Raw genomic sequence first — 72,089 nt, 5'->3', positions numbered from 1 at the left:
GTTCTACTGTTCTCACAACTTTTACAACTGCTGCATCCTAAATTGAATATAGTGTGGTTGGTGTGAGAAGGGCAGATATAAACTAAGGTTATTTAAGTGTGCTTACTTGGTATGCATTTAGCACGAACCCTTTTTGTACACTTTGTTTGTACTATTTATTTAAGTGTTGTTCAGAATTATCCTATTCCCTCTATCTGTATAAACTTCCCTATTATCCTTTTCTCTGGTGACCTCTAATAGAAATATCCCTTCCCATTGGTCACTGACTTACATTAATCTAGTGGGAACTCATTGGGTTTTGTAAAATGATCAAAACAAAATACCTGATCTCATTACAAATGTGGATATGAGCTCATATACCCTCTTTTTGCCCTGCTTGTTGGTGTGTGTTTAGCTGAATAATTAGTGTTGTCAGTAATACATTATGAAGTCACTCTCGTCTTCCTTCACCTGATCCTGCTGCAGTATGTCTGAAAATGTATCTCCAAGTAGAATAATGGCAACACAGTAAATCTGCAAAGTCTCATGAATAGTAAGAATAAAGCTTTTGAAAGTTCCACCAAAGGCTCTTTGGAGATTGTAGAATGCCTAATTTTTTTCAGTTCACTCATAGACTTAGCTCCATCCTCACCACATCAAGTTTATCAACCACAGGATAAAGTTTCACCATGCCTTAGGCAAAATGTTTACCCAGAGTACCACACTGAAATTAAAATGGATCCAACCCTTTGGCACATCAAAGCTGGGCAAAACTTTATACTTAGATAACAGAATGCAATTTCTTTGTTGTTGGTAATATTTGGTGATTGAATGTTGTCTTTGCAAGAGCTGGCCTTGTGCGGGGTGGAAGATGGTAAATAGTGTGACTAGTGAGAGGAGGTTGAAGGCATGTTCAAGGCACTTGTGAATTTTAGGTGCTTTCGATTTCTGCTTCATGACATAGATATATAATCTGATTTTCCTTATTTTCATCATAAAGAAGTGGTTAATGGCATCAGGCATATATCCTTAGTAATGCCGCTAGGCTCTGCAGCAGCCTGGCAAGGGTCAAATTACTGTCAGATTCGTACACTGCTTTGTAGGATGAGTGTGCTTCTGGTAGGACATGGCAGGCATTGCATTGGACAAGATTTAAGAATTCTTTCAGTGGAAAATACACAAGAAGCTGCTGAGGTGATCTGGAATAACAGTGGGTTTGTATCTCTTGGCTATCAGTTGAGCTTTGTTGGTCAAATGCATAGCTGTCAGGGACTGATAGATATGTGTTGGCTAACACTTAAATGTTCTTTTGTGAGGCGTTACCTCATCTTATGCAGGCTTTCATGACCAGCAGCAATTTAAGGTTCCATGCTTAAAAAGCACTCATGGGAACTCTGTGTATCAGTATGTGAGTTCTGCCACATACTGAATAGGTAGATGAATTTTCCATGGCGCATTAGTAGTCATAATGCACTGTGGTGGGAGAATTAGCTAGGCAATGTACAATGTAGAAGGATCAACAACTATTGACACTGCATATGTGTTTAAACTATACCAGACGCATCTCACAGATTAAAGTAGACTACCCACACAGTGTCATGGCAAAAGCTAATGATTTTCCAGGGCACATTTATATTATCAAGGCTACATGCAGGAACTGGTGTTTGGCATACATAGTAATGAAAATATTGTAATACAAAAATATTGTGTCAAGAATATATGGATGTCTAAAAAATCGTCAACAGAAATATCAAAAGTAAGTATATTGTTTGAATGTTTTTTTTAAGATCATTATAAAAAATATTGATATAGAAAATATTGTTGTAAATACAATTGTTTTGAAGTGTTATTTTGGATGTATTTTGTTTCAGTGTACTTAATCTTTCTGTTGAATAAAATAATTCATTAATTATGCATTTTGGGATTTTTTTATTTTTTGTTGTGTTACTGTGTATAAATAATGTATTCATAATTTTTGTTAGTAGCAGGATGTTGGGTTTTTAAGGGATAAGGCTGGGAGAAATGTATAAATGCAAATATTTTTATAGGTTTTTATTTTAGGTTATACTGCCCTTCAAGTTTTATTATATTTTACAGATCAAAAATGATCTGTGAGTATGGAGTATTGTTAGTGTATATAACATTTTTATTGTCCCGCAACTTGCCTTAAATGCTATAGATTGTGGTGGAAATACTAAATGTCACCCCTTTAGTGTCCATCACTTCCCAAAATTGGTCTAGATTGGAGTGAGAATAGTAAATGTGTCCCTTTTGGTGCCCAACCCTATCTTTAAAATGGTTTACGCCGGAGTGCGAATATTTTATTTAACCGTTTTAGTGAGAAATACCTTTGCTAACTCTTATTTCTATGTAGTAAAACTAGTTTATGGTATTTAATTAGTATTGTTGGTGGTTAGAAAGATAATGTAAGACGTTTTTAGTTGAATATTTGTCATAAATATCCTTATTTGCATATTTCCATACAATAATGTCATGTAACACTTTTTTTTATTTATTTATTGTTTTGAAGTTCATTTAATTTGAATATTTTTACATTTTTAGACATATACATTTCCAGATACAAATATATATATTGATAAATAAAACAATTTGTTTAATACAAAGTTATTATTAAATAAACAATGTAAATCATATTCAAATAGTATTGAATTTTGTTCATTTCCAAGTTTTTTTCTAGTGTTTAACATTTATTTTAACATTTGCTAAATTGTTTCATACACATATTCTTAACACAATATCGGCATACGTTTTTTCAGTATATATTAAATATTTGTATATGTTTATTCTAATATTTAATGTATAGCTTAATTTTTTTTGTTTTACATTTGCTACATGATTTCCTTGTTTATCAATTTTTTTCCATTTTTTAATACATTTGAATACATTTCTTTAACATTTTCATTTTAATTGTCATTTAGCGGCCTTTTTTTTTACCACAGTATTCTTTTTTGTAGTTTAATAATCTAATATGTAGTCTATTTTCAGGGATCCGGGCTGTGGGAAGGTGCTGCTGTTCATCAGAATTAGTAAGTCTTTTTAAAGGTGTATTATAGGGCTTTGATGGTAGTGGGGATGTGGTTTTTTTACATTTTTTAGTTTAAAAAAAAGCATGTTTCCTGTTTGTAGTGAATTATACTTTTTGACTATGTGGATACAGAGGATGATCTGCCGCTACAGAACAGTAAGTCAAATGTAATTTATTTGCTGTATATGAGAAATCTTTTCTCTTTTATGTAATTCTTGTGTGATTGTTATTTGGAAATGTGTATTTTATGTGCTGTAATTATTGTATGTAATGGATTGAGTTTGTTCTTTGAGCTTTTGGGTGGATGAGGTTTACATTTCCAATATAAATAATGTATACATTATTTTAATATGTCAGTCTTATTTAAGATTTGAGTTGTATTTAATATTGTAACTTATGTGATAAAATATTATGTTTATTATTTATATAAAAAATGATTCACCATGTTTGTTAAGATAATTGTTTTCACTTAGATGTTTATTTTAATGTTTAATATGGTTTAATGTTTCGTAGTAAGTGCTACTCTGTCTATTTGGTAGTAGTGCAAATATAAAAGGGATATTTGTGTTTTGATATTCACCATATATGGTGTATATCTGAATGAATGTTTTGAGACACATTTTGAAGGTCCCATCCATCATCCAGGTTTGACAGTGGCTTGGTTTAAAAAAATTAACTGGATGTAGTACATATTAGTGTTCGTCTATCATTGTTTAGTTTGTCATATAACAGAATGGTTCCTCATTATGTGTCATTTTTAAGTGTTCAGGTATTGCTATATCTTTGTGTCTTCTAGGGGCAGGAGGAATATTACTGGTGGCTTATTTAGTTTAGGCAATTAAACATTTTAAAGTGGGTGTTTATGGTAGTTGGCATTTTGCTTGGGGACCCTAGGGAGCATATCATTTAGGATTTTCATTGGGAGCTCCTTTGAGCAAGTGTTTGCTACTCATATATCTTGCAATACCTCACTTGTGTTTCTGTCACACTTGGGGCGGTTGCATTCTCTTACATTAAATACAACATCATCTTTCGCGTGGCCCTTCCTTAGCATGCATACAAATAATATTTGGTACATTTCAAATTCACATTTTCCATCAATGTACTTTCTTTGTTGTAGTCCCATGTGATTCAGTAATTGCTTTCCTTTCTGGGATGTAATATATTTTGATATTTCTATCTTTATGTCTGAAAATAGTTTAATTGTAATTTATGCGTTTGCTACTTACGTATAAAATTATGCTAATAATAATCTATTAATTTATTCTTACCTGCATGATCCTCTAATTTGTTTCACACTTATTTGCATTTTTTTCTGTTGGGTGTGTTGTAATGTGGAGCAGATGAGTTATTTTCTCTTGGATGAAAAAATCATCAGTTTCACTTTAAATGTTTATTTATTGGTAGCTTGTAGAGGTTGAGGTCATTAGGTTTTGTTTTAATCAGTTTTGGGGTGAATTTCCCTTTGATAACAATTTACTTATACTTACTTTTTGATTATTTATTTCCGGTTTGTGATGTTGTTTTTTGGTAGGTTATAACTTTCTCAAAGTTGTAGTATTTTCTTTTAGTAAGTGCATGTAAAGACGTAGAATTTGGAGAGTGTTTTGGTAATATTAGTTTAAATAAAAGTTTTACTTACTTTGCAAAGTAGTTGTCGAGATGTATATTTTTATTTTCAGGGTCTGGCCAGAGAATCCAGCAGAGTTTCCTTGTCTTGCAGCTTTTGCCATTTTTGCAGTATTAAGTTGATTAGATTGCTGTGCCTTTAAATTGTTGATTGCATTTTGTGTGTTACTTTATTGGTTAAGTTTGTTTATAGTTTTATGTTATTGGTTAGTTTAGTTCTAGTTTGAATTTTGTATCAGCTTCTATGGTAAATGCTCATTAATGTTCAATTTCTAATGTTTAATATGTAATTCAATAGTATATATATATATATATATATATATATATATATATATATATATATATATATATATATATATATATATGTGTGTATATATATATATATATATATATATATATATATATATATATATATATATATATATATATGGAACAATCCCTGCTAACTCTCGCTCGGAGCCCAATCCTGGATAGCGCAGGAAGAAGAGAGGAGACCTCAAGTGCAGGTGAGCAGTGTATTTTATTTCGTCGGGGAGACGGCACACCTCAGCATGACGTTTCAGCCTTCACAGAGGCCTTGATCACATGACGCTTGCTTGGGAGGAGGCAATTTTTAAAGTGCTAGTGCTGGGTTAAGTGCAACATCATTGGTGGAACATGGTCAAATGTAAAATGATTAATATCATAGACATAGACAACATTTGTGTGCAAAGCTAGTCGCGGGATAATCCCTGAATTCAGCCTGTATCGCCAAGTACAAATAACAATACATAAAGTGCAAATGCTATATCGTCATTGTGGGCAATACAAAAAGAGTCCCTGGATAATCCAAGTTTTGTAATAGAATTAATTTGCAGTGCAAAATAGGCAAAAGTGCAACATATTTGTTAAAGTGCAAATAGTGTCATGTAAACAGTTTATCATCGCTATAAATAAACGCAATATACTTGATGTACAATATCATGTTTAAAATCAGGTGTAAAAAATTAGATCATGAGTTATAAATATATAAATATAAGTATAAAAACATGAATGTACAAGCACCTTGCCAATAAATATATATACACCGGACATACACTATTTACACAGGATGAGACATCAGGTGGACTATTAAAACATAACTGCATGAATGCATGTAAGGCCTTTCCCCCGAGATCGCAGCATCCTGTTTGTGTTATGCGCACTGATTTCTCATGTGTCCATGTGAGGCTGGAGGGTTGGGAGGAGAGGAGATGTTAACCCACCGCTAGGTTAGGAGAACATCGCAGCCTCTCCTCTTGTAACTCCCTGCTAAGACAAGTGACCATTAGTTGAACCACACATTACCAGTAATAAACCTAAGAGTGGATAGTGAAAAGGACGTAATCATGTGCATTTTTTTGTGAAAGTTTTTTATAGATTTTTTTATATATAACTGTGAATCCACTTGTTTTCTATTTGGTCATGGTATAACATGATCAATATTGTGTTACGCTCTTGATACATCCTCGTGTTAGCCTTCACTAACCTCGTGCTGGTTAGTGAAGAAATAATCATTACTCATTAACAGTCAGATAACTAAATAGAACACCTAGGAGGATGGTATCCTGTTGGATAGGGCAGGCCCTCAGGTTTACACTTATGTTAGCAATTCAGAGACAAGTGTAAAAATCTTCTGTGGAATTTAATCCCCCCGGGGCTCGACTATCCATTTCCAGTATGTACCTGGTCTCCAGTTTTCTAAGAGCTCCATCCCTATCTCCTCCTCTTTTGAGGGGGCCCACACAATCTACAGCATAGTATCATAAAAGGGAACTATCATTATTGTGGTGCTCTTTGAAGTGGCGGGCCACCGGATAAGCCGGGTCGTTCGTATTGATGGCCCTTATGTGCTGGAGTATCCTCTTGTGCACCTGCAGCTTGGTACTACCCACATACCGCAGGGCACACGGACACTCCAGCACATAAACCACATATACACTCTTGCAAGTCAGTTGTTTTTTGATCTTGCGCGCACTAGGGGTGAAAGGAACTACATATTCGGTTTTGTTTAGCCCGTGCTGGCATGCCTTACAGGGAGAACACTTCCTGAAGCCCTTACTCTTATCCAACCAATTCTTACGCGTGGAAACTACTGGGCTAGATTTAACTAAGGCATTTTGCATAGAATATGCTCTCCTATATGTGATAGAAGGAGTGGTTGGAATTTTGTCACCTATGACAGGATCACATTTAATCAAACCCCAGTGCTTAGAGATAATTTTACCAAGTGCCCCATGCTGTCTATTGTAGGCCCAGATCAATCTTACTTTTTGATCCTGGGAGGTGGTAGGGGCAGTTGTGACTTTGCGTTGCAAGGCTTCATTACGTGACAGGGCATTTGCTTTAGTTATGGCCCTATCCACTACTGCAGCCTTGTACCCCCTTGCCAAAAATCTAGACCTACTGGCTTGCTGAGCTAGATGGCATTGAGCTTCAGTACTGCTCAAACGTCTAATGCGCAGCATCTCGCCATACGGGATACTCCGTATAAGGTGAGCGGGGTGATGGCTGCTGGCGTGGAGTATTGTATTTCCAGCCGTTGCCTTGCGGTAAAACCTGGTTTCAAGTTTGTCTCCTCCTGGTGTGACTGTCATGTCTAGAAAATGCACCTGATCTCTGCTAATAGTCGAGGTAAACTTCAAGTTGAAATCATTACAGTTTAACATGTCAACAAATTGCTCAGCTTCTAGACGAGTACCCTTCCAAACCAGGAACACGTCGTCTATATAACGATACCATCTTGTTATAGACCGCCTGGCAATGTCGGAGTGTTCGCCAAAGAGGACCTGTCTCTCCCAGTAGCCCATATGGAGACAGGCATAACTGGGAGAGAAACAGGCCTCCATGGCTACACCCCTGACTTGCTGATAGTATCTGTTGTTAAACATAAAGAAATTATGGTGTAAACAGAATGAAATCATAGAGAGTAACATACGATTGTGGTCAGCCATGATGATTGGTCTCAAACCTAAGTGAAATTCAATGGCTCGCAGTCCGTCTTGATGGTTGATACTTGTATATAAAGACGTGACGTCTAATGTAATGAGCCATGAGTCCGAATCCCATTTAATGTCCTGAATTTTCCTCACAAAGTCATTGGAGTCTTGGACAAAGGATGGTAAACTCTGCACAAACTCCTGCAGGAATGAGTGCACTTAAACAGTTGTCTTTTCTAGCAGCCCCCCGCACGCTGCTATTATTGGTCTTCCAGGGGGTTTATGTGGGTTCTTGTGGATCTTGGGGATTAGGTATAGGACTGGCATGACCGGATTGTTGTTCTTGAGGTATTTGAGTTCATCCATACTCAGCAAACCAAAAGATCTCCACCCCATTAATAACGAGTAAAAATCTTCTTGGGCTTTTTTGATCAGTGAGATGTCGCTATGTCTGTAGCAGTCTGAATCATTCAACTGAGAGAGGGCCTCTTCTAGATATAGTTTCCGCGGCCATAAAACTATGTTCCCTCCCTTGTCAGACTGTCTGACAATAACATTCTCATTGGCCTGAATCTTATGGATGAGTCGCAAGTACTGGTCATTCTGTGTGTATTTCTTTCGTTTTGAATTGAGCACTTTTGAATGCAACAACTTGATGTCTTTTACTACAGCATCATGGAAGATGTCGAGGTTGTCGTAGAGCATTACAGGAGTATAGGTGGAGCGTGGTTTGAAAGAAGTTAATCCCCCCACCCTATTTGGCGCACATCCAAATACTTCTTGAGATGATGATTGCTCCATTCTTAGGGATTCTAAAGCCTCCAAACCTGGCACATCACGAGCTTGAAGCCCTTCATCCGCTGTTTCAATCCTCATCGGGGTACTTCGTGTTTTACCACCTGCAAAATGCTTCTGCAGCTTTATCTTGGGGACAAATTTGTATAGGTCAATTCTAGTGTCCGCATAGTTGAAGTCGCATGGAGGACAGAATGTAAGGCCTTTTGACAGAATGTGATGTTCAGCCTCTGACAAGACCATGTCAGTCAGATTAATAATGGAGGGGGCGATGTCTATTACTCCTGATTGTACGCTTACTTCCTGTTCCATCTCTTTGTGCTTTTTTTCTTCTTTTTCTGCGGATTTTTTTCTTCCTCTTGATTTGGCCTTACGGCGTTGGTAGCGCTTGGCATTGAGTTTTTTGTTCCTGAGTGCGACTGGGTTCTCGGACGTAGGGTCTCGCGCCAATCCTTCCTTATGCAGTTGAGTTCCTCTGCTGGCGTGAGTTTGGTAAACCCCAATTGCCCGCCTGAGTTTGTCAAGCTGGAGTCTGAGTCACTATTCACACTTGAGCTTAGGTTGGACTCTGAGGAGTCATCCTGCTGAGCTGCACCCGATCCATGTCCTTGGTTAGGGCGGTTTGCTGCTGCCCCAGCTTTAAGTCGTCTTGAGGCTTTGATGGCATCATATTTTTTTGCAAAAGTGAAAATGCGTCCCTCCGCATAATCCGCCTTATCACGTTGAAATTTCCAGGCTTTCCTTTTGCTAATTGCATCCTCTTCTTTTTGGATCCTTGCCATCATATCACTTCTGAGTTTGGTGCATTCACTCATGCAGTCCACACTAGCTGATTCAATGACCTGATTGAGCTCCTCAATTTTGGTCTGCGTCTTAAGACGGTCACTTTCCGCATAGCGCACTAGTATCTGGACTAGTTTGCGCGATGACTCCAGGTTGCAGTCTTCCCATTCTCTGAGCATTTCTGGGTCTGGGTCCTCATAGCTCGGAGCCAGCATAACCCGCAGACCAGGCCGTCTTAGGCGGAACCGCATCATGCCAGTCATGGTAGTTTGAAGGCAACCAAAAAAAAAAATACCAACTGCGCACTCAAATTGAGTTTGCATCCCTTCTTTTCGTGGAAGGGAAACACAAAGAAACATTTGTTTTGGAGATTATAATATATATATCTATATTCACTGAAAAAAACATAGGTTTTATAAGTTATAGTTAGGAATTAGCATTTAAAAAATCTTAGAAATTCACTGAAAAAACATAGGTTTCAGGGGTGTTATAGTTAGCTGGACATTTCACTCGTATAAAACCATTGAAATTTTCCCGTTATAGTTAGTTGTACTAACTATAACTCGCGCACCCGCAAATCCACTGCTGATGATGTCACATATTACATCATTCATGACATGGTCAATGACAACAGGGGAATTTCAAAGGTTTTATATGAGTGAAATGTTCAGCTAACTATAACACCCCTGAAACCATTGTTTTTTTCAGTGAATTTTTAAGGTTTTTTAATGCTAATTCCTAACTATAACTTATGTGAAACCTATGTTTTTTTCAGTGAATTTCAAAGGTTTTTTAAATCCTAATTCCTAACTGTAACATGTCTGGAACCCATGTTTTTTTAGTGCATTTCAAAGGTTTTTTAAATGCTAATTCCTAACTATAACATATCTGAAACCTATGGTTTTTCAGGGAATTTCAAAGATTTTTTAAATGATAATTTGTAATTTTTTTAGAATATATTTTCTAACTACATTTTTTAAATCTTTTTTTTAGATGTTATTTTTTAAATTACATTACACATTTTTTAATAATTTTTTTTACATAAAAATATATTTTTTTCATTATCATATATATTATTCATAATATACTTAAATTATTTGTATTTCTTTTTTTATGGAGTTGCGCACTGTTATCCTATGGGTAGAAATTCACTTAGCGGGTAAATAGTGTTATCGTTACCTTTTCTTACTCAGTGGTGGATCCTGGATACAGCACTGCTGCATCGCCTCAAACAGTTGACAAAATGCAAATGACCAAAGACGCGCGGAAGCCCACGTCTTTTTAAAAAAAAATATCGCTATTATGCCCGGATCTTACGTGCACCCCGCGATTTTTCCCAAAAAAGAAAAATAAATAGAGTCCCTGGGAGACCTTGTGGGACCCCCTGAGGAGACCTAGAGGATCAGGATGTGTCTACCCTCCCCTTTTTCGTGTTTTAAACACACATTTCACATGCTTCTTCAGCATCCCTTGTACCGAGACATAAAATGCCTTCCAACAGTTTCTAGTTTTGAATGTTGACAACCACTTAACAGCCAATTAGCCTTCAGCGCGTGATCGGAAGTTGCACTTATGGTACGATGACAATAAGCAGGGTATACATATTCAATTTTTTTATGGGAAGTGGATAACAAGGCCCCCCCATGCCCGATTCTTGGGCATGGGTAATTATATATTAATATTTTATGGAGTAGGGCAGCAAAGCCCCCCTCCTGAAGCCACTTCAAGACCACGGGGACATCTGAACTCCATCTATGTATGTACGTAGGAGTTGCCTTCACTTTGCGCATGCATGTTTGTGGTAGCGCATGCATGTTAATGTTATGCATGTGCACAATACGTCCCACCGTCTGGCTATGTACCCCTAACGTATTTAATTTTATTTGCACATGCTCAATTACAACATGCTCAATCACAGCTCTCACACCCAGTGACATCATGCTCAACCAATCATCCTTCTGCAAAGCATTTATAAGCTGCAAACCTTCTTGTACTTTTCCTATTCCGCAGTCACAGCCATTGAGAGTGTTCGTATCCACTTCTTCGTAGATGAGCACTTTTTTAAGAGTAATTAAATTAATTAATCTGAACAATCTTTAAATACCACGTAAATGCAAATGTATGTTCGATTTGTCAATGCTGTTTTAAGCACGCTTTCCTGCTTTTTTATATCGTTAAAGTTGACTTCGTAACTTTTGTTTCTGTGCAAATCACTTTATCCTGGTGTGTTTGTTTAATTTGCCAAGCCCCACGAGGCCGCTCCTACAGCAGTGTGCTACGTGCTGTTCAAGTGAATGCAATGTACTTTTTCTCGTGTAAGTTGTGGGTCACGTGCCCCATCCATTGCAAAAGTAATGTTTTCAGCAAAAATGTATTTTAGCACGGTTTCCAGCTCTTATAACTTAAATATTTTGCCTTGGTAGGCGATGTTTCTGGGCAAATCACTTAATCCGGGTTCATATCAATTTTTAAGTAGTGCGTCACATGCTCCTTCCTCCCCATGCAATGCATATGTAATTGATTGGTCAATGTTGTATTTTAGCACGCTCTCCGTGTTTTTGACTAACTTCATTTGCCCATTGTTCTATCTCATTATACAGATATCTCAACCATGAGACGTACTCGCCACAAGCTGTCCTGCCCATACACTATACCACGTGGTGGTGAACAACTTGACACACCAGATCCACTGACTGCTCTCCATATGTTATCAGCTGAAAATTGCAATGTAAATAAAGTGAGTGACCAATCTAGGCCTAACATTTGTATATTGCAATGCTATTTCCTATTTTGCTTGCCAAATATAACCTCTGATAATTGCTTTTCATCCCCAATCCTATTGAGAACAAATGTTTTGATGTACATTTAAATTAATATTGGACATATGTACAACATATACATTTTTAACTCTTTTTTCAGTTTGCAGAATGTTTGCTGCAGAAGTTGAAGAGAACTATATCCTCCTGTTCCAGCAGATTACACCGATGTCTCAAATATGGAATTTACTAGTTGTCCGAAGCCATGCACATTCACACATTTTTAACGGACAACATTAAGGTAAATACTCACAATACGACTACTCGCCGAAGTTAAAAAGTAACGGATATAAGTAATTGAGGGGTTTTCAGTGGCAGATAATCTCAATTGCACACTTCTACAAATGAGTCTGATACAGGGTGGATTGCTGTATAACTAATGGATGATTAGGTTTTAGGATGGCATACAGAGCACCCAACCTTCTTACTTTTTTTCTTAAAGGGTTCCAAATTGGGGACGAATATTAGGCTGTGCAGTAGAGGTTGACGGTGTTGCTCCACTGGTGCTTTGGCCTCCTCATGAAGCAGGAGGAGCCTCTCGCAATCTCCTTAACTCTTCCCTTGCAAAGTTGACCTGATTCTTAGTCTGCAAGTGCTTCCACATACTTGCAGTTCCACACCAGTCCTCTTTATTGGGGCCTCCTCTTGAAAGCAGTCTTGCACATGCGGCAAGTAACTTTTCTTGCATTCACCTTTTTTAAGACTTGTGAAAATGTATTTCAAAAGATTCAATAAATACGGTGTCAATATGCATTGTGTCAAATGCTTTATTAAAAATATGCAGAAAATGTTCCCTTTAATTGTTGTTAACGTCTTTACAAAAGAATTTGAAAGGAGAAAGTAGGAGATGAATAAAAGAGGTAAGACGTTATAACTCAAACTGCAAAAATTGATAAAAAGGGTGGACCAAAGTCTGCATATACAATGCCCGTGGAAGCGTTTCAGGCACACTGGAAACATTTAAAAATATATATATGTTGTCAAGTGTTACTTTGACTTGTTGTCACAGTTCATGCACCGGTAACGCTGGCCTCTTTGTACCGCTCTTCAGTTGAGTTCTAGGGTTTAGAACTACATTCCCCATCATGCCCGGGACGTAAGTGGCGTGATACGCATCCGTGTACAACCAGGAAATAAAGTGTAGCGAGTAGGAGCCGCCGCTGGTGAATATTCTTGCCTGTGGTCCATGGCAATCGGAGAGGCTTCAGAATCGGGGTAAGTGCTTAACAAGGCTTGCACTGACTCCTTCGTACTCCGTTTTGGATTGGGTACTGTGCTGTATGTTGATCTTGGCTCGACGGGAAGAAAACGTTTTGCGTGCGTTTTTTTCTTTGTATTGACTAATCCTGATTACCTGTATTAGTTTGTTGCTCCCGATTACAGGAGTGCCTCTGTTGTGTTAAACGAAACGGAACAGGGGTTCTACGAACTGGTCTCTGATCTATATCCCAGACACTTGACGTGAGGAGTCAAAACACAAAACTACGTGTATTGGGCGATTGTCACTAACAGGTTTGGGGATTCCAAAATAGGACTCGTCTTTAACACCGGATTCAGAAGAGTTTTGTACAGCCACATAAAGACTGATTGTGTTCATTGAGTGAAGAACTTTGCTGGGATGCAGATACGATAAGAAGTATTAACGACATCTGTTGTCCCTACCTGCTTTCTTTCTCCACAACCTTTTTATTTTGTCTCTGACACAGAAGAGAGAGTTACTGGGGATTCTCTTGGGATTTGCAGACCTAAGAATATTACACAAAGCGTGTTGGTATGTGATGAGATGTCTTATGTAATGGTATACTGCCACAAATTTCATGTTTCCAATATGTTCTTTGTTTCTTTCTAGTAGGTCTAAAACCCCTGGTATCTCCTTATCTCTTCTTACATTTAAGGCTCCCGTATTTTCCTTTACAGGTAGGAAAGTGTTCTTTCTGCTGCTAATTGGTAAAGGAAGGAAAGTCAGTTGAACTATATGCAGCCTCTTAGAGTGTATACTTAATACACTTATTATTGTTGCAGATCTCCCTCCCCGCTGTCCCTTCCTTTCCCTCTCTCGCTTGACTATCCTGGTGATCTGTATATTCAATCTCCAGACACCGGGGACGTCAGGAGGTGGAACCCTTTATCTTCAGCACAATCCTGAAGACATCGGAAGACTGAGCCTGACACTAATTTTCTTATTTGTTTATTTATTTGAATTTTATATATTTATTTATTTGAATTTTAAATAGCGCATAGCTACCCTCGGGCATCTCAGCGCTTGTCCAGAATGGAAGCAAATGGCAAACAGGCAGATACAGCAGCATCAGATAGGGAAGAAATGGGTTTTCAAAAGTTTACGAAACCTAACAATACATGGCTCTGAACGCAAATTCAGAGGAAGCGCATTCCAGAGAGTGGCAGTATTAACAGAGAACCTTCTCCCACTCCGACCCTTAATCTCCTCTTTAGGACTGGGGTGGTCGCCTAGACAACTGGGCCAAACAGTTGCGGGGAGTGAGGGTCCTTTATGCCCTAGCAGCATTATTTCGGTCTTTGACCCGTTCAGTTTTAGAGCTGATTCACACATCCAGGTGTAGACTTTGGACATGCAAGAATGCAGCGCATCTGGATTTTCCGTCAGCTGGGATAGAGCCACCACCAGCTTAGTATCGTCAGCATAGCTGATGATTTTAAAACCAAAAGGGGCCACCACATCCTCCAGGGGGGCCATATACACATTGAATAATGTGGGGCTTAGGGATGAGCCGTGTGGCACACCACACTGGAGGGGGATGGATGTCGACCGTTCACTGCCTTCCCAGACCTGGTACGACCGGTCGCTAAGAAATGACGTAAGCCATTTCAAAGCCGCACCTGTAACCCCCAACTCTGACAGCCGATGGATCAACACTTGATGGTTAACAGTGCCGAAAGCCGCACTGAGGTCCAGGAGGATTACTGCCACTGACCCTCCTAATCCAAAATGCTCCTAGCTTCTTCCACGACTGCCAGCAGGGCGGTGTCAGTGCCCTGACCTGGCCGAAATCCAGTTTGCGAATCACGCAACAGGCCATTGGACTCCAAAAAGTGGGAAAGATGACGATTAACCAACTTTTCAGCAATTTTACCGAGTCCCGGGAGCAGGGAGATGGGCCTGAAATTAGCCAAGTCGGAAGGATCCAGACTCGGCTTTTTCAGGAGGGCTTTCATAACTGCTCTCTTCCAGCTAGGTGGTACCAGGCCTTGGGCCAAGGAGGCATTAATAAGATCCATGATAGGGTCAACAATAATAGTTGACGCCTGTTTCAGGATCCTCATGGGAACCGGATCCCTAGGGGAACCGCTCTTCATGGAGCCCAGTACTTTACGGACCTCGTCTGCTGATACTTGGCCAAAAGCTTCCAGCTGAACTAGAGCGCCCCTAGGTTGGCTACCAGCGTCTGCTCTCTGGTCCGCCTGAGGCAGGGCACTAAGAATCTTATCTATTTTAGTATGAAAATAGTTCACCAGCTCCTCACATTTGTCTCCTGGGCTGTCGTGGGTTACTGGGGGCTAGGGAACTCTAAGGAGTTCCTTAACCACTCGGAACGTTTCTCTCGAGGAATTCGAGGAGGTATTGATCCTCTCCTCAAAGAATTGTGTCTTGGTGCGGCGAAGAGCAGCTTTATATGCTCTTATCGCCGCCCGATATTCCTCTCTATCAGCTTCCCCCCATTCCCTCCTCCAGGCCCGCTCCAGCTTCTTACAGCCCTTCCTCAATGTTCTTAGCTCGGGCGTGTACCAGGGGGCAGAGCCCATTCTCTTCTCTCTTTTCAACACTCTTCTTTTAGGAAGAATGACATCAAGGGAGCTAGTCAGCCACTGATTAACTACAATACTTCTTTTGGACTCCATAATATATGTTGTTTATTATATTGTTTTGTTAGTTATAGTTCTATTTATTTATTGTATTGTCATCTTTTAGTTATCGTTATCTTTTAGTTATAGTTCCAGTTCTTGTTTTAATAAAAGTTAATAAAAAAAGTAAATACGTCTGTTTTTTTAGTAGGGGTAGCAGTCATCAATAGAAATGATATTTATGATTTGTAGTATAATTCTGAGGCTAACTCATTAGCAACGTACGTTCAATCTCATGCAAAGTAGTACAATTTCCTTCAGTAATCTCAATATCCACTTGCAGCGTGCTGCCTGATTATTTATACATTCAACGACAGTCATATTGGCGGACCAAAACACAACAGATCGATCTCGGAACTCATCCGGCCATGCCTTCAGAGCCACAAAAATGGGGAACAACTCGAGAAACCCAATGTTACCTGTGAGACCGCTGGTGTGCCACCACGTCGGCCATGTTTGCGCCGACCATCGATTACAAAAGATGGCGCCAAATCCCACGCTCCCCGCCGAGTCGGTCCACAAACCCAGCTCGTCAGAGGACGCTGGTGGCTTGTTCCATACCACTCGACCGTTGAAATCCGCCAGAAATGCCAACCAAATGCGCATGTCCTGGCGTACTTCTGCAAACAGTCTCGGGCGGTGGTGTCCCTCCTTGAGACCAACCATGGCTTGAGCAATAGAGCGGGAAAAGGGGCGGGCTATTGGTATCACTCTTAGGGCAAAGTTAAGCTGGCCCACTGCTTGTTGTAACTGATGGAGGGTAACTTTCTCTTTGCTAATGCACAATTCCAGGGAAGCCCTGAACTTCGTTACTTTCTCCACCGGCAAACGGAAACATCCCTCCACAGAATCGAGCTCAATTTCCAGAAACTCGAGTGAAGTCGATGGTCCTACCGTCTTACCCGGTGCCAATGGCACCCCGAACCCCTTCATGAGGGTGCAAAATTCCTGTAACGCCTGCGCACATTTTGTGTCGCCGGCTGGCCCCAAAAACAAAAAATCATCTAGGTAATGCATAACCTGGGCATGGCCAGTGGCCTTGGTGAACGCCCATTCCAGAAAACAACTGAATTTCTCAAAATAAGCACAAGAGATGGAGCAACCCATTGGCATACATCTATCCATGTAGTATTGGCCCTGGAAAACAAAGCCTAACAGACGCTGATCCCGTGGGTGTACCGGGAGCAACCGGAACGCTGACTCAATATCTGACTTCGCCATCAGTGCTCCGGGCCCCAAGCGATTCAACATGGCGACTGCATCATCGAAGGATGCGTACCGCAACGAGCAAACCCCTGGGTCAATGGCATCGTTCACCGAAAGACCCCTTGGAGCTGACAGGTTATGGATCAGCCTAAATTCCCCCGGGTCCTTCTTGGGAACCACTCCCAACGGGGAACAGATGAAATTAGCTACTGGCGGGTGTCTAAATGGGCCACCTACCCGGCCAAGGGCAACCTCTTTTGCAATCTTTCTTTCAACCACCGCTGGATTATGCTGAACCGACAGTTGGTTTCTACAAAGTGATTCCCCTTGAAAATCCCCCGCCGGGATGTGGAAACCATTTACAAAGCCGTTCCTCAACACCCCAGCGGAGACATGATCAGGGTATTCGTTTAGCCAGGGGATCATTGCCATGATATCTACAGGGGTAGGTAGCGGTTCCCAATGGTCCCGCTCAGACCTGTTTAGCCCCTCCTCTACCCCCTGTATCACCATTCTTGGCTCGGCACGAGCTCTCGGGGTGTGAAGAGTTTCCGCAACTTGCACACACATGTCTGAACTTACAAGTCCCTTGTGGCCTAATGCAATTGCCTCTGTTAAAATTCCAACAGACCCCTTTCCTACCCCCATTCCCACCATTCCTTGGTTGGTGGTCACCCACGGGACCCGCTCGAAAGGGCGCCGTAGGCTGATGGCGGGAAGGCCCAGACCCATTCCCGCCAAGCGAGGACGACTTCGTCGCGCCCGGCAGGAGCTGCTTCTGCCAAGAGATTGAGTCGAGACAATCCCACGTCAGAGATGAATCGTACTCCTTGGCCTTACGAAACTTCATATCATACCCCATCCATTCGTCACCCTCATATGTATCGTAAAAATCCATTATTCGTGCCTGATAGCAGGACAATTCGGTCAAAACCTCGGGCTTACGTTCCCCAATAATTGCCGAGAACATTGCAAAGGCCCTGGCCCAATTCGAGATTATTTCATCCACCCTGAATCCCGCCATTTTGGCTCGCCATACACTCGGGTGCCACAACTCCTTCTGTGCCTTAACATACTCCATCTCGCGATGGTCAGTCAGCAGGGAAAACATGTTTACATACTTATCAGCCCATATCAATTCTTTCGTGGCCAACGGTATATGTTGGACCACCTTCTCGCGCCTTGAGGGCAAAGACCCCTCCCTTGCCAACGGCAACAATGCTTGCTTACCCGGCTCTGGTGCTGTTCCAGCTGTTGCTTTGACACCAGTTGCCGGTTCTTCCGTGATCACCTTTGCGGCCTCTCGCGACTGCCGCAACTGCTGCATTAATAACTTGGCCTCTTCGGCCGTGTCTGCCGGTGCCGTAGCACCCCCTGTCTTTCTACCAAGCCATGCGGCCAACTGGGCGGCTAATTCCGGGGGCATGTCCTCCTCGCTGGCGGGCGTCACAACAACCGGAATCGGCTGACCCGCGTCTGGGATCGGTACCGGGGCCTCGACTGGAATGACCGGGCTTGCCGGGGGTACCTCGGGAACCGGGACCTCACCCCCTGCCGCCCTATTCCTAACCCGCTTCCCCCTACCCTCGGGGACAACCTTCGGCAAAGCCGGGCCTATTACCTTCCTCGGTCTACCCGGATTGTTTATCGCAGCCATCTGCTTCTTCATGTTCGCCATATCCCTTACCAGCATGCGAAGCATTTGGTCGGTTCCAGACTTCTTTCCTGCCTTCTTGCCAGGCATTATTATCGAGTGTCTGATCTACGTTGATCAACGCGGTTCTGGACCCTGAGCCTCGAAGTCACTGAAAGAGAAACACAAGAATTACAAGTTCTCAAAATTGCTCCTTGTTCTGTCGAGGGCTCACGTGCAACGAGTGGGTGCAGCTTCCAAGCACAGGAACAAGAGGATGCTTCTTCGGATTCCCGCTCTCTTTATTCTTCTTAGGGAGGGCGTGTACCCTCATCCGGTACGCCTCCTGGGCGTGGCCGACGATGTAGGTGTCTAGGACAACCCCTCCTGGGCGGGAGAAGGCGCGCCCCGGCTACGCCACTGCGGGCATACCAGCCGTGACACGCCCCCCGCCCAAAATGGTTTCCCGGGGGGATCCGGGCCCCCTACCATACGTTCGGGGGGACCGAGTGGTCGCCCCTTTCCAGAGTTCTGAGCAGTGCTTGTAACACTGTCTGAAGCTTATTTGCACCTGCTGCAGCTTCACTATCGCCCTGGTGTGGCCAAAGATCGCCCATGACATAGGCGGCCGGCTCCCGGAGTCTGGCGGAACTTTTTTCCTTTTCCTTTCTGCATCTTGTCCCACAATCCGTTTGACCTGAAGACACGACCAGGTCCCTGAATGTGTGCAGGGGGACGCTATTGATTGAATCAAAATGGCGGCTTCACAAAAAGCTGACTCAAGCGTTGCTGCTGATGCTATACAGACAAAAATTGGTTTTCAGTTTGTACATTCTTCAGGATTTTTCCATCCAAGGCTGGTTGAGAGTTTGTAGAACAATGGCTTCAGATTTTCAACATACTACTCTTCAACATTCTTCCTAAATGTAACAATGTGAGACTCACTAGGAGAACGGCTGTTTATCTTTCCTTTCAAAATGCTGCCAACAATATTTTCTGAATGGAAGACACCATCTTGTAGCATAAAGGGCTGCGTCAAGGGTGATATTGCCCAAAATGGCGCCGGTATAAATGGGACTCGTAACTTCTTGTTGTGTACTGGTTGCAAAACCTTGATATCACGAGATACGTATGCAGTTTTGAAGCACATGGCGGGCGGGGACGAGAATTGATTGAATATTTCGACATCCCTATTGATATTAAGTTCTGATGTGTTATTGATTACTGTACTATTGAAAGTTCGAATTAACGTCAACCATGGTACTTGCCCGCAAATGTATATCTAGATAATTTTATTGAAAGTGGCCCTGTCGTATTTTAATTATAAAATGTACGTCCACCGATTACGCAACTGTTAGACACCTTAGTTCTTGCAACCTAATGGCCCGCTCGTTACGTTCCTCTACAATGTAAATGTCTCCTCATCATATACAATTCCAGTTTGCTCCGTGGCCGGCCCACGTGGTTATAGGCCCGTATTTGTATACTGACATTTTCACAATAAAGGTTTTTAAAACAAAACATGGTAGTAGTATTTACGAATGTCTGACAAAATATCGAAATCAAAAATATAGAAATACAAAAATATCGGAACAAAAATATCGAAGTCAAAAATATAGGAATCCTATCCCTAACAAGGTAAGTACAAAAATATCGAAAAATTAATATCGTAGTACAAAAATATCGAAATTAAAAATATCGTTTTTTTAAATGTATTAATAATAATGTAAAAATAATTATAAAATACATATAATGTTACAAATATTAAATAAAAATATTAAAACATAATTAAAAAATTAAAACTAATACATATACATTTAAAATAAATTAAAAACTTAATAATTTAATGTAATGTTATATTTTTTAATTTCATTTAATTGATTTAATTTAAATTTATTTTATGTTTACCCTGTACGACTGTACCCTAAAAACCCAAAACTGACCCTGAACCCTAAAAATACCCCTTTACCCAAAAACCCAAAACTGACCCTGAACCCTAAAAATATCCCTGTACCCCAAAAACCCAAAACTGACCCTAAACCCTAAAAATACACCTTTACCCAAAAACTGAAAACTGACCCTGAACCCTAAAAATACCCCTTTACCCAAAAACTGAAAACTGACCCTAAACCCTAAAAATACCCCTTTACCCAAAAACAGAAAACTGACCCTGAACCCTAAAAATACCCCTTCACCCAAAAACTGAAAACTGACCCTAAACCCTAAAATTACCCCTTTACCCAAAAACTGAAAACTGACCCTGAACCCTAAAAATACCCCTTTACCCATGAACTGAAAACTGACCCTGAACCCTAAAAATACCCCTTTACCCAAAAACTGAAAACTGACCCTGAACCCTAAAAATACCCCTTTACCCATGAACTGAAAACTGACCCTGAACCCTAAAAATACCCCTGTACCCATGAACTGAAAACTGACCCTGAACCCTAAAAATACCCCTGTACCCAAAATTAACTAATATTATTTAATTACCAACTAATTATTAATTAACAATAACAATAAAGTAAATATATTAGCACATTTGCTATAATTAATTTAATTTAATAATTAATTAATATTATTTTGCCCAATTAATTAATTAAGAATAACAATAAATTATATATAAAAAAATTACTATAATTAATGTAATAACATAATTATTAATAATTAATTACCAACTAATTAATAATTATAAATATGTAAAAGATTATAATAATTAATTAACTAATTAATAGAAATTAATTACCAATTAATTATTAATTAAAATATGTACAAACATATATCAATTAATTAATTATTATTAAATTACTTCCCACCCTATTCCCCTATAAACCCATAACCCGCTACAGAACATATTTATCAATTAATCAATTAATTAAAAATAATTAAAAATTAATTCTCAATTAATTAATTGATAATTCCTACTAATTAATAATTAATTTAACATAATTAAATTACTTCTCACCCTATTCCCCTATCAACCCACAACCCGCTACAGTAGTAAAAGACAATATTTAATTAAATTACATTAAAAATAAATAATAAAACATAATAAATACAATATAATATACACTAAATTTATGTAAAAATTGATATTAGTAACATCAAAGTTATTAATCTCGATATTGTTAACATCGATATTTACAACTTCGATATTACTGATATCATACCAATATCGATATTTAGACTGTCGATATTACTTACCTTCGATATTTTTGTATATCGATATTTAAACTTCGATATTTTGGTATATCGATATTTAAAACTCGATATTTTGTCTGTGTACCAGTATGAATGTCTGACAAAATATCGAATACACAAATATCGAGATACAAAAATATCGACAGCAAAAATATCGGAATCCTATCTTCATTAAGGTAAGTACAAAAATATCGAAAAAATAATATCGAAGTACAAAAATATCGGAATCAAAAATATCGTTTTTTTAAATGTATTAATAATAATGTAAAAATAATATTTAAATACATATAATTTTACAAGTATTAAATAAAAATATTAAAACAAAATTAAAACTAATACATATACATTTTGTTATTGTTATTGTTATTGTTATTAAACCGTTTTGTAGCGCGCTCTGTTACTTGTGAGTATCCTGGCGCGAGGGAGGGATCAAAGCGGCAGAAAACAAGACAGATGAGAATCCTCCTAACCTACACTCGTGAATAGGTGGGTTTTCAGATGTTTTTTAAAAGCAGTGACAGTCGGCATGGAGCGAAGATGGAAAGGGAGGGCATTCCAGGCCCGAGCCACCACCACCGACAGCGACATACCACCCAGTCTGGCGCGTTTGAAGCGGGGAAGAGACAGTTTGAACGACGAGGCAGATCTCAGGTTGCGTGCCGGGATGTACTTAGTAAATCTTCTCTTCAGATATGAGGGGCCTTGGTCATGAATTGCGCGAAACGCCAGCACCAAGGCTTTAAACCGAATGCGTTGTGCTACTGGAAGCCAGTGAAGCGAGCGCAGCTCCGTGCGAACGCTCTTCCACCTGGGGATGTTAAATAATAGGCGTACAACCGCATTCTGAACAATTTGGAGGCGATTGACCAGGTATGCCGGAATGCCACTAAACAGTGCATTCGCATAATCAAGGCGAGCCAGTATGAGTGCTCTGGCAACCGACTCTCTGGCCTCCCTGGGGAGCAGGGGGAAAAATTTGCGGAGCATTTTCAGAGTGGCAAAACAAGTGCCGGTGAGTTTTTTGATGTGATACTCAAATCTGAGATCCTCCGTAAACCAAATGCCCAGATTTTTTGCAGGTCTCCCCATCTCTGTTGGGCCAGGAATGTTTGGGGGCCAGAGTGCGCTCTTGAATGAGGGGGGAAAGGAGCCGTAAAAGAGCACCTCGGACTTGTCCTCATTGCACTTCAGCTGGGCCTGTGTTAACCAGCGAAATACTGAGGACAGACACAGATGAACTGTAGATGTGTCCAGGTTGTCATCTGGCCAAGTAAACAACAGCTGGGTGTCATCAGCATACCCTAGAATTTTAGCCCCGAACTGTTCAGCTAAGTATACCAAGGGTGTAATGTATACATTGAACAGAAGGGGGCTAAGTGTGGACCCCTGCGGGACCCCTGTAAGCAAAGGTCTTTGCTCCGAAGCATACGGAGGCATCCAAACCTGCTGGGTCCTATCTGATAGAAAAGAAGAAAGCCAATCAAGCACCACTCCCCCAATACCAATGTCCGACAGCCGGCCAAGAAGGAGATCATAGGGGACAGTATCGAAAGCGGCAGAGAGGTCCAATAAAATTAGGACCGCTCTGCCACCTCCATCAAGACACTCCCGGATGGCTTCAGACATCTCCACCAGGGCCGTCTCGGTGCTATAAGCAGCCCTGAAGCCCGATTGGGCCGGGTGGAGGGCATTAGATGTTTCAACAAAGCTCTCCACTTGTAGAAGAGCAGCCTTCTCACAGATTTTTGTGAGAGCAGGCAGGAGGGAGATGGGTCGATAGTTTCCCGGGACCGACACATCTAGTCCTGGTTTTTTCAGGAGTGGAAGGAGTTTAGCGTGTTTCCAAACCTGGGGAACCACGCCAGCGGCCAGGGAGAGATTCACCAATTGCGTAATCTCACTGCAAACAGTCTCTGCCACCTCCGAAAGCACTCGGGCAGGGCATGGGTCGACAGGGGAGCCCGATTTAAGGGACTGGAGAAGATGAAGAACATCATCTTCCATAACCTGTGCGAAGGTGGTAAGTTGGTGCCCAGGGAGTGCGGGAGAGGGTGAGCAGGGACCAGCCACAGAGCGATCAGCGGGAAGTGCCTCTAAAAGGCCTTGCTGGATCTTCGCTATTTTAGTTATAAAAAAAGTAGACAACTCCTCACACCATTGTGCAGAGGACGGGAGGGGCATGGCTTCCGCCACAGGGTACACAAAGCTTTTGACGATCGCAAAGATCTCTCTGCTGTTGTTATTGGCCTTGTTAATGCGCCCGGCATAATAGAGACCTTTTGCGTCCCTAATGGCTCCATAATAGTTTTTTTGAGCAAGTCGAAGGGCGGATTTAGCCTCGGGGCTATACTCTCTCCTCCATAAGCGTTCTAGTTTCTTACAGCCCTGCTTCAGCTCTCTTAATTCTGGGGAGAACCAGGGTTGGGAGGGCGCGCGTCTGGCTCTGGTCAGCACTGTTTGTTTAGTAGATGCAGTCGCCGCCTGCCCTATCCATTCATTGAACTCCCCCACTGCATCGTCCAAACATCCCTTGAGATGTGGGCGAGTGTTAGACAGGGCAAGTCTGAACGCAGGTAGATTAATTTTTTGACGATGACATGTGGGGGGCGGGGGGCTGGACTCTGCCAACTCCCAACTAAACCTGACCAGGTCATGATCAGACCAGGATGTTTTTTCCACCGACACTGGCTGGATGGGGAAGTTCGTACATACCAGGTCAAGTAAATGGCCACCCACATGCGTAGGCCCTGACACCCATTGTACTAGCTGGGCAAGCTCCAGAATTTCCCCGAGCCTACGAGCTTCGGAGGAATCAGGGGTATCCATGTGAACATTTAGGTCCCCGACCAAAAGAAACTTAGGAAAACCTAATGCCCGTGGAACTAAGTATTCTTCTAAAGAATTGAGGAATTGGGTGGCTGAGCCTGGGGGCCTGTAGATTTAAAATAAATAAAACACTTAAAAATGTAAAGTAATTTTAATTTTTTTCATCTAATTTATTTGATGTAATGTAATTTGTTTTGTTTTTACCCTGTACGCCTGTACCCCAAAAACCCAAAACTGACCCTGAACCCTAAAAATATCCCTGTACCCCAAAAACCCAAAACTGACCCTAAACCCTAAAAATACCCCTTTACCCAAAAACTGAAAACTGACCCTAAACCCTAAAAATACCCCTTTACCCAAAAACTGAAAACTGACCCTGAACCCTAAAAATACCCCTTTACCCAAAAACTGAAAACTGACCCTAAACCGCAAAAAATACCCCTTTACCCAAAAACTGAAAACTGACCCTGAACCCTAAAAATACCCCTTTACCCATGAACTGAAAACTGACCCAGAACCCTAAAAATACCCCTTTACCCAAAAACTGAAAACTGACCCTGAACCCTAAAAATACCCCTTTACCCAAAAACTGAAAACTGACCCTGAACCCTAAAAATACCCCTTTACCCATGAACTGAAAACTGACCCTGAACCCTAAAAATACCCCTGTACCCATGAACTGAAAACTGACCCTGAACCCTAAAAATACCCCTGTACCCAAAATTAATTAATATTATTTAATTACCAATTAATTATTAATTAACAATAACAATAAAGTAAATATATTAGCACATTTGCTGTAATTAATTTAACTTAATAATTAATATTATTTTGCCCAATTAATTAATTAAGAATAACAATAAATTATATATAAAAAAATTACTATAATTAATGTAATAACATAATTAATAATAATTAATTACCAACTAATTAATAATTAAAAATATGTAAAAAATTATAATAATTAATTAACTAATTAATAGAAATTAATTACCAATTAATTATTAATTAAAATATGTACAAACATATATCAATTAATTATTTATTATTAAATTACTTCCCACCCTATTCCCCTATAAACCCATAACCCACTACAGAACATATTTATCAATTAATCAATTAATTAAAAATAATAAAAAATTAATTCTCAATTAATTAATTAATAATTCCTACTAATTAATAATTAATTTAACATAATTAAATTACTTCCCACCCTATTCCCCTATAAACCCACAACCCGCTACAGTAGTAAAAGACAATATTTAATTAAATTACATTAAAAATAAATAATAAAACATAATAAATACAATATAATATACACTAAATTTATTTAAAAATTGATATTAGTAACATCAAAGTTATTAATTTCGATATTGTTAACATCGATATTTACAACTTCGATATTACTGATATCATACCAATATCGATATTTAGACTGTCGATATTACTTACCTTCGATATTTTTGTATATCGATATTTAAACTTCGATATTTGGGTATATCGATATTTAAAACTCGATATTTTGTCTGTGTACCAATTTATATATGTGAACTTTCACATGTACTGTGTTTTACATATGTACTTACTTTGACATGTAGCACTGAGATATCCATTCACTCACCAATACACTCGTACACAGTCAACCACCCATACAGCTGTTTCCACATGCAGTTTTGAACCCATAGATCTAGTGAATAAACTGTTCACACATGTATGCACAGAGTCACACACCTCCCTGCCACCCCCACACACGCACTCACTCTCCCATACAAATACTTGGGCAACCAATCAATAACCCATACAGTTACTCATATAGCTACTGATCAACACATGCAGCAGTTCATAGAACAACAGATATAATGATGCACAAATTAAGATAGTTTAGTCACTAACCCATGCACTCAGTGAGACACATTTAATCACTCTCTCATACAGTCAGTCATGCACCTACTAAATCCTTCATCCAGACACTTATACATCCTCTCATTCTTCAATATGTAAGACATATTTTAACTTTACGGAAACACACAGCCACTGGATGATGTCATCAGTGATGTCATCAGTGATGTCATCAGTGATGTCATTTGAGTTGTCATCAGTGATGTCATCAGTGATGCCACTGACCATGCCATGAATGATGTAATATGTGACATCATAAGCAGTGGATTGCGGGTGCGCGATATATAGTTAGCACATCTAACTATATATGCGAATTTCAATGGTTTTATGCGAGTAAAATAAGGTTTTGTAAATGCAAATCCCTAACTATATATGGCCTAAAACCTATGTTTTTTTCTGTGAATATATATATATATATATATATAAATATATATATGCAACACCTCGCAGAGAACACCGCTGCAGCGTGGAAATCACGAGCATGGACCAAGTAAGGTGACAGCATTATTTTAAGACGTGTTTCAGCCGTCCCAGCGGCCTTGATCACATGACCGTGCGTTCTGATGAGCCCATTTTTAAAGTGCAAATGGATCAGTATCACAATTGACATAGAAAAGATACTACCATGTTTAAATACATAGTTTAAATTGTTCTTCTACCATTTTTTTGCGAAAATATATTTTTCATATATAAAAGGCACACACATCTTATCTACTTAATACTGCAAAAATGACAAAAACTGCAAGACGAGGAAACTCTGCTGGATTTTCTGGCCTGACCCTGAAAATAAAAATATACATTTCGGCAACTACTTTGCAAAGTAAGTAAAACCTATATTTAAACTAATATTAACACGCACATACTATACCCTTTCAGGCTTAGAGTGCTGCATAGATTATGCAATAAAAATCAGAGCACTCTGTGTAGTTTCCAAGTTTGGATAGAGAGCAGCGGCTCTTGTTTAGGTCATCCTACAACACCAGGGACACTCTGAATTTGTTCACCTCAAATGTCTGTCCTGCAAAGTTTTAAATCATCAGATTAGCACAGTGCCATCCAGGCTGAGCTAGAAAGGGACACAGTATTTAGCCATTTCTACAGTTAACTCTTTAAGCATAGGAACAATACATTGTCATCCACACCGAACTGTAAAATGAAAAAGCCTTTTACCACTCCAGGCACAGCATTACAGCTTTGAGTTGGTAAAATACCATCCAATCCAACCTTGAATGATTAAAGGCAACCCGTGCACATGTTACACTATCATTATAGCTCTTCTGAGAGGTTTAGCTTTGTCCAGACACAAGGCAGCATCCAGTATAAGACAAAACAATAAACCTTCAGTATTAGAGTGCCACATAAATTATGCAAAAGCAAGCATAGCACTCTGAAAAGTTCCCAAGCATAGGTGGAAAGCAGCTCCTGTATTGAACACCCTCCAACACCAATAACACTATGAATTTGCTTGCCTCAAATGCCTGCATTTCTGGCAACATTTTTAATCCTAGGTTTAGCATAGTGCCATCCACAATGAGCTAGAACGGGACAAAGTATTTTGCCCTTTCTACAGCAAAGTCTTTGAGCATAGGATTAGCACAGTGCCATCAATGCTTAGCTGAAAAAATAAAAACGACTTTTACCTATCGAGGCACAGAATTACAACATGGGATTAGTAAAGTACCATACAAGCCAACCTGGAATGAATGCAAACAACCCCTGACTAGTTTTGCTATCATTATAGCTGTTCCGAGAGGTTTAGCTTTGTCCAGCCACAAGAAACCACCCACTAAAAGTCAAAACAATATTTTAATTTAGAGTGCCACAATAATTATGGAAAAAAGCAGATATCTCTGGGTATTTCCCAGGTTTATGAGGAGAGCAGCTCCTGTATAGAGCACCCTAAAATACAAGTGACACTCTAAGTGTTTTCACCTCAATTGTCTGTTTTTTAGCAAAGGTAGTATGCATAGGATTAGCACAGTGCCATTCATGCTGAGCTTTAAAATGACAAAAGCCTTTTACCAATCCATTTTTGTATATCTTTTTTTTTATTAAAATGCTTTATTGAGAAGATAAAACAAAGTAAAACATCATTACAAGGATAAGAAAGAAACAGGAAGCATAACAACATGGTAAATGTATATAAAACAAAATACATTAGCATCCTTTTAAATATAACTATACTAAATAAAATAGCATTTTAGAGAATTTTCGTAAAAGGAAAGAAGAAAAGAGAAAAGGAAAGAAAGAGAAAAGAAGAAAAGGAAGAAAGAGAAAGAGAAAGGAAGATGAGAAAGAGAAGAAAAAAGCCCTAAAAGAGAAAATGATAAAGAAATTAAGCGTGATGAAGAGCAAGTTGAAAATATAACAAATAACATTACAATAATTGCAACAATAAAAGTTAGATACATTTTCTAGACAAAACATTGGCTAAAGGCAACCAAAGTAAGTCTTATTTTATCATCAAAGAAGTGGAAGAGGCGTACGCTCTGTCCATTCTATGATGATGACATAGTAAGTTCCACCAGGCTTGAAAGGAAATTTTTGAAGTGTCCTTCCAATTAGAGGTAATAATCTGAAAAGTAATAGCTAAAAACAGATTGATGAATTTGCCAGCATCTTTATGAGCATCAAATACAGGGGGAAGATTTCCAAGAAAAACATGGTTAATATGAAAAGGAATGTCTAACAAAAGAATATCATTTATTTTGGACCATACATTGGACCATAGTGTATGTATATAGGACAATGGAAGAACATATGAAGGGTATCTGCCAAAGCATGAGAGCAGGACCAGCATTTAGTAGTATCGTGCAATTTAAATCTATAGGGGACGTTGGGAGTAAAGAATAATCTGTTATAAAAATAGTATAAAGTCTGTTTTGTGCTGGCTGAGCGGGAAGTTGTGTGAATCTTAGACCAGAGGAGATTCCAAGTATCTACAGGAAGATTGAGGTTTAAATCCTTTTCCCAAAAATGTTCCAACAAGGACTTGAGTCTGGTTGAAGGGAGATGGGATAATAGCTTATAAATGGAGGCTGCTTTAAATTGAGTGGAGAAGTCAACGGGGTAGGAGAAGGAGGAGAGTGCACGGGAGAAGGGGTAGAACAAGAGTTAGGAGTAGTAGAGTGGTAGTAACTGGTAAGAGCATCTTTGAGAATAGTATAGTGAGAAGAGTAGTATGAGGAAAAATTCATAAAGGGACTGAAGCTAAGAAAAGGATAAGAAAGTGTTGTCTTTCATCAGAAGTTGAGGTGTGAGGATACCTTTATCAATCCACTCCTTCCAAAATAAAGCACGATTGTTAATCTTAACATTTTTATTATACCAAAGAGGGCAGTTCAATGAGTTAATAGCGGAGGGAAAGTGCGCAGCAAGCGAGGAACGAACCAAAGCCTTAGAGTGAAGCAGAGTAGGAAAGACCATATGTTTCGGAGGTAAGTTATCCTGAATAGCTGAGAGAAGGGTAAAAGGAGAACATTGGGCTTGTTCCAAAGCACTCCATGCTGTGCATGGTAATGTGTCAGAATCAGACAGAAAAGTCCAGATTTGTTTCAGAGAGAAAACGGAATGATAGCGTCTGAGATTGGGAAAATTTACACCCCCCAAGTGTTTAGGAAGTTGGAGACGGGCCAGTGAGATCCTAGGTTTCCTAGGTTTACGATTATTCCAATGAACAAACTATTGATGGTACGAAAGAAGGTATTAGGGAGAGAAATGGAAAGCATGGAAAGATAAAAATTAACTATGGGGAGAAGCATCATTTTAATAGTGGCTAATCTGCCCCACCATGAAAGAAAAAGAGGAGACCAGCTATCAGTAAGGGCTGTAATTTATTTAAGAATTTCAGTGTGGTTGAGTTTAATAAGGCCTCTAAGATTGTTACAATATAGAATACCAAGACATTTAATATGAGAGGAAGACCATTCAAAGCCAGATGCAGTAAACATTGAGGGGAGGCAAAATGTATTTAGGAGAAGGATTTCTGATTTGTCGACATTCTATTTATAACCCGAAACACAGGAGTAAGTATGTTACAAAGAAAAAAAGGCAGGAAGGGAGACATTTTTGTTTGGAAATAAAGAGAAGGATATCGTCAGCATAAGCCGTGAATTTTATATCAACATTTTGAAAGAGAAACCCAGTATAAGCGTTGCAACGTCTAATAGTCTGTAAGAAGGGTTTGAGGGCTAGGATGAAAAGAAGGTGAGAGAGAGAACAGCCCTGTCTGGTACCTCTGAGAAGGGGAAAGTATCAAGATTGACAACCATTTTCCAAGACTGATGTAGTAGGCGCAGAATATAACATTTTAATAAAATTGAGGATAGTGGGGCTAAATCCATGCCATTTTAGAGAACCGAATATAAAATCCCAGCAAACCCTATCGAAAGCTTTCTCAGTGTCTAAAGTAATAGCTGCGATAGGGGAATCAGATTTCAAGGCTAAGTGTATGATATTGAGAAGGGTGCGTGATTTATCTGTAATTGAGCGTCCTTTCACAAAACCAGATTGATAAATATTAACTAAATTGGGAATAATCGTATTAATACGGAGGGCTAGAAGTTTAGCATAGATCTTGCAGTCAGTATTTATTAAAGAGATTGGGCGATAATTCTTGCATAAAGAGGGATCTTTATCTTTTTGGGGTATTAGGCACGGCATTGCTTGTGTAATGGATCCGCGAGCCTCCCCAGAGGCCACAAAGGAATTTATAAGTGAAAGGAGATGGGGAATCAAGAGTGCTTTGAAATGAAGAAAAAATCAAACCAAAAAACGGTCCGGTCCGGGAGTTTTACCTTTAGGTAGCAGGGCTGTAGCCTCCAAAAGTTCAGAAGCAGTGATAGGAGCGTCCAGGGAAGAGAGGTCAGGAACGTTCTCAGGGGATTTAGGAATGTTTTGGAAGAAGAAATCAATGAGATAAGAAGACGGGTTAATTTCAGGTGTATAGAAAGAAGAATAATAGTCGGAAAAGCAGTCAAGTGTGGCCGAGTCAGAAAAGTGTAGAGATTCTGAATCATCCTTAACGGCTGTGATTTTAGATTGTTGATTCTTCATTTTAAGATAATTTGCAAAAGATCTGACTGCCTTGTTGCGACCACCATACATTTTGGCATTACATTTGAGAAGAATGTTACTGGCAGAGTCCCAAGAGAGTTTGTTATATTGCAATTTGGCTTGGATAAGGAGAGGTAAGGTGTTGTGACCGTTAGAGGTGAAGTATTTATATTCTAGGATCTTGATTTGTTTAAGTAGCGATAACAAATGAAGAAAGAGCTTTCTTTTTCTTCCGGGACACAAAGTCGATGATGAAACCCCTTGCAGAAGCCTTAAAAGCATCCGAAATGACATGAAAATGAGAAACAGAGGAAAGGTTCTGTTGAAAAAATTCCAGGGCAAAAGAAAGAAATTGATCAGAGAATTGCGTATCCAGATGTAGAGAGTTGTTAAAGCGCCACCTTTTAAAGCAGAAGAAGGAAGGGATAGTCCATATCAAGAATGAAAGGAGCGTGATCTGATATCAAAATTGAACCAATCTCGACATTGAGCATACATTGGAAAACAGATTGTGTAAGAAAGATATAATCAATCCGTGAATGTGATTTGTGAACAGGGGAGAAGAAATAAAATTCTCGGGTATCAGGGTGTGAGGTGCGCCAGAAATCAATTAATCCCCTATTAGTAATGGTCTTGAGAAAGCCCTTCTGCATCCTATTCGGGACATATCTGGTCTGTGATTACTTATCAAGGAAAGGGTCCATGAGTTGGTTACAATCCCCACCCAAGATTAAGTGCTCAACTGCATGTTGGGAAAGAAAGGTGGAAAGGTCATTCCAAAAGGAAACATCAACGCCATTAGGGCCATATACATTGCAAAAAGATAACTGGTGATTATTAACCATAACATCTAAATATAACCATCTACCATCAGCATCAGAAAACTCGTTCTGCAATAAAACATTTAAAGATTTATGAAACAAAATGACCACACCATTCTTGTTATTAACAGCAGAAGAACAGAATACCTACCCAATATTTACGTAACATGAATAAATCAGCCGTCTTCAGCCAGGATACCTTGACTCCAGTGGTGTGGAGAGCATGGGACTCACGTCTGAGCATACCCATCCCACTCGGGGTGACAAATGCAAAAATAACAGTTGATGGACAGAATGCAGAACAATGTCATACATTCACCCCAGTACAGAGGTCTGGGCCTAAATCCATCATTTTTTTGCACTCCACACCACCCCAGTTCAGACATGGTCATATGCAAATCAGCCTTGACCCTGTGCCTCATGGGGTGCCTCATGGGAACAGTCCAGCCCTAACTGCCAAGCCATGTCTTTCCTGGACCGGAATCAAGCATCCTAGGACCGGTTTCTGGCTATCAGCCGTCTTCAGCCAGGCTCACTCCCATTACCAAGGCTACATGCATCGACCGAAGTACGTGACGTAGGCGGATATGCGGGTTTCAACAAGCAAAGTGGATTTCGAGCATGAACACGCACAAGCAATGCTGCACCCAAGAGTGCCTGAAGTTTGTTCTTAATCAACAGTTGCTACTCTTTCTGCTACTATTGCAGAAGAAAACACTAGTCAGTTCATGCATTTATTTTAAAAATGTTCACAGTCATAAATGGGAAACACATTATCTAGTGTTAGTTTTAGGACTAACATCTTTTTTTTGCAACATGGCTAATATTACTGCACTACAATGCAAGGTGAACTTCCAATGGAATGGGAACTGCTATACCCAGTATTTATGGTTTAAGTGGAAGTTTTAGAGGGTGAAGATTGTTCTGCGCATAGCAAACTGACATTTTTAAAACATTGCTTGGGTGGAATAGGTTTGAAAGATTTCCAAAATGTGCCTACGTTTCGAGAATGTTGAGTTGGATGCATTAGACCATGTGATAAAAAATTATTTTAAGAATTAGATGGGCAAATTCAAATTTTATTCCCAGGCTCAAAAAGAAGAGGAGTCAATTGAAGACTATATTTCTGCTCTATGAACTGTGGCAGGATTTTGTGAATTCGAGACCAGCACTTACGGTCAGTTGTTGAGAGGACAAATAATGATGAAGTTCAAATGCGATAGAAATTGCAAAGAGATTGTGGACAGGTGCAGAGAAAAGTCTAAAATAATTGTGAGTTAGTTTAGAGGTCAGAACAACAAATATTCAGCACATGGTGCATATGTTTGAGTGGTAAAGAGCAGTGAAAATAGAAAAGGGCATGAGAGCAAGAACATTTAAAGGAAAAATAACCCATTATATTTGAAATGTGGTAGTTTGTATCATGTTGGACATTTCAAAGGATGTCCTGCTATATATACAGTAAGCATTATAGGATTTGTAAAGCTAGTGTAGGTAACAAAGCCAATTGTGTTCCATCAGATGAACAAGCTGCCAATAATTTAAATCCTAAGCATTGTAAACGGTTCCTTAAATGTTCAGTTAGCATAAATGGCAGATTCCTGCGCTAGTACAACATCATTAGTAAATCCTTTTATCATGGGTTGAGGGGTGGGAGAAAATGATATCCATCAGAAGTTCATCTGGGGGGGTGCACAGGTGTCTTGCTTTACACTCCCAAATAAATGAAATTAAGCACTCCCAACAGAGGCACACAGTAAATCAAGAAAGCAACTATACAGAGGGCTCCACACTCATGTTATATTATGTTAACAAATTTATTAAGTGCATGGCTGCCCCAGCAACGGGGCGTCCCAGGGCTGGTTCCAGATCGCAAAACAAGAGAGGAGACTGGGGCTGAAGGATTAGGCTGGAAATAGCCAAGTCTATACTGCCTTTCTAAATGCTCAGTGGTTCTGGATGGTCTCAATGGTTCTCGGGAGGGCGTTCCAGAGGGCCAATGCCAAGGCATGGAATGACCGACCTCCCGCACGTGCTCCTCTGACTTGAGGAGCACAAGCCTGGTGCTGCTCTGCATGAGAGCAGCATGCGTTGACGGACATAAGGAAGGAGTAAATCGGATAGATTAGGGTGCACTCTGCAATTAAGGATTCTGTGTGAAATGCACAGTGTCTTAAAGTGGATTTAGGAAGAGTGAATAGAGATCGCACCAGAGCATTTTTCACCCTCTGAAGACGTTTGATCCCTGCTTTATTGGCACCGAGGTCCAGACAGTTAAAATAATCCAGTCTAGAGAGTATGATGGACTGGATGGTCAAAGAACCCAAGCAAAGGCTTAAGTCCTCGTAAAAGCCCAAAACAGACAACAGCCACTGATTTCATCTGTGCCTCTAAAGTCAATGCACTATCTACTCAGACGCCCGGATTTTTTGCTGCCTCCTTGGTCAGTAGAGGTGCCCCCAATGAGGCAGGCCACCAAAGATCACTCTCTATATATCGGCATCTTCTCCTAGAAAAGGATCTCCGATTTGTTAGCATTTAGCTGCAGGCAGTTGGCTGCCATCCAATCTGCTATGGCCCCCATATCATCCAGGAACTTGCAAGGTTCAGGTTCAAGTTGTTGTAGAGGGAGATCACAAGCTGAGTGTCATCAGCATAGGAAACCAAAGAGAGCCCCCTATCTTTAGCTACCACAGCAAGAGGTTGTATATATGAATCACTGACACAATTTCGACCTCCAAAATATCGACCTACAGGAATATCGAGTCAAAAATATCGAGGGCAAGAATATCGACATCCTATCTACAACATGGTAAGTACAAAAATATCGATGTTAAAAATATCGATGTTAAAAATATCAATTTTCTTTTTATATATAAATGTTAAATAAAGTAAATAACACTAATAAATAAATTCTATATAGTTAAAAGTATCTAATAATGTTTAAAAATAATAAATAATACATATATAATAATAAAACATTATTTAAATATATACAGTAAATATATAATATATATGTACTGAACAATAAGTTGTAATAAATATTTTAGTAATTTATAAATTAATAAAATATATTGTAAATTACAAATACATTTACAAACATAAAACAATAACATAAATAAAATGTCAAAAACATACAAAATTAAATATATTTTTAATATTTTTACAATTAATTATATAAAACATTGGATTGCGTAAGGGTAAAAATTACTATTCCCACTCCAGAGAGTGCAACAGTAGGGAAAGCGTTGGATAGCGTAGGGGTAAAAATTACTATTCCCCCTCCAGAGAGTGCAACAGTAGGGAAAGCTTAGGATAGCGTAGGGGTTAAAATTACTATTCCCACTCCAGAGAGTGCAACAGTAGGGAAAGCGTTGGATAGCGTAGGAGTAAAAATTACTATTCCCACTCCAGAGAGTCTAACAGTAGGGAAAACGTTGGATAGCATAGGATTATAAATTACTATTCCCACTCCACAGAGTGCAACAGTAGGGAAAGCGTTGGATAGCGTAGGAGTATAAATTACTATTCCCACTCCAGAGAGTGCAACAGTAGGGAAAGCGCTGGATAGCGTAGGGGTACAATTTACTATTCCCACTCCAGAGAGTGCAACAGTAGGGAAAGCGTTGGATAGCGTAGAGGTAACAATTACTATTCCAACTCCAGAGAGTGCAACAGTAGGGAAAGCGTTGGATAGCGTAGGGGTACAATTTACTATTCCCACTCCAGAGAGTGCAACAGTAGGGAAAGCGTTGGATAGTGTAGGGGTAAAAATTACTATTCCCACTCCAGAGAGTGCAACAGTAGGGAAAGCGTTGGATAGCGTAGGCGTAAAAATTACTATTCCCACTCCAGAGAGTGCAACAGTAGGGAAAGCGTTGGATAGCGTGGGGGTAAAAATTACTATTCCCACTCCAGAGAGTGCAACAGTAGGGAAAGCGTTGGATAGCGTAGGAGTAAAAATTACTATTCCCACTCCAGAGAGTGCAACAGTAGGGAAAGCGTTGGAATGCGTAGGAGTAAAAATTACTATTCCCACTCCAGAGAGTGCAACAGAAGGGAGAGTGTTGGATAGCGTAGGGGTAACAATTACTATTCCCACTCCAGAGAGTGCAACAGTAGGGAAAGCGTTGGATAGCGTAGGAGTAAAAATTACTATTCCCACTCCAGAGAGTGCAACAGTAGGGAAAGCGTTGGATAGCGTAAGAGTAAAAATTACTATTCCCACTCCAGAGAGTGCAACAGTAGGGAAAGTGTTGGATAGCGTAGGGGTAACAGTTACTATTCCCACTCCAGAGAGTGCAACAGTAGGGAAAGCTTTGGATAGCGTAGGATTAAAAATTACTATTCCCACTCCAGAGAGTGCAACAGTAGGGAAAGCGTTGGATAGCGTAGGAGTAAAAATTACTATTCCCACTCCAGAGAGTGCAACAGTAGGGAAAGTGTTGGATAGCGTAGGGGTAACAATTACTATTCCCACTCCAGAGAGTGCAACAGTAGGGAAAGCGTTGGATAGCGTAGGATTAAAAATTACTATTCCCACTCCAGAGAGTGCAACAGTAGGGAAAGCGTTGGATAGCGTATGAGTAAAAATTACTATTCCCACTCCAGAGAGTGCTACAGTAGGGAAAGTGTTGGATAGCGTAGGGGTAAAAATTACTATTCCAACTCCAGAGATTGCAACAGTAGGGAAAGCGTAGGATAGCGTACGGTTCAAAATTACTATTCCCACTCCAGAGAGTGCAATAGTAGGCAAAGCGTTGGATAGTGTAGGGGTAAAAATTACTATTCTCACTCCAGAGAGTGCAACAGTAGGGAAAGTGTTGGAGAAGCGTAGGGGTTAAAATAACATACTTATAAAAAAAAAATTGTAATAAAAATTTAAACAGTTAAAAAAAATATAAACCATACACAATGCCTATACATAATTTTTAAATACATGATTATCAAAATATTTTTAGCCCAAATTAAATATTAAAAAATATCAATGTATATTATTTAATGACCAATAAATAATTAATTATCAATTATATTAACAAAACAATTAATTTAAATACATTATTACTTAATTACATTTAAATTACTTCCCACCATATTCCCCTATTAACCCACTACCCGCAACAGAACACATTTATCTATTTATGAATTAATGAAAATTATTTACCAATTAATTAAAATTAATAACCAATTAATCATAATTATTTAGCAATTATTTCAAATTAATTTATAATTCCAAGTAATTAATAAATAATCAAACATAATTAAATTACTTCCCACCCTATTCCCCTATAAACCCACAACCCGCTACAGAACATATTTATCAATTAATTTATAATTTTTTCCAAATAATTAAAATGAATTAGCAATTAATTAAAATTAAGTTATAACTCCTACTAATTAATAATTAATTGAACATAATTAAATTACTTCCCACCCTATTCCCCTATAAACCCACAACCCGCTACTAAACATATTTATCAATTAATTAAATTTAATTTCCAATTATTTAAAATTAATTATCAATTAATTAAAATTATTGTATAACTCCTACTAATTAATAAATAATGAAACATAATTAAATTACTTCCCACCCTATTCCCCTATAAACCCACTACCCGCTCCGGTACTAAAACATATAATTTGCTTATAAATAAATTTATTAATATATAAAATGAATACACATATAATATTATTTATTTTAAATACTTAAGTAACACATATAACACATACATAATAAAAAACAAAAATATCATACAAATATCGATATTAGTGTCATCGAAATTAGTGACATCGATATATATGCTATCGATATTACTAACTTCGATATTACTTACATCGATATAAATAATTTCAAAATTACTTACCTTAGGGTCGATATTCTGTCCAACGATATTATTGACATCGATATTCTATACCTTCGAAATTTCTAACACGATATTTTGGTAGGTCGATATTTACAACTCGATATTTTGACTGTGTACCTGTATATATATGTAGAGTAGTGTAGGGCTCAGAGCCAATCCCTGCGGCACTCCATGACCTACGGTGTGCACCTGGGAGCAGTAAGGGGGAAACCACTTGGAACAATCTCTCAGACAGAAACAATGTAAACTAAGTTAGGGCGGCACCTCCAATACCTATCACCTCTAGGCGTTGCAGCAAGATCTTAAGCGATACTGTGTCAAACACAGTGCTTAAGTAGAGTAGGATCAAAGCTGAGGTGTAGCCCTCATCCAGGGAGCCCACAAACATTCAGTAACCACCAACAGGGAGGATTTAGTGCTGTGATGAGGTCTGAAACCCTTCTGCAAAGAGTCTAGAATTTCATTCGACTCCACAAAATAGGTTAAAAATAGAGATGATGTGGGATTCAGTCATTTTAGGCACAGAGGGAAGAAGGAAGATGGGGCTTTTTCTGGCTAGGATACATCAAGGTTTTTTTAGAAAAGGAATAACCGTAGCATGTTTCCATGAGGGGTTAGCATCGCTGACGACAAAGACAAGTTCCTCAGCTCACAGCAAATAGGTAAAAGCTGTACTTGCAATTTCTGGAACTGGCCAGGTTTGAATGGGTCAGCTGGTGAGCACAATATTATTTTTATTGGAAAGAGTGCACAATGCTACACGGGATAATACTGGGAAAGAGAGTAATGAGGGGTCTGGGAAGCCAATCAGTGTCATAGGACTTACATCGCCGGTAGTGGGGGGTAATTTTTGAAGATACTCTCACTCTTTTTCTAAGAAAATTGGTAGCCAGATACTCACACTGAGTTTTTGAAGTGATGGTGGGTTCACCTATCACAGAGAGTTTTCTAAGATCATTTGGAAAGGGGAAGATACTTTTAGCCGGGTTGCTACTACCTTTAATTTTATGTGCAAAGTTGTCAGCCCTGGACTTTTGAATGAGTTTATGATAGGCCTTAATGGCTGATCGTTGTTGTATTTTAAGAGCAGGATCATAAGAACGTCTTCAGGTACCATCCAGTACTTTGCATTTTTTTTACCTGGGTCAAAGTCTCATTAAACCATGGACTGGCCTGTGTTCTAATACTATATGTATGTTTGGCGGGGATGTACTTGTCAAGAGTATGCATGAGCCATTCATGGAAAAGGCTGTTTGCTACTCAGGGCCGGCTCTAGGGCGGTGTGATCAGTGCCACCGCACCGGACGCTGCCTTAGGGTGGGTCGCCATGTTTACTGTTTTCAAAGCACCTGATGCCACGTTCCTTGTCCCAGCAATTTCCAAAGCATCAATAAAAATGCCAGTATAACTCCTGTGATTAATGTTCTTTCTGGGGAGAGACCGGAGATATGTCGAGAAGTTTCTTTTGACTCATTATAGCGCAGAAGGTTAATATGCCTGCTGCAAAGAACGTGTCCCATTCAGATCGCAAAATGCATGCACCATAAATAGGTCAATGGGTTATAGTTTTTGTCAGAGAGATCCTTTTGTCACTTGCAGTTTAAAGTTAAAATCCTAATATAAAGCTGAGCGCTATTAACTGTCATCAAAGAGCTGCATGCAAACTGCAAGGAATATATTACAGCTACATGTTTTTTGCCCAGTTCTTCCTCATCCTAATTTTGCAAAAAGGGTTCATTTGGTTAGAAATCAAGTCTTCTTATTAAAGAAAACCGCTCACAATGGTGCTACATTTTAAATTCTGAATGTGTGCTTTTCCAGACCAAGGACTCTTAAACTTTACTGCCTACTTCTCTGTCTTATGTAACATTTCCTATACACTCATTTCCACTTGTATGATTGTCTCAGTGCAACTTATGTGTGATGGAACGTGTTCTGACACCTTAAACTGGTATGAGTGGCGCTAGAAACTTAAATGAATCTAAAAGACAGTGGTTATGGAGACTTGGAGGGCATTGTCAAATGGTGATAGTGAGGGAATCCGTGGCGAGGTGGTCATTGGGAGGGCGTCAACAAACATTGTCGCATAGGGCGCCACCAGGACTAAGGCCGGCCCTGTTGCTACTTCTATGTTAGGAGACATTTGGGGCATTCAGCTTTAACCAGAGGCATTTCAGAGTAGGGCTGGGACAAACGAGCGGTGGTTAGCCTTCACCCTGTAGCATCATATGGATGAAAAAATGGTCGGACAAGACAATGGGAAGAGGGGGGTGAACCTTTGTAGATGGTATGTTCGAGAACGGAGGGTCTTCGAGATGCCCTGCTGAGTGTGTAGTACTAGGGACACATTGCACTAGCTGGCAAGCTGCAAGATCTCCAAAGAAGTTGGCAATGTCACTGTCTTGGCAAGCCTCCAAGGGGAGAATAAGATCCCCTACAATATTGAAGTTAGTAGTCTTGGTCGCCAGTATACCTACAAGATTGAATAATGCTTCCCTGAATGTTTTTGAGAGGCCAGGGGCGGTATATTAGCAGTCCTGATAGGGCAAAATTGCAGTTGAGTGTGACTTTAAAGAGGGCATTTTTACAATCGGAAATAGTCTCTCTAGTGAGTCTTCAAAATTAACTGTTTTAAAAATAACTGTAATGCCCCCCTCGACTGCCCGTTGCATTGAATTTCTTCATGGTAAATGCCTGAGGAAGAGCCAACAATGGCTCAGCCTCAGTGTCAAGGGTGAGCCAGGTTTCTGTTAAAAAAAGGAATCAGATCGATCACTTCAGCATAATGTTTTACCAACGAGCTGCAGTTAATGCTAAGACATTTGAAGTCACAAATATGGAAGGGAGGAACCATATTAGGGTCGCCCACCCCTATCTTGAACTCATACTGTTTACAGCAAAAACGGCAGTCCGCTGGAACCCAGGCCTGGTTATTACAGGGGTTCATCTGAGCTCTAAATGAAAGGAGCTCCTCCTGGGAATAGACCCGCCTGTGATGTCCAGAGGGGTAGAATGCCTGGCATCTGGCGATTTCCAGGCGTGTACGGGTGCAGACGGGCTTGCCTTTGGCTGCGTTCATCGGCTGTGCATCCACGCTACGACTTGCATAAAGTAGCCAGGGGGCACCACTGGCTCCTCCTGAGGTCGCGTCTGATTGGAAAGAGCCACCCATTCAGCGCATTGCAATGCCGCAGCAGGAAGCAAGGGATACCAGTTTAAAACTGTTAAAAACGATTTAAAACACAATAGCAGCAGCAGAGTACACACAAAGAAAGGTCAGCAGTTCCCCAGCATACAAAGGAGCCTCTGTCTACTCTCAAATAAGTAAGGACTGAAACCGGCGCGTCCACGCTACGGCTTGCATAAAGTAGCTGGGGGGCACAACTGCCTCCTCCCGAGCTCGTGTCTGATTGGACAGAGCCACCCAATCAGCGTGTTGCAATGCCACAGGGGGATGCAAGGGATATGGAATTAAAAATGTTAAAAACGATTTAAACACACAATAGTAGCAGCGGAGTACACACAAATAAAGGACAGCAGTTCACCAGGATACAAAGGAGCTGCTGTCTACTCCCAAACAAGTAAGGACTGAATTGAGTCACATCAGAAGACAGTTTTCAGAATAAAGCGTGTTTTTTTAGTGCAACACCCTCTAACAGAAAGGCTTTCCCATGCACGTGTATATATATATATATATATATATATATATAAATATATATATATATGCTAGCAAATAATAATGAAACTCCAACAAAATAATCAAATAATGCATGGGATAAAACACAAGCAGATAATTATGGTAAAACACATGCGAGTAAGAAACACATGTCAGATCATAATGAAACATTCACAAGTGAAATGAAAGGAAGTAAAACACAAGCAAATAATAAATGTATAGGAGAATACCTGTATGTATATAAATATATAGTTAAGCACAGAAATACTTCACAAGCTGGCTACTCAGTACCCAGACAAAACACATGTAGAAATAACTACATACCCATACATATATCTCAATACTAATGATCTGAGAAAATACCTCACTGGCTGCAATATCTTCATCTTAACCCACACAAGACTGGGGCAGCACTGAGCAGATGCGACCACCTCTCAGGGGATGTTAGAAATGGGATCTCTGGTTGGGTAAGGCTTGTGCCAAAGCCAGGCAGAGAAAACTGTAGTTAGGGCAAGGGAGTTACAAGCCAAAGAGAACCCTGCACGAGCAGTCAGGGTTATCACTGAGGCAATGTGTAAAGCGTTTGTGCAACACACACACAGCAACAACACACTAGGCACACTACAAAAGGAATTCCACACAAAGTTATATGAAAAAAAGCCTTTGCATCCTCTATAACACATTAGAACATAATCACACATTTACACTGTGCCAACTGGCACGGGCAGCATTCACAGGGGATTATATACACATGACAGGGCCAATTGGGCCACTGTCAGAATCATCACAAGGTAAAAATAGTAAATGTAGAACCACTAATAACGTAGAACAAAACCAGTAAGTACTGGCAAAATACTGTACTCAGCATTATACTGCATCATAAATCATAGTATGCAAAACACAATCATAAATCACATTATGCAGTAACCTCCTCGGAAGCATAGTCATCATTACATCTGAATCACAATTAGGCCGGAACATTGCGCATAAATTACCTAAGCATGAACAAGGTATGCACTCACTGTAGGCATGAACATTATGCATAAACATCAGCAGTACACGCATCAGATGCAAACATCACCTTCCCCTAGGGCCTTGCACCCGTCTGGTACATACAGGTACCCAAATGACCCATAGGCCAACTGGCCTTCTCTAGGAGAGCCCAATGCCCCTTTGTCCAGAATGTCAGGGTGTAAGATAGGGCCTTTCACCGGCCCTCTGGCCGTTAATGCAGCATTCAAAGTGCGCAATTGAGCTGGGTTATGGGGTGCAACTCACCCCTGTCTTCAAAATGCCCCCAAAGAAGTAGTGGCACTGGCACTCCTGTGCCCTGGGACCCCAACTAGGACTCTTAAAAAAAAATGTGCCCAAAAGTTGCAGCTGCCTGCGCTCTCACAGGGTAGCTAGGATTGCCCACCAACTCTGGCATGACCGTGCCTGGGGAGCCCCACTCTCAAACATAAACTTGCCAACAAAGTGCCCCCTTTGGTGCAACCGCCCACAAACTGGCCGTCCAGCTGTGGGAATAAATGCAGCACTGGCACTACTGTGCCCTCTAGACCCCCACTGGGGCCCTGAAACCAATGTGCCTCACTTTGGAGCGGCCCGCTCTCTTGCAGGTCCTCTCAGAAACCCCTGGCACTGACAGTGTGCCTCGAAAGGGATTTCCCTCAATGGGCTCTTCAACAAATGCAGCATCTCAATCAGCCCCACTCACCGGCCCTTCTGTCACAGGGTGAAGTCTCCTCTGGACTCATGCTGGCTGGTCCCGCAGTAGGGTCTTCTACTCTGCTCCAGGACTCCTTCCTGTAGGTACCGGGGAAACGGCTGCACAGGACTCTTTCTTGTCGCACTACCAGTGTCATGCAGGCGGGGTAGGCTCCCGCCTGGATCTCTTCTTCTGGGCAAGTGCAGCAACACACGGGGCTCACCCTCCAACACGGGAGCTCCACTGATTAGCCGCAGCCCCTCTCCTCCCTACAGGCGGCTCTCCTGTGGGACGGGGAGCAAAGGGGGCGGAATTGGAGCCTGAGAGGATCTCGCCCTTCCCAACAGGCCCCACCCACTGTCAGGCAAGACAACTGCCTGGCTTCCGGTCGCGTTTCTCCTTAGGCCGTGGCTGAGATTTCTTTACTCTTGGCGGCAATGAGGGGTGGGCTCCGTCTTAGTTTAAAATATAAAGTGGGGTGGGCTCCCTCTAAAGGTGATGAAAGTGCGGGGTGGGCAACCACGACTTCAAAGCGAAAACAATGTTGCATAGACACAGGGTAGGCTCCCACAAAAGCACACCAAAATGTGGGGTGGGCATACATAGCACTACAACAGATCATAAAAGTGACTTACTAGGGTACATCTAACCAGATTTATATTTTGAAGAGAGGAGAGGAGGAGGTAAGATTTATAGTGCTATCATTCTGAATGAAATATGTGCACTCCATGGTCGGGTGCTAAGAGATTCTGCATGTGGCAAGTATCTATTATGCAAGTGACGTCTCCTATAGATCCTGACTATTGTTGGACCCATAGCTTGCCGATATGTCTGATTTTTCCACATTTTTGCTAATATATTCTTGGGCATGCTGATTGACATTGAAAATGGATATGCCTTTTTCTCAAGGGTAAACAGTGCTGAAGAAACAAGATTGAGAAGCCTGGCCCACTGGAGAAAAATAGAAATAAAACAAAGCACCTAGCGCTTTGCAGATATTTTTTAAACATCTCCCCAGGGACGGTCAGGACTCAGGGGGAGGTGCAAGCTCAATAATTATATTAGGCTTGGGGAAAGGGTATACGTGGGCCCCCTCACCAAAGCATATTTTAGGTCCCCATCCCCTTGGGCACTAACACAGTAGGGGCTGGCCCGTGGTAACCCTTCTCCTCAGGGCAGAATGCATAAAAATCATGAGGGCCTGCATGCTTTGATTCACCTTTGACTGGCCCTCTCCCACTTCCTGTGCCCAGGACTAGAGGGAGGGGGGAAGGTGCAGCCCCCGAGGCCACCAACCTGTTAAGTTTCACCCATCTGTGAGGGTGGAGGTGAGAGATGAAAATCCTGCTGGCTCCCTCTCCTGCTACAACAGAAGTGTTGGTTACAGTCTGAGGCCTGATCTCTCCCCAGCAGCTCTGCTGTGCTCCGCTCTGCCACAGATCCCCGTGGCCCAACCCCGTTGAGGGGTTGAGACCACTTTTTGCAGAGTGCCCACCTCGCTGGCATTCTGTGATTGCGCTTGGACCCTCTTGTATTGATCGTTATTGTAGCTTTTTCCCCATATTGTGCTATTTGTGCTTTTCCCCATTTTTGTGCTATTGTGCTATCTGATCTTTCATTCTGCCCATTTTATTGTTTATTCCATCCTCTGTAGCTATGCCCATCTGTTTTATTTTGGTTCTGTCTTTTCCCACCGTTACCGACCCCGCTCACGCCTCCCAGCTGCATGTTCCCTCCCCCCTCCCCTACTTAATGGTGGCTGCTGCATGGTTATGCTGCTGGCGCGCCTAAGGCAAGCCTGTCTCCGCCCGTCCGTGACCGGATCGCACCCAGGGCCAGGAACCATGGATCTACTGGAGAACCGGGCCTTATGGGCCGGGCGGCGCAGGACACGCCTTAATCCCTGAGTTCACCTGCTTTGTACAAAACAGAGACACAAGACACTCCGTTGAGCGTGAAAGCCAGGTTTATTAGCTGCAGCTAAGCACAGTTGTCCCAGAAGTTACACTCAAGGTGGATTCTAAGGAGACTGCCACTTCAATCCATGGCGCACAGTCTTTTAAAGGAAACATATTTACAGCATCTTACTCCTTTCACATATAAAACGAACCAATGAGAAAAGTTGGAAAACAAGCTATGATGTGTCTCAAATACGCCCCTCTCTCAGACCCCATGTGCTACCCCTCCCAACAAATTAATCAGTGATGGCGTCCACAATCCCTTCTTGCAGGTGGCAGGACGCAATTGTGTGTCTCAAAGGATGGTTGTGTAATAGGAGCATAGAAGGAGAGAATAGCGAAGGCCAGTCGGAAAAGATAGTATAAGGAAAAAATAGGAGAGGGCAAATAGTCGGCCGAGACAGGGATCAATCGAGCCAGACATGGATTAACGAACTCAGCTAGACCCTGACATTGGGTTTCGTAGACAAGGGCAATGGAGTTACTTTTTAACTGAAAGGACACGTAGCAGCTGGAAAAGCAAAGGCACATCGTTCGCCGTGCTGCCTGATTGAGGGCAACACAAAATGGCAACGAACCACAAAATGGTGGCTAGATACGGGACAACATCCGAAATCGTAGAACCTCAGACCCTGAAAACACCGGGGGCTCAAGTCAATCTGAGTCGATGTCAATGGCCATGAGGTCATCGAGCTTTTGCTGTAGCATCATTCTAATATTCTCTGTTTTCTGTGACGCTGGCTTCGGGTCACACATAGTGGCACAAAGACCACATATTGCAGGTCCACACTGACACAGAGACAACAAGAGAAAATGATGGCCAAGATCATTACAAGGAAAGTTAGTATCTTCCATCCCCATGTGGACAGTAGTCCCCAAAACCATCCCATCACAGACCAATCTCCCGTGTCCTGATGTATAGACTCGGAGATGATATGTAATTTGGAGATAGCTTGGTATACTGTAGGGGCATTATCAGGAATGTAAACACAGCAACTAGACCCGATCAATTTACAGACTCCTCCACGATCTGCAAGGATAATGTCTAAAACTATCCGATTTTGCAACGTCATAAGATGATCCGCCTGAAGTTCGGCTGTCAGATTACTCAAGGCTCCAGAAGTTTCATTTATGGTAGCCACAACAACACAAACCAATTGTCTGATGTCTCTGCTATTGGTCATTGGACCCCTGAAAGGAAGCAACCCTTTAATAAAGTCACCTCCCTCCTGTCCTGCTGTATCTTTCTGATCAATAACTCCCCTGCCATGTCTTTTCCTGAAATGACCTGAAGGAGCAGTATACGTTGGGGGACGAAGAAAAGCCACATAACAGGTTCCTGAAAAATAAGTAGGAAGCCATGTATAGGCTCTGTCATGACAGATAAAATATGTACCTTGTAATGGCACTAGCGGTGAGGGAATCTGAGGTGTATAAACATAAGTATGAGAACAGACACTTTTGTCCTGTTGATTTTTGACATTCTGGCTATTAATTTGTGAGCAGAAATTACCTCGATGAGGTACAGTCCAAATTGGCGGAGAGCTTCTTCGTTTAGCCTTGTCTGCGAGGCTAGTAACATATCGTGTTATATTCCATCCATCATATGCTCTTTTCTCATCTATGGGAATCTTGTTAATCTGAGCAATTTTAACCATAGTCACTATTCCATTAATCAAGGAACTGTGACTGAAGTCTGCTCCACCACCAAATGGACTACCAGGAGGATACTGTAGCTGATTCTGATAAATGTTACAGAACATAGCCAAATAAGCCCAAGCGGAACCTTCATAGGAGAATGGAAAAACTAAATACAGCATACCTCTCTCTGTATTATGAGGCATGAGCCCACAAACCCAACAATCAGTGGTATTCATCACCAGTTGATATTGATGCAATACCTGAATAAACAAATTGTTGAAATATTCGGTTCTCCTAATCTGTTCATGTTCTGAAAGTGTATAAAACCGATGTGGGGAGGCAGTAGTAGGAAAAGATAAAGAGACAGAGGTAGGGACAGGTGATGGCTGTGTAACATGAACAACCCAACTTCCACACGCTAATAAAATACATAAACATATCAGAATACATAAGGTTATTTCACATGGACTAACCATTAATATCTTAAATCTACTTTTCATGTTTACAGTCTGATCTTTAATTTCCACTTTAATATCCATTACTCTAAAGCGTTGCTCACGATAATCTTCCTAGATCACTTAGCTGTGGTTGTTAGCCGTCCTATGACACTGCAAGTCCTGCAGTCCTATGTCAGTACTCAGGTCACAGCTTAAGACTCCTGCCGTGACCCTGCAACTTGATGGATAGTGGAAGAAAACACATTAATGTCTTTCAAGAAAAAGTATGATCAGAAAAATCAGGAAAAAGAAAAGTTCAATTGTCTTTGATTATTCTCGGTTGTAAATTATATCGAGTCTTATTAGGGATCGTATGGTCCTCAAACAAGGCTTCTGGATTCACCGTGTTCAAACGCAGATGTGTTGGGACGGCCTCCTGTAACACGTCGTCATCTTCTTTCTCAGAGTTCGTTTGTTCCAGGCGTGCACTACTAAACGGTACAAATCTAGGTACTTTTTCACTTTGGTTATCACCTATGCCCTCACGAATCCATTAGTCAAAGGGTAAAGGCAAAGGTACCCTCTTACAGTGCACACCATGGATCCAGTTCTTTTTTCCAACGACTTTCACTGCCGTACGTGTCGTTAAAAGCACTTGTCGCGGTGGGCCCCAACGAGGTTCCAAATTCTTTTTCTGCTGAAAGTTTTACACGCAGACCCAGTCGCCAGGTTGGATGGAATGACCTGGGTCTGCAGAGGCCTCTGGCAAAGCGTTTCGAACCTGTTGATGAAGAACACGGAATTTAGTGGTGAGTCAATCAGCATTGGGTATGGAATATCAGAATACTTTTTAGGTCGAGGGACTCCCCAGACATTTGCTGGGCGCCCAAAAACGACTTCATACGGTCTCAGACCTAAACGAGAATGCACAGTAGTTCTCGTAGACAGAAGTGCTAATGGTAGGTCATCAGGCCAGGTGAGACCTGTGCTCACCTGAATCTTTGCCAATTTGAGCTTAAGAGTGCCATTATAACACTCTACCAATCCTGCTGACTGAGGGTGGTTTGCCGCATGGAATTTCAGTTTAATACCGAGACCTGTACACACTTTCTGCATAATTTGGCCTATGAATTCACTCCCATTGTCAGACCAGACAATGCGCGGCAAACCAAACCTCGGGAAAAACTCCTTCAAAAGGACTTTGGCAGTAGACAAAGCAGTATTGTCCTTTAGGGGGTAGGCTTCTATCCATCTGGAAAAGGCACAGACCACCACCAGGACATACTTGAGGTTATTACAGCGATCCATATGAATATAATCGATTTGTAATACCTCGAAAGGATACGTAGGGGGAGCAAAATGACCTGCTGGAGTAGGGATTCCCTTTCCTGGATTGTGCATTAAACAAACAATGCAATGCTTCACCACGTTTTCTGCACATTTAGGAATTCCTTAATTCTGCCATACTGGAGCCAAGATTTTACATATGCCTTTAGCACTAAGATGGGCTGGACCATGCGCCATAGTAACTACAGGTAGTACATTGGCGTCTGGTAACAGCCATCGCTGATGTTCTGACAATTCCTTCCAACACTCAGTCGCGTCCATCATTTCCCTACTTTCTCTCCACTTACTCAGTTCTTTCTCAGTAGCCTCTTCTTGAATCGTTCTCACACTTTCTATTGTGTCCTCACACATTCCTCCTTCTCTGACCCATCTTGCAGGGCCTGCAACCTACATACGACTTGTAACATCTCTTGCTGTCTCCTTTGCTACTTCATCCGCAAAAGCATTCCCACGACCCACATCATCAGTAATCTTTTTATGAGCACTACACTTGATAATTGCTATTTGTATAGGCAAAGCAAGTGATTCGAGAAGGTCAGTCACCAACTGGCCATGCTGTATTTTAGTCCCATGGGAAGTAAAGAATCCTCTTTCCTTCCACAAACAACCAAAACTATGAGCCACACCAAAAGCATATTGGCTATCAGTGTAGACGTTCACTCTCTTTCCTTTCGCCAACACACATGCTCTCGTCAAAGCAATTAATTTAGCTGTTTGGGCTGAATTCTGTGCAATACGCGCTGTCTCTACTACCGTATGCAAAGTAGTAACAGCATAAGCTGCAGTTGTCTCGCCATTTGGAAGCTTGAAGCAAGATCCATCTACCCATAGGATCCCGTCCGGATCCACAAGTGGTGTGTCTTTTAGATCTATTCTGCCTTTCATTTCATCCTCTGTTCGGAGAAAACAATCATGCTGTTCTTGAATGCCTTTCTCATCCGGAATGGGCAACAATGTTGCTGGGTTCAAAGTATTACACCGCTTGATGTGTATATGGATGGCCAAAAGTGACAGCTCATATCCCGACAAACGAGCACTCGTGAGGTGTTGTGTTTTAGTCCTATTCAAAAGAGTATCTACTGCATGTGGTACCATAACAACAAGAGTGTTGTCCAATACCAATCCAGCAGATTGACGAATAGAAATCGCTGCCGCTGCCGTAGCACTGAGACAACTAGGCAATGCCTTGGCTACTGGATCCAACGTAGCCAAAAAATAGGCACATGGCCATTGTTTGTCTCTAATTTGTTGCATTAAAATTGACAACGCACAACCTTCTCTTTCATGAACGTAGAGTATGAAAGGCTTACTGTAATCTGGAGTACCTAACACAGGAGCAGAACACAAAGCAGTACGTAAATCAAAAAAACTCTTTTGGCATTCGTCAGTCCAAGGGAGAGGTTGTGGCGTATCTTTCAACGTAAGCGCCAGCAAAGGTTTAGCTAACAAAGAAAAATTCGGAATCCATTATCTACAATATGAGGTAATACCCAGAAAAGCACGTACCTCTCTCTGTGCGGTTGGCTCAGACATTTGTGCAATCGCTTGAATTCGTTCTGGGGTCAAGCGTCTTCCCTCCTTCGACAAGAGATGACCTAAGTAGGTAACCTCTTGGCGGCAATATTGCAACTTAGAAGGGGACACTTTATGATGCAGGTCAGACAAATGACGCAACAAAGAAACCGTCACATCCTTACAAACATCCTCAGAATCAGCAGCAATAAACAAATCGTCAACGTATTGAATCAAAGTAGCACCTGGAGGCAAAATGAAAGCCTCAAGCTGAGATTTCAAAGCCTGACTGTAAATGGAGGGACTTTCACAATAACCTTGAGGAGCACGCTTGAACCGAAAACTTCGGCCTCCGAGAGAGAAGCCAAAAATATCTCTACTTTCCTCAGCAATACTAAAGAAAGCATTCTTTAGATCGATAACAGAAAACCATGCCGCTGAGGCGGGTATCATAGTAAGCAAAGCAGTGATATCTGGGACAACAGGAAACTGGGGGACAACAATCTTGTTGACCTCCCGAAGATAAATCACAAAACGATACACAGGTGGTTGAGAAGGATCGCTGTGTTTAAGAACAGGACTGTTACAAACATTACCTCTCGTTTCTTCAACCACACCCTTCTGAACCAGATCATAGATAATAGCCATCAAAGCTTGTTCACCATCATTAGAAATTTTGTACTGTGGAATACGTGGTAACTTAACATCAGGCTTAATAGTAACCACATAAGGAGGAATCTGCAACAAACCAACATCGTTCGGACCTGTAGCCCAAAGTGTAGCAGGAAGAGATTGCAACTCAGGCGGAAAGCTATCTTTCGATAGATATATAGGAGAAACCAATTTCTCACCCAAAGTAAGACTCACACCAGAGGGGGAACAATACAACGTTGCATAAAGACGTTTCAACAGATCCAAACCCAACAAATTCTCTCCGCAACCAGTCGTTAAAATAAGTGGAGCTTCCAAATCGTAAGGACCAATCGAAAGAGGCAAAGGACAAGAAACTGAGTTAGCAACTGGGGCGCCGGAAAATCCCACAGAAACGTTTGTTAAGCCAGACAAAGGTGCCCCAGGGAGTTTTGAATGAATCATAGAACTTCTCATTGCACCAGTATCCAAAAGAAATGGCTCTGCATTACCCAAAGCAACTACCTCAACATAAAGCCCATTCTGATCCACTGGAACTGATATGACTCCCTTACTTTGTCCATGGCTGTCCTAACTAAAATGAAAATCCTGAATCTCACACAATAATTATCATTGTAATATTGCGCAGACTGTATATTCTGCTGATCGAAATAATTCAAAGAGTTCTGAGGGGGAAAGGAACGCTGTCCTTGAGGCAACGCACCTCGCCCTCTACCCCTAGGTGCTGAATGAAAACCACCACGGCCTCGCGGCCCTTGAAATCCACCAATACGCTGCAATAAAACTGGACAGTTATTCTTAAAATGGCCTTCTTCTTTACAATAGGCACACTGATTAGGACCAAGCAAAGGTCGTGGAACAAAAGGCTCAGGTTTCTGCAGCAACCTCTGAGGCTGAGTAGGTTGCTGAAACTGACGCTGGCCAGAACGAGGGAGATAAGCCTGCTGAAGAAGAACCTTCATCTTTAAATCCTTAGTCTTCTTCTCAGCCTTATCTTTTTCTTCTTTTTCCCTATTCTCATAATACTGAGCAGTGGCTAATATTTGGGCAGACGAAGAAACAGCCCAAGAGCTTTCCGAATCTTTCAACTTATGGGACAACTCGGGAAGCAAGACGTCGCAGTCTGCATCAACAAAAACAGCTGTCTCAAACTCAACGCAGAGAAGACAGAAGTAATTGACCTTGGAACCACCCCATCAGCATGGGACAACACCTGGTAGCCCACCGCCCTCGGAAGCCCACCTACCCTCTCAGACCACGCCAAAAACCTCAGCATCGTACTCGACTCATCATTCACAATGAACCGACAGGTCAACGCCGTCACCTCCAGCTGCTTCAACACCCTCCTTATCCTTCTTAAGACCTTCAAATGGATCCCCTCTGAGTCAAGGAAGACAGTCACTCAGGCACTCATCACCACAGACTCCAGACTCCAGACAATAAAGAACACAGCGGCCAGACTGGTCCTTGGCATCCCCGGCACAAACACATCAGCCAGCACCTACGGAGAATCCACTGGCTTCCCGTGGAGAAGAGAGTCACCTTCAAAATTCTCACCCATGCCTACAAATGCGTACACAACAACGGGCCCAAATATCTCAACGACAGAATCAACTTCCACATACCCAAAAGAAACCTCTGATCTTCCAACCTTGCACTGGCCGAAACCCTGCGCATCCACAGCCAGAGCAGGCGGAAGATCTGGAATGAGCTACTGGCAGACATCAAACGCGCCCCTTCCCTAAACACCTTCAGGAAGACTCTCAAGTCCTGGCTCTACGGCTAAACAGATCTGCGTACCCCCCCTTTAGCGCCTTGAGACCCTCACAGGTGAGTAGCAATCTTGCAATTCCCCTGATTGATTGGTCCCACAGAAAGCTGACTGAGCAGGTGGAGTGGGCTCCCCATTGCTCCAGCTACCAGTGATTATCCAGGTGCCCAATAGGCATAATACCGAGGTATAAAAGAAAAAAAAACAAAAGGGAAGCATGGCACAAGACTGCCAACAAAAGAAATTGCTTCAGGGAAGCAGCATACCAGACTGCTCTGGGGTGCTCGGGAAATCACTAAATGGTTCATGTTGTGGTGCCCCAGACTGGGCAGGGACACCGCTAATTCTGATTAGGTGCCAAGAAGGAGATTCAGGGAGTGCGAGGGGCTGCTGCACTGCCTGACAGCACTTCCGAGGGGAAGTACTGTCTCCAAAAGTTGCCCAAGTCTCCCATTAGACTGTATTTATGCCTCCCAGCAGAGGTTTCCTATAGATATAAAGCTCTCCCTGAGCTGGTAGTCTTCCCCATAGCCTTTGGAAGGCAGGGACTACTAGTGGTGGGTATAAGGTTGCAACAAGAGCCTGGTGGAAATGAAAGAAAGGTATTGCACACAATGCAACAGTTGTTTGCTGGCAATGCAAGGTTTGAGATACAGTAAATGCAATTGAAAGCTTATACTACCCCTGTTGACTTCAATGATAAGCTATAACATGTTTTGCATATTAGTACTGAACAAATTCATTTCAGTGGTATTGCACTGATGAAGCATAACATGTATTTTTATTTTGCTAAAGTGGTGAAGCCCTGACAATGCCAGTAGTCCAGCCTTATTGAAATGACATTTAATAGTGTGTGTGTGTGTGTGTGTAATAAAAATACATTTCCTTTTAAAAAGCACTGACTGGACAGTGATTTATTGAGTAGTGTTGTTAAGTACCAGCAAGCTGAAGTTACTAGCTGTATTAAACATGGCCCTTTAGACAGGTTTATCCCCAAACATTTTGCCATTTGCCTCCTATTTTTCTGACCCTGTTTTCATTGACTTTAGGATTCATCACCACCCCCTTTTCTGAATCGTTTTTGGCCACTATAGGTGTGGCAGGGTATACTCAGACATGAGTCCCTTGCTCACTGCACCATCAGGATTCAAGCAAGCCGGGCCGACGACGGCTGAAATGCCAGAAACCGGTCCCCGGAAGCTTGTCTCCTTTCTGGTGAAGAATTGGCTTGGTAGTTTAGTCTGCCCTGTTCCCATGATGCACTGGGCCAGGGACAGACTGATTTGCATACAGCCAGGTTCTGAGCTGGGATGGTGCAGTGAGCTAAATAACGGTGATGGATCTAGCCCTGATCTTTGGACTGGGTAAGAGTGGTCTGCTTAATTCAGACACTCTGTTCATCACCACCCCCTTTTCTGAATCGTTTTTGGCCACAATAGGTGTGGCAGGGTATACTCAGACATGAGTCCCTTGCTCACTGCACCATCAGGATTCAAGCAAGCCGGGCCGACGACGGCTGAAATGCCAGAAACCGGTCCCCGGAAGCTTGTCTCCTTTCTGGTGAAGAATTGGCTTGGTAGTTTAGTCTGCCCTGTTCCCATGATGCACTGGGCCAGGGACAGACTGATTTGCATATAGCCAGGTTCTGAGCTGGGATGGTGCAGTGAGCTAAATAACGGTGATGGATCAAGCCCTGATCATTGGACTGGGTAAGAGTGGTCTGCTTAATTCAAACACTCTGTTCATCACCACCCCCTTTTCTGAACCAGACTGGGCAAGGACACCGCCAATTCTGATTAGGTGCCAAGAAGGAGATTCAGGGAGTGCGAGGGGCTGCTGCACTGCCTGACAGCACTTCCGAGGGGAAGTACTGTCTCCAAAAGTTGCCTAAGTCTCCCATTAGACTGTATTTATGCCTCCCAGCAGAGGTTTTCTATAGATCTAAAGCTCTCCCTGAGCTGGTAGTCTTCCCCATAGCCTTTGGAAGGCAGGGACTACTAGTGGTGGGTATAAGGTTGCAATAAGAGCCTGGTGGAAATGAAAGAAAGGTATTGCACACAATGCAACAGTTGTTTGCTGGAAATGCAAGGTTTGAGATACAGTGAATGCAATTGAAAGTTTATACTACCCCTGTTGACTTCAATGATAAGCTATAACATGTTTTGCATATTAGTACTGAACAAATTCATTTCAGTGGTATTGCACTGATGAAGCATAACATGTATTTTTATTTTGCTAAAGTGGTGAAGCCCTGACAATGCCAGTAGTCCAGCCTTATTGAAATGACATTTAATAGTGTGTGTGTGTGTGTGTAATAAAAATACATTTCCTTTTAAAAAGCACTGACTGGACAGTGATTTATTGAGTAGTGTTGTTAAGTACCAGCAAGCTGAAGTTACTAGCTGTATTAAACATGGCCCTTTAGACAGGTTTATCCCCAAACATTTTGCCATTTGCCTCCTATTTTTCTGACCCTGTTTTCATTGACTTTAGGATTCTGGGCACTTTACCACTGCTGATCAGTGCTAAAGTGCATATGCTCTTTGTATACATTAAGACATTGATTGACTATCCATAATTGGAATATTTGATTTCTTGGTAAGCCCCTAATAACGTGCACAGTGTATGCCAGGACCTGTAAATCAAATGGTACTGGTGGCTTGCAGCACTGGTTGTGCAACCCACATAAGTGGCCCTGTAATGTGTCTCATTCCTACCACTGTATTGTCTACAAGTGCAGTTGTAAACTGCCATGTTGTCCTGACAAATGCACCCACTTGGGAAACAATCTTTACAACGCAGTCATTATATCGCACTACCTTTACATAGCAGTCATTACATCGCAACATCCTTTACATCGTATTGTCACTACAACGCATGTCATTACAATGCATGTCACTACAACGCAGGCATTACATCGCAAGTCATTACAACGCATACCATTACAACGCATAGTACCCTTACGCTATCCAACACTTACCCCACTGTTGCACTCATTGGTGTTAGAATAGTAATTTTTACCCCTACACTATCCAACACTTACCCTACTGTTACACTCACTGGAGTTAGAATAGTAATTATTACCCCTATACTATCCAACACCTACCTTAAATGCAATGTAATGGTATGCATTGTAATGGTTTGCGTTGTAAAGGAATAATGCGATGTAATGGAATGCGTTGTAAAGGTAGTTTCTGAAAATGCGGTGTAATGGTATGCTATGTAAAAGAATGGATTGTAAAGGATGTTGCGATGTGCAAACTGCATTGTAAAGGCATGCATTGTAAATGTATGCGTTGTCATGTCATACATTCCACCCACTTGCCATGCCCGAACCTTCCCTTTCCTTACATGTAAGGCACCCCTAACGTAGGCCCAAGGTACCTTTGTGGGCAGGATGCAGTGTATGTGAAAGGAAGGACATGTACTGGTGTGTGTGACATGTCCTTATAGAGAAATACTGTGTATTTCATTTTTTAGTATTGAAAGGCTATCTCTCTTACAGACTTATCATTGGGGTTGCACTGTCAAGTTTTTACATGGGTAACGTTCCATAGGGAGATAGAAAACTGGAGTGTGGTAAATCCTGTGTTTGAAATTGCCACTTTTAGAAAGTGATGCAAATGTAGAGTAGCGAGTGCACACCATCTCTTAATGAAAAGTTACATTTTTGCTTGAATTGCCAAATATATGCGTGCATCACAGCGCTGTGAATGTTCTACACAGCTTATCAATGATACTTCAAGACGGGTGACAGTGGCGCCCGCTTCTGTTGCACTGCTATAATGAGGATGCTCTCCTCTTGAAATAAACAACATTCACTTTTTTTGACCAAGTAATCCAGAGTAATCACAAGTACTCCACTACGTTTATCAATGTTTTATCCATTCTTCTTTAAAATACTCCAGAGACAGCGATGGTGACGTAGTGTTTTTTTTCGTATTTTCAGATGCCTTATGTTGCTATACAAGCTTAAAAAAAAGACATGTGCTTTCAACATTCCTCCAAGCCGGCATTGTTAAAACAACCCAATGCAGGCTGCCAGGCGTATCTTTGGTCAGCCTAAACATCGGCATATGAGTCCCTTGCTGAAAAGCCTTCACTGGCTCCCTCTACTCCAACACTCCCTGTTTAATCTGGGCTGTATCATCTATAAAGCCCTTTCAGGACGCGGGCCTGTCTTCATTATCTCCAATATTTAGCGGTACACCCCGTCTTGCAACCTACGCTCTTCAAACAAAAATGTATTGGTCTCACATTCTTGTAAACATAAAAAACATGGAGATCTTAGATACACGATCCTAGCCCCCCAGCTCTGGAACTCTCTTCCTTTTAATCTACCCTGCGCTGAATCTTACACCAAGTTCAGGAATTTACTTAAGACCTGGCTATTCTCCCGGGCGTACAATTGGAAAACCACTCTCTATTTTGGTAACCATTGCCTTCCTTCCTTAGCGCCAAGAAACCGTCTGGTGAACGTGCGCTTTATAAGCCTCCTTTAACATAACATAACATTACATGGATATTTTTATATAACGTTGTGCGGAGACCCTTTTTTGATGTGCCTAGTGTGTCACTGGGGTGTGTGTGTGTGTGTTGCGCAAGTGCTTTACACATTGCCTCTGGGATAAGCCTGACTGCTCTGCCAAGCTACCAAGGGGGTGAGCAGGGGTTACCTTGGTTCTCTACCTCCTTTACCCTGACTAGAATGGTGGGTTCTGCCTAGCTTAGGTGCATACCCTAGCCAACCAGAAACCCCATTTCTAACACTAGCACACACCACTTCCCCTAAGTAGGCTATGGACTGCTCGGTTTCGTTACCACCGAGAGAGTCAAGTGCTCCAATGAAGTGCTTGGTTTTTAATAAGAAGGAAATTGCATGTTTACTACTTGCGAGGACTCGCATCCTTTGTAACTAATAACCTGATTTCTTAGAATGACATTACTAGTGCATATCTGGTTGTTCTTCTGTGAAGTATAGGTGATATAACCTAATCAGTGATATACCATATTTAGAGTGGCCATGTTCCATTATTATTTTTGCATTAGCCTTTAATATTCTGCTATCATATTTATTTCGACTTTTTCTTGAAAAGCTCTGCTCCCCGCTTTGAACAGCACACTATGTGAACATGCTGGAGTGATGACAAAAAGGATTAGCTAAATCTGCAAATTAATTATAAAAAATAAAACTAATATGTAATGTGGAAGTCAGCGGCGTGGGGGATTAAGGTAGAGAAGCATAATTCACAGAAGAAAATAACTTGTTTCATTTGGCAATTCATCCTGTTTATAAAACGTAATGAAAGTTCAGCAAAAGGTTGCTCTAAGTTAATTGATTATGTCTGCGAATATCTTTTTAGTAAGTAGATTTGTATCTATTTGCTCATGAAAGATAATATATTGTGTGCATGCAAATACACATATTAGCTCAAAATCCGATCTTGGTTATTTTTATTTTGTCGAAGTCCCCTTTGCTTCTTTGATTGTGTTCAATTACAGCAGCACCTACAAAAAGCACACAGTTCTAAATTTGTGCGGGTGGTTGGCACCAACATTTTTTTTTTTTTTACGGCCAGGCCTTTTATTTTTTTATTATGAGACCCAGAACATGATCGAGAAAAGCACAGCAGGGAGAAAGGAAGATGGCAAGATAGATAGGAAAACAATGAGAAACAGAGAACAGAGGGATGAAAAAGATGAGGCAGACATGTTACTTGGCACTACTGGACTCTGGGCAGTTCTGACATCGGGTCACCCCAAACAATAACCCAAAACATAGCATTTCTTTAAAAAGCAAAACCCAAACAAACTCCCAATATAGACACAACCCACAGAAAAATAATATGACTTCAATAACAAAATAAAAAAATAATTTAAAAAAGTTTAAAGTACCACTCATCCAAACTCCCAAAAATGAAAATAATTATTTATTGTTTATTTTTGTTGACATAAGTGTAGACATAAGTGCGGGGAAAACCCCCCACAGATAATGATGGTAATGAAGCATTTCTCCCAATTTCAATGAAAATCAGAGACTGCTTCTCACTTGTCAGTTCCATAAAACTGTCTCCGGCACATTCCTGAGTCTTCATACCTTTCCATCTTTCTGAGGCACGCCCCTTCTGTTTTATAGATAGGAAAACAATGACAAACAGAGAACAGAGGGATGAAAAAGATGAGACAGACATGTTACTTGGCACTACTGGACTCTGGGCAGTTCTGACATCTGCTTCCCCCAAACAATAACCCAAAACATAGCATTTCATTAAAAAGCAGTACCCAAACTATCTCCCAACATAGATACAACCCATAGAAAAATAATATGAATTCAATAACAAAATCAAAAAATAATTTTAAAACGTTTAAAATACCACTCATCCAAACTCCCAAAAATGAAAACAATTATTTATTGTATATTTTTGTTGACACAAGTGTAGACATAAGTGCAGGGAAAGGCCCCCACAGATAATGATGGTAATGTAGCATTTCTCTCAATTTCAATGAAAATCAGAGACTGCTTCTCACTTGTCAGTTCCATAAAACTGTCTCCGGCACATTCCTGAGTCTTCATACCTTTCCATCTTTCTGAGGCACGCCCCTTCTGTTTTACCAGCTTTCTACCCTTTTATATCCAAGCTTAGCTACTAGGTCATAAAAGCTTTATGAAAATGATGGTCAATTGGCTCGCATTTGTGGTCAGAAGCATTGCGAGCTTGGGTCAGACAGTTTTTGTACTAAGGTAGCAACCGTATGCTCAGACATTTAATCTAGTAACAGTCTTTTCTTACCTGAATGGTAAGAGGGAGAGGAAGAATTGTTTGTTTTTCTTGGTAGCAAAAATTAGTTCGATCTGATTACTCCAATAAGGTAGGAATATGGACCCATCCCAATTCATCACGTCTACTCCTAGACTCTGATCCCGAGTCTGGACCCCACCTATTATTCATGGAACTATTGTGGAGAAAGTTCTTATTACTTACGGCATCAGGATGTTGTGCCCTCCCACCTGCTTGTCACATTGTTTATTAAGCTCCTATCCACCAGAATTAGAGAAGGTAAAAGGATCTATAGCTGCCTTCCCAGGAAAAGAATAATTACACTATATTCAGATGTGGTGGCTTTATTTTTAAAACAGGTTCATTCTAAAGATCCGAGGATTTTATGTTGAATCCATAAGTTTGCTGCCATATATGGCTACTGAATCAATTATACCAAAACTGAAGCTATTATGTTTCATGACAAATCTAATATTGAAAACTACTGCCAGTAAATACCAAATAGTACACGTGGGTATAGGGTAAATTCTGATATTACCAAATTATGTGATCTAAACTCTGTCTTACTACTGACCCAATAAAGAAGTAACTTGCCATCTGGCAAAAGCAGCAAATTCAGAATTGTGCTGGAAACACAGCTGCTGCAGAATCACACAATTGCAGTGGCCCTGATTATAGAGAAATATTTAAGGGCATCCTAAATATTGGGTTGCTCTTAGAATACTGACGCATATGGATCTTTGTGGATTAGTGGCTCATTGAGCTCTAGCTAATGTTTGGAAATATAGCACCACCCGCAATAGCTAAAGGGATACCAAACATAAAATGCAAATAAGCACATAATAAACTACATTAACACTAATAGTAGTGATGGAGCAAGGATTCAAGAAAACGGAACTTGATTGGATCAATTCCTCATTAGCAAGTACTAATCTCACAATATAAAAAATAATTGAAAATTAACATAAGCACGGCATTCACATATGGAGAAGAGAGCTTTTTGCATGCTTAAATAACAAAGAATAATTTGCAGCGCAATTTAAACTGAAAATGCTTTTGCGCATGCGCAAACCAGAACCTACGTAAATGATTAACTTGTTTGAGAGGGAAACTTTCACGCATGCACAAAAATTACTAACATTATGTCTGAGGCACTGCGTACCTAGCATATGCTTGCCTGAACTTTAAAAGAAGATGTTGCTGCCAATGCTTTTGCTTAAAGAAAGAGAATTTAACATGGGATAGAGTAGGAGTTGGTGGAGAACAGTGATCATCACATATTTGAGAAATTAACATCTGTTCATGATTCTTTTATTAATAGTGTATATTTGGGCCGGTATATCTTGACAATGAAAGAAAATGGCACTGGAAGAAAGATTGTACTGGGCATGTCCGGAAAGAGATGGAATATGACCTAGTGACGGGAAAGTTAAACAACTGCCAAAGATCAAGGACAGTAGCTGTGAGAACATGGAAACGTGTGATATTGGTCAATGGAGCTGGAATAAAATGTTATTTAATAAGTTAAAAAATGTGTATGGGAAAGAAAGACATCGATGAGCTAAAGGGGAAGGGTTTACAAAACAAAAGGGTCTTATTGGAGAAGTGTGGCTCACGGTGTAGAGCAGGCAGACCCGGAAGCTGAGGTCAGACCCGGGACCAGGGTTCAATCCCCGACGCGGCAGGGTCTTGAGCTCAAATGTCCACGGACTCGATAATTCTCGCTTCGATGCCTGCTCTAATCATGGGTTCTCACTCTGCAACTCTGGGCATTAAGCTTGCTTAATCTCCACAACGGCCCCCCTGCGGCGGGATGCCTGGCTCTCACCTTGGGGATGCCCTGTAGGGGCTATCTCACAGGGAAAAGCCAGGACGGGTTCCCAAGGCAAGTGCCGGGAAACCTCCGGGTAGCTGTGCGCTCAATAAATGCAATAATAATAATAATAATATTAATTGGCTGTGTCAGTATAGTATGATGTGAACTCTCCTAGTATCAACCAATCATATTTCATATTTTACCTAGTTTGCAACTTTTGAGGGTGGGACATGCAGATGTAAGAATATAACTAAAGTGAATTAGGTTGAAAGGGGTGACATCAATGCTGTGTGAGGTGTGGGCGAGACCTGCTGCTGAAAAGAAGAGGAACAGACTGGGAAGATTCATTCTTGTAAGACAGCCTGATTAGATTGAAGACTGCAGAAGAATATCGAGGAGGGAGAGAGAGTAAGAGAGGGTTGCACTCCAGTGCGTCGGGGTTCTAGAGTAGTTTAGTATTATCTTATCCTGATTCTGTCTTTGTCTCCTTACTCTTAATCAGGAGACCTCCACCAGTCCTTTGGCCAGAGGGTTGGGTTTACCGTTTCACCAGTTGGTAACTATTATTCTGTCTTATATTTGCATATCATTTGCAAATTAATGAGTTATTATGCCTTTAGTCTCTTTATATATCCACTCCTAATGCATTGAATTGTTGAATGAGTCTATGAATTGAATGTATTTGATAGATGAAATGTTCTCTCCCATGAAAGTTGATGGAATTTGCACTGTAAATCTGTACAAATGAGTTTTCATTGTGACTGAATTATTAGATAAAGTCGTATTAATCTTACCCAGTGTCTGTGATTATTTTAATGATAGTTGTGAGTTATAATTAGTTAAATTTGTTAATATCACCATCAACTACTTGACTAATGGTCCATTGACTAAAGGAAGAGTGTTGATCTGTGAAGATTAGTCAGGAATAGACTAATCAAGATCAAAGTGAATATAAAACTTGACCCCCAGTGGAACAGCCAGGAAACTTAAATGTGTATATGAGCCCAATTTAAAACTATTGTTGACTGTGAAGTGTTAATCCCTGACCTTCGGCTGGATCAGTTTTTCCAGTAGCAGAGAGATGGTTATTATTGATTAGTTTGGTGATTATTGATTATTGATTATGTTTTTGATCTTAAACTATATGTTTAACATTAAAAGTTAGTGTTGCACTTTATGTTGTCTGGGAGCACAGGTACAGGTACAGAGATACCTGGAAATCCCGGGAACAGAATTTAGAAGAGTGTGGTAAGGAAATCACACTGCAGACGGTTACTCGTCTGTTGTCATAATACTGAGAAGCTACGCAGGGCTGGCAGTATTATATGAGGTACTATATCGTATAAAAGTAAGGTGTAAGAGATAGCAGAGGGCTCGCCTGTGGAAATTAGGCCTTACTCAGAAGAGGAGTATTTCTAGAGCAGTAGCAGGTTCTCCCTGCGCTTAAGTGAAGGGTAAACAGTGAGTTTTACTCGTAGTGATCGAAAGGAATTTTCTCTTTGTAGCGAGTGAACAAACTATCTTTTGTTTTAGTGGAGCAGACAGAGTAGCTCTGTTTTTATGTTACTAACAAAATATTATAAAGAAAAGTTAGAAAGGATATTGCCATATTACCTTGTAGAGGGAAGGTCAATAGCAGAAGTCATACTGAATTCACAGAGAGCTGTGCTATTATTGGTTGAAATAGTGGGCATGAGAAAACTGCAGATTGTAAATGGAAGGTCAGTAGTAGGAGTAATACTGACGTCACAAAGAACCGCGCTTGCATTGATCAGATGAGTGGGAGGGTTGTAACCCTTGATTGGTTAATAGAGAGGTAGTGTAATGGAAATGGTTGAAGAAAGGAATACGTTGTTCGCCCTGACTGGAATAGGGTTTGTGAAGATACAGAAGAGCTTTTGGGATTTTGCAGAATGAATTAGTTAAATCGCAAGAATCGAAAGGATGAAACTGATTAATAAAATTAAGAATTTCTTTAAAAAGGACAAGCACTTAGTGACTATGGAGGGAATTCTTATGCCACCTCCCAATACACGACCTTCCTTTATGATGATGGAGAATGGATATCATAAGTGTGTATGGTTGGAGAATTGGGTAGAATATACAAAAGGTGATGGTGTTCTAGTTTTTCCAGAACATGGTACATTTAATGTAAGGATTCTCCAAAATTTGAGAAACAGGATGAATTAATTAGAACCCGTTCCTAGGTTAACGATGTTGAGGCATTTGAACAAGAGAAATACAGAGGAGGCAGAATGATAAATAGAGGATTTTTACCCAGGTACCCATTTGACACTCAAGGAGACCAAATGAAAAGATGGAGAAGGGCTGTAGGAACGGTAGGTTTATATCCAGTATTGATGGCTGAAGACAAGTAAGGGAGCAAGTGTATGGAAAAAATTAAACACATAGGCGGGACAGCAATAGCAGTAGCGTAGCGCTACGAGGCCTCCGGCAGCGCTACGAGGCCTCCGGGTTGTCTGCGCTTAATAAAACCCATTTAATAATAATAATAATAATGAGTCTGATGATGAGTTATTAGAATATATTTTAGTAAAAAGACCCCCGCTTTATCGAGAAAGTGCTAGAGATACAACTCCAAGTGTCCCTATGATGGGAACGCCATTGATTCCACAAGTTCTATATGATCCAACAGTTATTCAAGCCTCACAAGAAAAAGAAAGGAATGCATTGAATAAAACAAAAGAAGAGCTCATTCAGAAAATAAATCAGCTGGGTTTAAATGCTGAAGCATTGACAGCACCAGTAACTTTTAGTCCTGTTATCCCATTGTATGGTGATAAACAAAGTACAACAATACAAAAGGACTGTCAATTGTCTGTACAACTAATGGGGGCTAAGAGAAATGTGATGTATTCTGTGTCTACCTGTAAAGTGTATACAACAAAAAGGAAATGAATCCCATCAGCCCACCCATATAGCAGAGCTTCATCATCTGGGATAGAACCAAAGATGGTCCGGTTAAGGAGCCACACACCTGTTAGAATTATGTGCTTCTCCAAACCCAAGGAACCACCAGTGATGGATCGTACCAAAAGTCAAATCAGTTTGGAATGGTGTGGGATGTTAATTTGCAGTGAGAAAAAGTATGCAAAAAAGAATCAAAAAGTGAGATGTAAAATTGGCTACCATGATTTAAGGAAAACGTTATTAGGGAAAATCATGGTGTCAAGATTAAAATGAGTGTGAGACAGTTTGACACAATAACTGTCTATTAAGGATGGTATTTGGTCAACATGTTTCAGCTATTGTAGGAAAGTGTACCCGGCTTTCGTCAGGACCTCTTAAACACTACTGCAATTAAGCTTGACCTAAGCTTAGTGAAAAAAGCAAAAATTAGCACAAATTAATGATACCAAACATCCTACCGTACATTGAATTTTCCAGGCGGGGGATGTCTGTTGCATAAGGTATTTAGGATTCTTTCCTAAAAAGGAAGATACACAACAGGGGACAACAAATAGGTAGAACACAGACACACATTTCTATTATTTTTGTGCCATATGTTTCTTTATGCCAATAGGTCATTCTCCAAAACGATAGAGATATGTTTTTTTATTTATTTTTACTCACCCAAAAATGCTTGGGAGAAAGCCTCACCTCTTCCTGGCCACTGCTAAGGGTTGAAGGCCCCTCTCTAATTCGTGAAATAGAATAGTGGGTGTCTGGTTAGATCACATCCATACTAATGATTAATGATTCGCTGGCACAAAGTGCTAAAAACCTAGGCATTGTTTCTGAGTACATGACAGACAGCAACTGCAAGGGCTGCCGTGAGAGTGAGACACAGTTAGTAGCAAATCTCTGATTCTAACAGTATATCAATGTAAGAGCAGTGAAAAAAGCTCTTCACCACTGGCTGACAGCGAACCTAGTTCATTTACTGACAATAATACATAAGAAGCTCATCAAACTACGCTTTGTAATTGTCATCCAAAAGCCTATATGCTGATGCCCAGAGCGCTCTCCTAAGAATGAAAATAGAGAAACGCTTCACTATGTAAACCTGGAAAATGAGCGCTCTCCTAAATATGAAGTCGGAAACCACTTCGCTAAAAACAGAAAACACCCCCCAAACCTTAAGATTTAAACAAGTTGATGGTAGGTTTGGAAGAAATGATTATTGGCACGATAGGTCTTGCCAGACTAGGTTCATATGGAGATGAAGAGTTATTGTTTTTGTGTAAAAGTAAAATTTGGAGGACAAAGATTCTTCATGAAAAGATAGCAGAAGCATCTTTAGCATTTGGAATAGATATAGAAAAATCAAAAATAGTACAAAAACCCTATAGATTAGAATTTACTGAGAAGGACTTAGAGCGTTTTAATGCATCAGGAAGAAGACTGCAAATAAAGGAATTATAACACATTTTGAAGAAATGGGGAGACATAGATAAATGGAGAAGTAGATGGTCAGGTAAGAAAGATGAAGCAGCTCTAAAGGAAATATCCACATTTCCATTGAGGGAGGTAGAAAAGGTGGAAAGGGTGTGTCTGAGGAGAGAAGTCCCTGGTGGTGGATTTGTTCGTGTTCTATGGAGTAGACAGGATATTTTGTCCTTTGCAAATGATTTTCCGAGATTGAGAGAGAAACCAATTGAATGGTACAAGCAGGTAGAGAGGTTTGTAAAAGTTTCAAAGGTTTTGTTGAAAGATTTGGATGGTTTGTTTTATGTAGTGGTACCCACAGGTTTATGGACAGAATGTAAAATTACAGTTGATTACCCAGCTGAAGAATATCCTAGAGACGCAAAGACAGGTGTGCCTTCAGAGGATGTAATGACGAAATATAATCAAGTGATTACTTTTCCTGAAAGGGAAAATTCCCCCAAAGAAACAGATTGGGTTAAAATAGACAGAACAACTCAAGAACCTAATGAGTCAGTACATGCATACTATGAGAGGTTATTGCAGGTATTTAAGCAGTATAGTGGATTTGAAAACATCGGTGATAAGGATATGGGACATTTTGTGTATAGATGTGTGTATGGACTAAGATCAGAAATTAGTCAAATGATTCAACAGTATACGCTTTGTTGGCAAAGTAAGCCAATTGATGACATCCTAAAGTACGCAAAGTACTGTAGTGATGACATTGATGCAAAACATAAAAAGTTAAAAGAGAAAATGATGTGGGCACAAGTGAAATTAGCTGAACATCAAGAGGTAGCTTCTGGTTCTCAAAATGGCAATCAATTGAATGTGCAGAATCAGAATGGTAACGTAGTGAATGGAAATAAAGGAAGAGGTCAAATGAATAGAGATGAAGCAAAAAAGAAATACCTTTGCCATGGATGCAGAAAGCTTGGACATTGGAAGAATGAGTGTAGAAATAAACAACAGAATAATGGGGTAAATAAAATTTTAAATCCACAGATGCAGAATGATTTGGTTGTGAACCAATAGCAACAGCAAAAGATAGTTACTCCTCAGTTGCAGGTGCCACAAGCCCCTTTGCCCAACAATGTAAATGCTCAGGTGCAGAGATATAGTGTGAACACTGGATTCTGAGGAGAGAGTGGTAAGAATACACAGACTGTTCAACAATATTGGATGCAAAGAGATGCAAGTGAATCGGGAATGCAACAATGACAGTGCCTGAGGGGGGAGGAGGAGTGCGTACTTGGGGCATTCTTGGCAGTAGATCAATCTAAGCCTTTTGTTGATGGAAGGGTTAAAGGAAATTACATCACTTTCCTAGTGGATACTGGCGCTACCCATTCTACTGTGAGAATAGCAGAAATCCCAAACCTACCCCTCTCAGGAGAAACTATCCAAGTTGTAGGAGTCTCAAATAAACAGATTAGGACCCTAATCACAAAACCAATAGAAGTGAATATTGGGAATTTCAAAGACATGCTTTGGTTTGTGGTATGTGACTCAAGTCCAGTAAACCTATTAGGTAGATACTTACAAGATGAACTGCACCATCTTTTGTACGCCTGATGGTGTGGCTTTCCTGACACCGGATGAAGATGTGGCTTTCAAAATTATTCCAGCAAAACAGGGAACAGAAGTGGATGAGATGTTTTCACGTCTTACTGAAAGTGACTTACCTAATGAATTGAGAAATACAGTGAGGTCAGATGTATGGAATTTCACAGGAAAGGAGATTGGTCTAATGGCAAAGGTCTACCCAGTTAAAATTGTGGTAAAAGAAGGTGCAATGTATCCAAATACACCGCAATACAGAATGAGTACTGAATTCAATGTAGGAGTTACCCCAGCAATTGATCAAATGATTGAGCAAGGTATTCTAAAAGAAATATTGAGCAGTCCCTGTAATTTGCCATGGGACTCAAAAAGCCCAATGGAAAATATAGAATAGTGCAAGATTTGAGGAAAATAAATCCAATAGTAGTACCCTGCTGTCCTGTAGTACCCAACCCCACAGTGATTCTTTATCAGATACCATGGGATGCACATTGGTATATGGTGGTAGATTTGTTTCAAGCATTCTTTTTGATTCCATTGCATGCGGACAGCCAATATCTTTTTGCTTTCTAGTTCGGAAACCATGTTTTGGCATGGAGCCGAGTTTCTCAAGAGTACACTGAAAGTCCTTCAATTTTCAACCAGATTCTGAAAAGATGTTTAGAGAACTTGTTTATGCCCGGAAAATTCATTTTTGTTGCAGTACATTGATGAACTATTAGTGACATCAAAAACATGGAAGGCTTGTGTCACTGACATATTAGCCTTACTGAATCATTTGGTGGATGGAGGATACAAGGTGTCCCCAGAAAAATTACAATTTTGCAAACAAGAAGTTTAGTATCTTGGACATAAAATAGAGGGAGGAGTCAGAAAGGTGATACTAGAAAGGATAAAAGTGATTCGACAAATGAGCCTACCTAAAACTAAAAAGGAAGTGTGAATGTTTTTGGGAGTGGTTGGATATTGTCATCAGTGGATAAGTGGATTTTTTACTGCTTGCAAAACCTTTAATAAGGTTGACACAAAAGGTTATAATAGATCCAATTGAATGGGATGATGAAAGTGAGGAAGCATTCATAAAATTAGGAAGTTGTTTGTGTCAAGCACCAGCACTAGGAATGCCAGATTATACAAAATAGTTTGCTTTGTTCTTTTGTGAAAGGGAAGGTTGTGCACTTTCAGTATTAACCTAGAGACATGGATTGTCAATACACCCAGTAGCATATTTTTCTGCTACTCTGGATCCAGTAGCTGCAGCATTACCTGACCCCTTGAAAGCAGTAGCTGCTACTTGTGTGAGTCTGGAACAGCGTGAATCAATAGTGATGGGACACCCTATAAAGGTGTTTGTACCACATTCAGTTGAGATCCTTCGAACAAGGACTCGTACTCAACATTTGACCCTTAATCAGCTGACTGAGTATGAAAGAGTAATTTTGGGTGCTGAAAATGTGAGTGTGACAAGATGGACAATGAGGAATCCAGCAACCTTGTTGCATGACTCATATGGTGAAGAAGTGAGAGAGGAAATTGATCATGATTGTTTGGATGTGACAGAGATGTGTACATAGCCTAGACCCGACCTCCTTGATGTTCCATTGGAAGAGTCAGACTTTGTACTGTTTATTGATGGGTCATGTTTGAGAAGGGAGAATTAATGTCTGGTTATGCTCTATATGTACTTTATCAGGTATCATATAAGCTTCTAAGGGGAGTAAAGTCTGCACAAATAGCTGAATTATACGCTTTAACGAAAGCCTGTAAAGTGGGCAAGAAATTGAGGGTAACCATATTTACGGACAGTCAATATGGTTATGGGATTGTGCATGACTACGGCCAATTGTGGCTACAGAGGGGATTTCTGACTTCTTCAGGCTCTGCAATCAGGAATGGCAAAGATGTTAAAGAACTATTGGAAACATTACAGTTCCCAAAAGGAATTGCAGTGGTCAAATGAGTCACACATAAGTCAGGAAATGATTATGTGACATTGCTAATCAGTACGCAGACCAAGTGGCACAATTTTGTGCAAAAAATACAATGTCTTTGAACAGGGGGATGGAAAAAGAAGTTACCATTTGCCAACTAATGTTTTTGTCTGCTTTTTAGAGTAGTAACAATTCCTAGGCAACTTAAAACCTGTCGTAAATCAGGTCTTGCACATAAAAAATGATCAACAGCAACTCAGTGTACCACAGAAGACAACAAGGAACACTTCATTTTATTAATACATATATTTTGTATTAAAACAAATACCACAACATCAATAACAGTTAAATGGCACAATAAATCCACGTTAGGGAAAGTGTATGAATCCACTTCACTGAAATGGCCTGATGCTTTGCCCCTTGTAATGATGAGTCTTAGAAGCATTCCTGACCGAAGAACAGGATTAAGTCCACATGAAATCCTCATGGGAAGAGCAATGAGACAAGCATTGGTACCTGGCAACAAATTGGTGAATATAACTGATGATCTAGTGTTGGACTATTGCAAGGGATTAGCTGATCTGGTCTGTTCTGTGTCTTACCAGGTTGGAGAGGATGCAATCACAGAACAGCCAAACCAAGCTCATACATTTTTTGTTAGAGATTGGGTCATGGTGAAGAAGCACACAAGGAAATCGAGTTTGGAACCCAGGTGGAAAAGACCACATCAAATCATATTGGTTACGACAACAGCAATGAAGTGTGCAGGCTTGCCAAATTGGATTCATGCCAGTCATATACAAAGAGTCCCAAGTCCAAATAAATGACCAAATCAGAAACTGGTAGGAAAAAGAAAAGATCCAGAAGGTGAAAGTTCTGATGTCGAAAGAATCAGAGAAGACTAGAAAAAATGATTAGGGGCTCTGCCCACCTCACCCTCCCGTACCTGAGCAGGAGACATCCAAAGATGAAAAAGTAGAGAGAAATGGTACTGAAGGGATCAATCCATTTTTTAATTATCAAACAAGAAACAATTAATTATCTTGTGATGAACAGATTAAATCAAAGAAGAATATATCAAAGTTCATATACACAAATATGGGCGGACAGCCAAAAAAGGCCCAACAAAAACGCAATTTATGTACAACACATCACATGTACACTATATACAAATATACACAACATATACAATATCAAAGTAACTTATATGTACCCTCAGGACAAAGGAATATATACAATTATATATATACACACCAATTTACATATGTACCTCCTCAACAGTCTAGTGGAGTATACAACTACAAGGTAGTCCCAAACGAAAAAGGCACCAGGAGGTTAACACATATACCCAGCTTATATTTACATAGGTGCATCAATGAGTAAATCAAATCTTTCTTTGATTTAAATAAGGGACTCCGTTTAAAGCCAAAGGTGTCGACGCATATGGCCGAGATACCCGCCACCCCCTCTCAACACAATCCCCAAAGGAGGGAAACCGGAAACAGTTCTTGAGTTTTTGGAAGTGGGATGGAGTGACCATCCCGGCCGTATTTATTAAAACAAAATTAAAACATTAAACGTTTCATGTTATGTACAATTTCATTACCATATTGCGATGTTTGGCTAACCTTAACAGATTCTCTAATACAGAGGTTCTCCTAGCCGAACTAGCATCCTACAAAACATTTCTTGACATATTGAAATTATACAACCTAACGTTTAAGGGCCAACGGCAAGGTCATAACCGGTGTCAAGATCCCTAACCAGACTTACCCCTCCCACTTGGGCTGGGCGACAGCACGGAGGCGTACCTCAAGTGCAACTATTACCAATTTCCCTTGACTTGACGGGGGCACCTAAAGACTCAACGCCAGTTAAAGGTCGTTCGAATACTCGTGTGAGGTATCTAGAAGGTACCGTAGACCTTATCCCAACCCCACACAACTTACCGCATCTGCCGTCGCAGATGTCACTGGCCCCGGGAAATTCCCCAGGAGGGGGCTGTAACCCCTCCTACAAAGGAAGGGGCCTTGACCGCCTTTCCTTTACTTCCGGCGACCCATCCTTAGAAGGGACCGCCTCCCCATTGAGGGGCCAATGGCCACCTCTCCCGAGCGCTCCCATCCGTGTTGGGTGACGCCCACTCATAGGGATCTACTAATTTAGTGCTCACCGATCATGACCTTACCGCCTACCAAATAAATACGACAGTGCTAACTAAAACCCAGAATACATTGGCCACCATGACCGAAAGGGCATGCATAAAATTCAACACTAAATCTGAATCTCTTTAATGGTAAAAAGTACTCAAACAGACCATTCTTTATTAACTCAATATCAACATGATACTCCAACCTGGAAACGAGAACACAAGCAAAATTAATCCACTTTATTACAAACAACTGGCTGTCTTCAGGGGCTGGTGGGTGGGTCAAAATTGGCTCTTCGTTCTGTCCCGAGCTCACGTGCAGCGAGGAGGTGCAGCTTCAGAGCACAAGAACAAGAGGATGTCTTC

The sequence above is a fragment of the Lissotriton vulgaris genome, chromosome 6 (genome assembly GCF_964263255.1).
Source record: "Lissotriton vulgaris chromosome 6, aLisVul1.2, whole genome shotgun sequence".
Classification (NCBI taxonomy): domain Eukaryota; kingdom Metazoa; phylum Chordata; class Amphibia; order Caudata; family Salamandridae; genus Lissotriton; species Lissotriton vulgaris.
Note: the sequence above shows the minus strand (reverse complement) of the source record.